The following is a 69,413-nucleotide window of genomic DNA, read 5'->3' as shown; positions in this document are numbered from 1 at the left end:
GTCTTTGCACAGTTGGTTTACGTGGCTGTTTAGTGAATCCAGAGATTGAGGGTTCGATCCTTTCTCATCGCAGTATATTATCCCCCCAGGCTATGACGAACTGCTCTTGTGGCAACACATGGGTCGCCGCGTACATCTGACCCTCCAGATGATTCGAGCAAACTGAGCTGTTTTTTGACATTATTTTGCTTCCTTTTTCTTTATGAGATTATGCCACAGATTATAGTTCTAGCATGGAATGTCTGGACTGCTGAGCTGTGTGTGCTGCAGAGTTTAGTTGCTTTTGGTTTCGCAATCCACTAGAAAGACAGAGACTCGGAAATTTCAACATGCTGGAATGCAATCTAGACTGACTGAAGAATATAGACAGGTAGATGCTGGAACGCTAAATGTTTCGATGCTGCAAGAATCCCTATTGGATGTGATGGACGCAACCAGCCACTTCTGCTTTTTCGTTGAACTCGTTCCTCGTAGATAAGCTGAAGTATGCATGTGCGCTTTCCTTTTTTCTTTACAAGTCTCTCATTTAGATTTTTGAAGTATTTCATGACAATTAAAAAGTTAACTCACTGCTGTTGTTTTATTAGCATATGCCACGTAAAAAATCATAGGTCACTTACTCATGCATGAAGATGTGCAATACAAACATAACAAGTCACTAGTGTTCTATAAATTGGTGGACTTATTTGTAGTGTTATATACTTACCAACAGTGCAGTTTGCCTATGTATTATATATGGTTGTAACCTTGGTGTTAAGTTGAATGGTTGAAGTGGTTATGTGCGTCGGCGTTCCCGATTTGGATTACTGATTCCTGATCGTGTATCGTTTTTGACATCCCGTATTTTCGATTTCGCTTTCCCGACCGACCTTCCCGTTACAGTTACCGTTCCCGTTCCCGCATAAAAAATACAGTAGCGGGAATAGTTAGGGTGTTTTTCCGACCGCTTTCATCCCTACTGCCGGTAGTCTGGTTGGTTTTGATCATGTTTGGGTTCGAAACCGCAAAATCTCCCTCAGCTGAGATGAAACGCTCTGGTGGCAACATGGGTCATCACACGTATCTGATCTCCAGATGACACGAGCTTAACTGAGCTGATTTCTTTTTTTGCCAATAAGTGTGCTTCTCGTGAATTAGTTCTTGTGCGAAAGGTCTGGATTGATGACCTTTCCTACGAATTTTTGGTTGTTGCTCTTTAGTCTACAGGGGCTCAGAAATTTCAGCTTGCGCTGATGATGCCATGTAGAGATAGGCTCGCTCTAAAGAATAGACAAGTTGGCAGTAACTAATTTTTCATGGCAGGAAATTCAAGGCGGACCGATGACCAAGATGTGTAAAAGTCGCATAGTAGTAACCGGTGTACTAACTCGAGTAACGGTTAGCTTAATGTTGGTCTATACGCTGTGATGCTTAATTGACCCGCATCATTCGCTCAACAGTACGTTTATATTGTTTCTCATTCGAGTAAGGGAACAAGCGGGGTGGTGGCGCAGTTGGTTTACCTGGCTGGTTGGCGAATGGCCTAGAGATTGAGGGTTCGAACCCTTCCAGCCGCAGAATTTCCCCCAAGCTATGATGAAATGCTCTTGTGGCAACATGGGTCGTCACGCGCATCTGACATTCGGATGTTTCGAGCTTAGCTGAGCTGATCTTATTTTTTCTCCCAATATTTTGCTTCTTCGTTTCCCTAGAGATTTTGCATTCTTTTTGCCAATGTTTTGCTTCTTCTTTCTTCTCGAGATTATGCCAGTGATTTGGTTCTAGTGCGAAAAGGCCTGGTTTGCTGACCTGTCTTGCAGATCTTTTGCTGCATTTGATTTCCATTGCGGCTTTGCCCTGACGCCATGTAGCTAGGCTCTCTGAAGAATAAAGACAGCAACAAGGTTTATTTTTTCAAGGCAACATATACTGACCGATGACCAAAAGTTGTCACGTGTCAGATCAGAATACGTCCTGTTTGTTTCCGCTTATAAGCGGTTAATCGATGGAAATAAGTAAAAATCCCGTCAAACACTTTGCTTATTTCTACTGATTCTCGCTTATGTGGTAAGCCGTTTCAGAGATTTGAACTATGAGAAGCGAAAATGAAAAGCGAGAAAATCTTCACTTAGATTATAATCCAAGCGTAACTAGAAGAAGCGTATCAAACAGGCTCTAAATAAAATCACACAGTAGCAGCATGGTAGTAATCGGTGTACTACCTTGATTATTGGTCTATACGCTACGATGCTTAATTGACCCGTATCATATCATTCTCTCTAATCTGGCATCTCTGCTGCTGCTGCTGCAATCTGTAGCTTGCAACACGCCAACATATAAGCTTCCTATCCAATCGAAAGTTTGGAACTTGATGATTTGATTAATCAGGTAGGTGAGTAAAGTTGCATGGTGTGCTTAGTGGAATTATTTTGGACAGAGGAACCCAATTTACCTATAGGTTCTAGAGACGTCTGCATAAAATTATGGGCACCAAGTTGGATTTTAGTTCGGCTTATCACCCACATACTGAAGGCCAAACAGAGAGGGTAAATCAAATTATGGAGGATATGTTGAGAGCCTGTGTCCTTATCAATGGCAAGGACTGGGAACAGAGTTTACCCTATGCAACAACAGCTATTAGGCCAGTTTAGGCATGTCAACATTCAAGGCTCTCTACGGAAGAAAATGCAGAACCCTTTTGATGTGGTCAAAAGTTGAAGAGCGCACTTTAGTTGAACCTGCCTTTATAAAAGAGGTGGAAGATCGAGTGGTCGAAATCAGAGAGAAGCTGAAGGCAGCGCAGTCCATGAAGAAAAGCTACTCGGATAAGAGGAGACGAGAGTTGAGTTTCAATGAAGGAGATTTCGTCTACCTCAAGGTCTCACCAATTCGAGGGACTCGAAGGTTTCAGGTTTAAGGAAAATTAGCCCCTCGATATGTTGGACCATACCAAGTACTGAAGAGAGTTGGAGTTGTGGCATACCGTATTCAGTTGCCTGAAGAAATGTCAGATATATATCCGATGTTCCATGTCTCTCAGCTAAGGAAATGTTTGAGAGTGCTTGAAGAGCAAGTACTGGTGGAAACAATAGACTTACAGAAAGACCTTCGGTATCAAGAGGTGTCTGTCAAAATCCTAAACACTATCACCAAGAGGACAAGAAATTCAGTGGTGCGGAGTGGAATCGCGGCGTGGCGGAGGAGCAGGAGGCCGGGTGCCACCGTGCCGGGGTGGAGCGGGCGGGGTGTCGAGTAGGTGGGGTGCCGGCTGGGTGTGGCCACGCGGGATGGCGGCGGGGTGCGACCTCGTGGGACGGCGCACGGCGGCAGCCTCGCGGGACACATGTGGGAGGCGGCCATCGCGGCCTCGCGGGATGGTAGCGGTATGGGAGTGCGGGGGGTGCCTGGGTGGGTGCGGTGCGGAGTGCGGATAAGGATGTTGCTTTTAGTGGGCTGAATGTTTTCGGTGCCCCGATGGAGCTCCACGAGTGATTTTAAAAACCCGCCCCAAACCCGCAGTATTTCGGGTATGCGAACCCAAAAAACCGTGCGTGAAAACTAGAAACCAAAACCGAAACCCATGGATATCCACCCCGAAACTGATCCGCTGCCATCCTTACATATGCTATTTCACACCACCGACCACCTATGTCGCTGCACGCCTCCAAGGCCTTGTGCTCGCCCAACCGGCCACGTGTGTTGCTGCGGTGGGGCCATGGGAGGAGGTGGGGATTGAGGAGGATGGGCGCTTAGGCGGTGGTCGCATCTTGCTCTCACGTGGGGTGGGGGATCGAGCATGCGGTGCAGATGTGGCAGAACCACCCAAATTAACCTGGCTAAAGTGAACTCAACTTCACCTCACATGCGAACTGACACTTTAATCAAGTTAAAATGGTAGTCTGTCGGGTTTCACCCGATAAACCATTTGTCTCGGATCGAAACAAAGCATACTCGCACGAAGATGAGTCCCGAGATTACAACAATCCAAACAACTTATTACATGTCCCAATTCAGTTATTACAACTCAAGAGTTCAAAATGCATATAAGTAAAGTTTTCAGAGTTCAAGCAGCGAAAAAATAAAGCGAGCAATACAATGGTGAAGCCAAGGCGCTGGCCTCACTGCGAGCTGCGAGAGCTGCATCACGTTGTTATCCATGGCCCCCCACCCAAATGACATGCCCGTACCACCACTACTGCATCTTTTCCATCAAGCAGCTCAACACGCTGGGGCGTGGCCACCGTGTTGGCCTTCTCCACCACACTCTCACTCTCAGAGATCTCCATCACGGTACTCCTTCTCCCCTACCTCCTCGCCCTCGCCAAGTCGCCTTCACGCAGCGTCCGGGAAAGCCCAACCTGGCTGCGCCCGTCCTCCCAAACCTCGATGATGGCTCTGCAAATATGGGGTTGTTGTATGGATAGTCCCAAATATGGAGCTAGACATTAAGACATGTCTAACATGGAGACTAGAATATATAGAACTAGTTAAAATAAGGAAAGTACTCGTTGAAATAAGAGTAGGATTTCTCTAGTAGCATCCAACAAGTTTTCTTGTATTAACTGACCTATAACCCCTGCCCCCGGATATATAAGACGAGGCCAAAGCAATCCAATACACCAATACAAACATATGGGACATAGAGTATTACGCTACGCAACTGTCCAAACCTGTCTAAATCGTGTCTCAGTGTTCACCTTTGAGTTCTTGATCTCGATAAAATCCCACCAACAAATCCACTACCTCGGGATACCCCTCGGTAGGTTGTCGGTCTAAATACCGACAGCTGGCACGCTAGGTAGGGGTACTGGAGCTGATACAGGGACAAATGGAAAATGTGAAAGGAAAAACGTATAACTCCTTCTGTGCGATACACATGGTCTTAGGATTTTTTCTAGAAATGTAAATTTGATTGATAGTTAACCATTATTTCGGGATATGATACAATTTTTCTCCAAGAGGTGGAAACATTGCCATGTCCACTGCCTATTTTTTACTCTTCAGCCTACAAAACTAGTCGGCTAATGGCTCGGGGGCTGTGTGACACGTGTCCATCAGCAAGGTGTTTTGATTTTTCTCAGATTTAAAGGGAAAGGAAACAACCCTCAGCCTGATTCTTTGATTCAACCTAAAACTCATGGGCTACTGCATATGGAGTGCGACTTTCATTGCACTTCCATATAAAATTCAAAGATGAAGATTACATAATCCAGTTGAATGGGGCTTGAGCACATCATAGCCTCATGGTAACTTTGAGGAACTTTGAAGATTCAGCTAGACAAAGTACTCAAGGAGCACCAAACTACTCAGCGAGCATCTGGAAAGTACTTGAGGGATGCAACACTCAACTAAGAAGTACTTGGGGGCTTGTCGGATGTACATCTATGCGCACCAGCAGGTATGGACAGCCCCAAATATGGGGCTGGACATTAAGACATGTCTTATATGAACACTATGGTGCAAGATGGCATAGTAGATCATGGAATCGATAGAATTAGTCGAGGATAAGTAAAGTACTTGTTGAAATAAGAGTAGGTTTCTTCTAGTTGCATATGACTAGTATTCTTGTAATAAGCGATCTGTAACCCTGCCTCTAGATATATAAAGAGAGGCAGGGACCCCCTCAAAAGCAATCCAATATGTGGCAGAACCGTCCAGTTTAAACTAACTCAAGTACGTCGATTCAGGCTCTGAGCGTCCAACACACACCACGTACTTCAATCAGTGTAAACCCAATAGTCCGTCGGGTGTCCTCAACTCACCCAAAGACTCCACTTTCAACTGATACATCCATATATTCCAGATCGCACATGCAGGAGCTTGTCACAGATATTACAACTTTAAACAAATAATTTACAGCAATGGGATATTACAAACCATAAGATAGTTGTCTTTCCTCATCTTCAGGAGCTTCTTCCTCCAAGCACAGGTCATCTACTGACCTTCTTCAACCGCAACAATGGTTACACAAACCTTGAGTACAAAGGTACTCTGCAAGACTAACCCTTCAATGGATAATACTTCAAGGGCATGCAAGGCTTTCTTTGGGTTCATGCTGACATAGGTTTAGCAAGCAAAGCTTACTAAGAGTAGGTCCTTAAAACATCTTTTATTTCATCTTAGTTGCTAGACTTCTTATATTTTAAAGCTTTGACTCCAAGCCAAAACAAGCATGCTAACATCATAAAGCATTTATAACATCATTAGCAATCAAATTTAAGATTATGGTCAGAGATCAAGCGGTATTCATATCCCAGAAGAGCGGCGATTCGAATCGATTTACATCCTGCAGGATGGGGAGCTAATCACACGACATGCACGTGGCACTTTTCCATCTTCAACTTCTGTCACCTGAACTGAGCTCACATAGCTCGGGGTTGTGTCCTCAGGTACATCATTGTCTGGTCAAAGGTCCCATGAGTTAATGCCCACGACCCCGCCCACCGGTCCACGTCAAGTACGGCGAGTCACAGTTCAAACTTCGGCACCTCAAGAGTACATTAGTTTATTGGATCCCACATAACGGCATGTGATTAGGGCATTCAAAGCATGACCAAATGGCCACCAATCAAACAGACCTTATATCCATTATCCGAACAGGACTAGAACTTCAACTTCTTCATCAACATCTTTTAACATCAAACCAATGTCTTGCCTGACTCTTCATTAAACAATTTTTTTGCACTCTAAAAAATTTTAGATGTTATCCTTATGCAAGTAACAGGGAATTACTTGACTTCTACGACACTAGCAGATTAGACTTAACCTTTAGCTTTTAAATAGATGGCAAAGATGTCCTTAAAACAAGGAAGTTAGGAATGCATAAAAGGACTCCAATCAACTCCTAGACTTAATTGACAATCATGAAATAAAGGAATTTGGCCTCAAATTAGCAAGTTTAAATATGATTAATGCACCAGGGCTTGCCTTGCTCCTCATCGAGGTCAGTGGTCTCGGCGATGAGCTCTGTGGTAGCTTCGGGACCTTGCTCCACCACAATCACATCCTCACCTTCCTGAGCTAGCTCAGACGAGATCTGCACGTACTCCACCTCCAGCGGCTCCGAATCTACATGTAAATGATGCAATGAATGTAAGCAACATAAACTAACTATCCTCTTAATTTTATAAAGGATAACCAATTCCAATAAGAGCTTGTTATATTTTTCCTAGAACAAGAGTTATTTACCTAACCAAGGAATAACTATAAAACAATAAAATAGGATTTATCCTAATTTTTTGAACACAAGAAAAGCACTTAAACACATTTTAAATTACTAAATTATTTTAATAAATTATAATGGTCACTTATTTTTATTAACTTTAAAATAGCTTTTAGTCCTTGTTTTGAATTTTTCCTAAATTTTATCTATTTAAGGAGGCAATTAAAGGAAATACATGATGTTTAAATATACATCCTAATTTTAAAAGAGGTTTAAATAAGAAAAAACAAAATATTTTCCTATGCCCTTTTATGATTTTATTGCGTGATACGTAAACATATGAACTCAATAAAGTTAGTTTCATAAATTTTGGAGTTTTCTACAAATAGTTATGAATTATGGAAGTTTAAGCCTATTGAAATGCATTTTCAAACGAAAACAGTACTACTTTGCACAAAACCCCCTTGCTTCCTCTCGATTCATGCTCGTAGTCCTTGGACTTAACAAAACAGGGCCTCCAGCCTTGACCGAGGCCTTGTGAGGTTGACCAGCGGCGAGCTTCCTCCACAACAAGAAGTACCCATATAGACTCGGCTTGGCACGGCGCATCCACTGGTGGAGCTATTGGCGACAGACAATGGCTAGCAGCTACGGCGATGGTGGTGACGCGCGGCACAGCGGTGGCGCAGCAACTCCAGCGGCACGGTGACCAAAACTTGGACAAGAACTGGCTCAAAAGCATCTACGCGAGCTCTCGCTTCACCTCCTCCAGCTCGCGTCCTCAGCGCATGGCTCAAACGAGCTCTCTTCATCGGCGGCCATGGCCACGGTGGGTTCTGGCTAGGGTTGCGCATTCCGGCCACCCTAGCAATCCTCTACCCCAATGGGCGCACGCATGAGCATCTAAGAGCTCCAAAGGGCTCATTACTGCAGTAATATTGGACGAAGAGGGCCGGGAAGGTGGTTCTCACCGTTGGGCATCGATGGTGGCCAGCGTAACAGGACAAGGTCGGCGGCAGTGCTGCAGCGGTTTTCCTTGGACAAGAGGTGGTCAGGGTTGTTGGAGAGGTTGTTATGGTGTGGTAGGTGAGAGGAATCGACCAGAGATGGCTCGTCGAAGACGAACTTGGCGGTGAGGTGAGGCGGGTGGAACTGGACGGGAGTGGGCAGGAAAAGAAGATGATGACGGCGGCACTGTAAACATTCAAAGTTTCACCATGATCCATTTAGCCTGCCTGCTTTGGCCTCTTCGTTCATTGTCGCGTGGCAGCGCGAAAATTACCGACGGTTGCTTAGGCGGTGGACAGCGGCGCACGGTGAAGCAAGCACTGCTGCTGCCACCGTCAGTTGGTAGTGGGCGTCACCTCCCACGCACCACAAAATAGAGTAAAGCAATGCAAGCCAATACAGTAGAGCATGCATAACAAAATTGACTACCTCACCCGCTACTTATGCACTAACCACATCACATCACCAATTGTAAGAGTGCCCCGGACGATGCTCCCCACCACGATCCCAGCCAACACCCCACAAGACGGTCCAGCAGGCCACTGCGTCTCGGGCGGCAGAGGGCTAGAATGATGGTGGCGGAGGGGGTGAAGGGGCAGCAGCCGGCGGTTGGAACCGCCTCCTTGCGCCCCTCCCCATCCCCCCCCCCACGTGCCGTAAAGCATCCACACCGAGTCGATGCCGAGGTTGGCTTCGGCAAAGGTGTCGTACTCATTGATGCTATAGAGACAGCTGCGGTCCGGGTTGTCTGCAGTATCCAACACTGCCGAGTAGTAGCTTGGAGGAGGAACGGCTGTCAAGAGTGTACACTGCTCCGCCAGCCTTGCCGCAAGAGTAGAGCTGTTGCAATTCGGCGCCATTTAGATAGATGTGTTGTGTTTGTGGGTAACAGTTAACTCAAATGAAACCAACTAACTGCAGACCGACTACTCTAGCTACTTTCATTGATCCATGGTAAAAAAAATAAACTACTATTGCTGTAAAGAACAATTGTATACCGATCCTACACACTCCATCTTCTTTATTGGCCAGGAATGGAAACAATTTCATACCTGGCCACTGACACCATGATGTCATAGGGCCCGGCACGGGTGCGGGTTGGGAGCTCGTAGTTGCTGTAGAGTCAGACATGAAATAAATATATGATCCAACAAGTCTTTTGCTGCATGCAGCTAGTTCAACGCAGTGCGTGCACGGGGTGAGTGTTGAAATATGCGATGCGTACTTGAAACATTCTAGAATATTATGGAGATCTTAAGACTAACTTGGCCATGTATAAGGATAAGATCATGGCAAGATAAAAAGGTTCTAGATAATTGGAGAGAATACATGAGCCATAATTGCCATGCTTCATGGTGAAGTGTAGAATACTCTAGAACTAGATATTTTAGCATGGTAGAAATATAAGAAACTAGATAAGAATGAGGAGGGTTCTAGAGTTAGAATATTTTGTATCGAAGAGTGTGGAAGTTGTCACATGGCAACACCATAATGATCATTAGCACCTATAAATAGAGGTTCTCCCCTCCCTCCTATCCGATTTCTCAACAGTGAGCGAGGTCAACTAGTAGCATATACATGCAGAATGTAGTATAATAAATAAAGACCAGACAATGAGCTGAGAGACTATAAACTAAGAAAGGATCCATCGATATTTGAGACTTGAAGTATTGGAGTAATATACAAAATCATGTAATTGGGGAATTGGTGTAATAATATTGTAAATATGTATTTTTCATCTCTTAAGTATTTTGGAAGTGTCCTCATATTTTAATTGGTGTAAATCGACCCCTTAATTTATTATATCGATGCACTAATCATCCCCATTCTAACATTTTTTCGTACAATATTTGGTTAGATACATCATTTTTGTCAGTATTTTACCGTTACCGTTTTGTCATTGTATAGGTTAGACATAGATTTTTATACATATACATATTGAAGTGTGCACTCAAATCGTTTGTTCTCTAGCTTCGCCCCTATCGGTTGCTGCTCCAAGTGCACAAAAGTACAGGCTCTTCTTGAGTGATAATAGTCCAGAAGCAAACATAAACTCTTCAAGCACCATTAACCAAAGTTTTAGATTGTTCATAGATCTACAACCAATTGATAGGAATTTTGCCCAAAGGATCCACGGTTTGGGAGATAGAGGGTTCTGAACTTTTGGCCAGGAACTGGACACTTTCAGGTTTCAGCCTCAGACTTCATTGCATTTTTGATAGAGTTCAAAACAGCATAAGGTTCAAAATTTGAGCTCCAAACAAAATGGACAGACTCTGTTTTCTATAATCAGCAACTAGTCCAAGGTGTCCACTGAAACGAACTGGATTTCCATGAGGAGAATCAGACTCCCTATATCCTCGTGATAGTTCTGGATCAGTAGCTATCACATACAGAACTCATTTCAGCACAATATCACATCCATACAACGATAACAGTACAAGTTATTTATTAATCCCAGAATATGAGAGTACGATCCGATACATGCCCCTTGGGCTAAACAACACAAATAAATCCAACGCAGCAGTAACTAGCTTCTGGAAGGGTCTCCATCTTCACAACCATCTCCACAGGTATTCTTGAGCGTAGCACTCAACCCTCAGTCGTACCATCCATCATAGTTGTTGTCGAAGTCGGACTCATAACCTGCAAACTCATGAGTTGTCCCCAAGGATTGGGACAGGTCCACATCACCATCCGTATGCAAGCTTTAAGTGGCCTAATACTAAGGGTCAACAATATAGTCAAGGAATGGGCTCGGGTTTCCTAAGCAGCAGTAAGCATAAAGGCATAAAACACCATATCCATCATCCCATCCTCTCAACACATCGGGCATACCTGCCTTGACAGGGTCCCTATCACCAACATCCTAACTCCATACTAGGATCGGGGCGAAGACTCACTCTCTTCGCCTCTAAACAACTACGGCCGGATCCTAAAAGGAAAGGGAGCAACTTCCCCTCTTCCCAAGTGCAATTGCGGCTCACTTCTCACAGCTAACTCTAAGGGGGAGGTAAACATATCCCAAAATAATGGAGAGTCGTCGTGACACAGGATTGTTCATGATCGAGGATGCAGCTATATGTATAGTTTTAATTCTGCAGAGTGTGTACACCTGGACCCATCTCGGAGTGAGCCCAAACGGTCCGTCGACCGAGAGAACATCACCCTATCAAGCGAAGGACCTGGGAGTTACAATACCATCCTGCATCCGGGCTCGGATGCGATCCCCTGTAGTGGACTACCCCGGAACTGTGAAGCACTCCCACCGGGGCCAATCAGGGGTAAAAGCAAATCAGGGGGCAAAAGGTCAACACCACTCCCCCCTACACTGATACTCTATCCTATGGAAGGTATGGTACCGCACTTGCTAGTCTCGACCTAGGCCTAAACCCATAATTCGACGAGTGGCGTGCACGTTTAACATATTCCTGTAAAGCATGGTGACCCAATCGGTTTCAGACCGGGTCGAGCTCCGAACTCCCAAAAGCGACTCCACAACGTGGTCCGCAACGGCACCCATAATAGGTATTACCCCTAACTCCTATGCTCCTCAATCGTGTACTCGCAACAAGTACAAAACAGGGAACGCCCGAGAACAGATCCCAAGCCCCCAATTCAAAGATTGGGTTGTGTAAAGCTCACCCCCATCAAGTATCCCAAAAACACCTTCTCCCACACACGCCCAAGAATCCTAATCACAATATCCCATACACATGCAAGCATCGCACATAGCATATGTAAGTAATATGGCATTAGGTCAAACAAGGATTCAAGGTATAAAGTAGGCTATGCATGGTTCATCATCATCATATGAAGAAATTAAAGTGGTAGCATACTAGTTAGCAATGCCTAAGGGTGTTCAAATCAAATGGGTGCGAACCTGAGTAGTCTTCCTCCTCGTAGTGGTCCTCGAACGGCTTCGGCTCTGGGTTCAGCTCCGAGTCTTCGGTGGCTCCTAATTACACAATTATCATAATTACCGGGGATCTATTTGCAATGAAAATCCAAAAGAGATCCATAGAGGACCCAAACAAGAACAAGGCCTAGTCTATCGTGTGCTTCATGATTTTAGAAAAATTATGAAACCAAGCACATTGATAAAAAAAATATGTGTTACAACGGAGCTGAAGATGTTTGAATCAAACATAAAAGATATTTTTGTATGGTAACTCAATAAAAGATAACATAACAAATTATACTCACGAATAGCTTTTATGTTTGTGCTAAAGAAATATCTTTTATGGTTGAAGCCACGCGAATATTCAATATGCGTAAATGAAAATCATGAAGTATGTTATCTATGTTTGTGCATTAACGTCATTTAGGCGCTCAAATATTCCAAACTTGATACTCCTGAGGGCGGCCGCGAGTCATGACGAAGAGGGTTGTAAACTAACTTTAATGCTTCCGAACGAGGACTCCAAATGGCATGCGACCGCGAGCGATGACAGGGACTCCGATCTAGCTAGTTCCTAACAGCATGGGGCCACGAGCGGAGACAGTGGAACCTTCATGATGGAAGGTGGACGGAGTTGCCTCACTGGTGTTCCATCCGGCAGTACTAGTGATGTGATTCTGAGGACTGCGGTTGCCGTTGATTGATGATAGCATTGGAGGCCATGCTGATTTTGAACCATCAGATTCGTTCCAGGGGACATATTACTATTTTGGTCTTAAAAAAAAGGCTTCGTTCAAGTATGTTTTGTTCAGATCTTGCTTGTTTGTCCTCTTTTTCACTAAAGGTAAGATCCAAAGTGATAGAGAACAACACAGAGTAGCTATGTGGTTACGATGGATGCGAATGAGAAGAAGACTTTTATCGGATTTGATTGTAACTTCTTTCTTGGCATGGTCTATTCTATATTATTTTGTGTTTTCATTAATATAAATCAAGTACAAGATGCCCTAGGGTGTCTTTTGTGCAAAAAAAAATGCTAAGCAGGACAATGGTCTTTGGACTTTAGTAAAAGAGCATGTAGTGTACTTGTTAGCCCTCTTGAAATTTAAAATGTTCTCATGTACAGTCCTCTTGAAACTTGGATGATATAGTTTTTCCTCTTGGTGTATAGTCTAATTCTGATTTATTATACTAGTCCATCAACCCGTGCTCCCGCACGGGCTAATATTTTTAGAAGCTATTGCATATAAAAATTATTTAAAAATTAAACTCTTAGCTAATAATCAAAATTGTTTACCTACTACTCTCTTATTTTTCCAATACTTCAACATAATAATTATATAGATATGTACCTATCTTTGTCGAGTTGTGATTGCTTTTTAATCAATAATTACTCTATGTACTTTTTCATCCATATTCATACTTTTTCCATTTTGTATCACACCTCCAATCCTTCATACATTATGTTTAGCATACAAATCAATATTTTTCATCAATTCCTCACATACATGTATAAATGGTCTAAATGGTGGCACTCATCATGTGTATATACTTTAACTTAGTATTTTTATATTAACAATGACATAGATAGGTAATTTAGAATCATATATTAATTTTCTTTTTGACATTTCTGTATGATGCACATGAAAATAATTAGATTAAGATTTAGGTGTCTACTTTAGGTTATTTTTAATATCGACATACGTGGGTAGCATAGATAAAATTTTAGAATGATTGCTTTATAACGATGTGTATTAGTAAATTGGATGAAGATTATGAGGTTACTTTATATTATTTTTTATAATAGCTGAGCTCGATAATTTAGATATAGGTTTAGAGCTCATTTTTTAATATTTTCACCATGATAGTGGCAGGTAACTTTTTAGAAAATATAATAGATCAATGGCTATGATTATTAGAGTTTACATGATTGGTGTTTGATGTTTTTAATTTTTATGAGAATTTCTCTCTTTTTTATAGCTTGTCTCGTGGGAACTAATGTGGAGTCTCCAATGGAAAAAAAATGTGGGGTTACCTCATGTTATTTTTAATAATAGCATGTGTGGGTAATATAGATGCAAATTTAAGGGGTTACTTAAAATTAACTAATAGTGGTAGGCAATTCAGTTGCAAATTAGGGGGTTATTTTAAATATTGTTTATAATGGCATAAGTGGGTAATGTTGATGAAGATTAGGGGTTACTTTAATTAGTTTTATATAATGGCAGAGGTGGGTAATTTATATATAGATTTAGGAGGTTACTTTAGTCTATTTTCATAATGGCATAGGTGGGTAATTTTTTAAAAACATAATAGATCCAATGGCTATAATGATTTGAATCTATCGATCGATGGTCAGATGTTTTGCTTTTTTGTGAAAATTTCTAGGATTTCTCTCTTTTTCTAGAGTGTCCACCTAAGAATCCTAGGTGGCTTCACCTGGAGGCTTTAAAAGGAGCCTCCAATTAGTAATAGTAAGATTGTCTTAAACATGAATCCAATTTCAGTTAACATCTTTGCATTTCGTGAGATAAGTAACATTCCTGCGAAACAAGTTTACCATTTCCCTTATCATAGTGTTCATTTCATTTTTAAAATTGGCATGGTTCTTGTGAAAGGGCCACGATAATGTAATCAATGACTTACTTATTCATATCATCATGATTTGTTTTACCATACCAACATGTAGCACGTGCGACACGTGACTTACCAGTAACTCTAAAAAGACAAGGTTCAGGCGATAGCCAGCTCTAACATCATATGGTACATAAGCTAGCAAAACACTGAACTGAATTTAGCTATTACAACAAATCCAATTGCTCTACAGACAGTGGTAAGTTTGAGGTTTTGAACCAACCCATTTGCGCCATGTCCTTCGCCATAAGCAAGACTTGCCATTAATGTGGGATCAAGAACAAGATTTCACTGGGTTTGTTAGGGAACTTCCGTTGAATCGCCATCTCGTTCATGTTCTTCTTTACGGTCCATGGTACGCCTGCAAACGAAAAGGTCTTTGTTTTTTTTATGGCAAATTTAATTGGCATCTAACTTGCTGGTAAGTCAGCTGCCAAAATAGGAAAGCCTTCCTGATGACAAGTCTCTTAGCTTTTTGTTCAGCCTTGTATCAGCAATATTTATGCAAAACCCAGTGGACATTGATTACTTTTCTTCAAATAAACTTTTTGCGCTGATGAATAAACATATCGCTCTGTTTTTTTTTAAAAGCCAAACTTGTTCTTCACACATTCATAAACAGGCGGTAGGATGCATGACTGCAAAACATCAAAACATCTCTGCACAAAGTCCCCAGTTCAGCCCAGAGTGACCGAACAAGGCCATTGTTTCCATCAGCCATTAGGAGCAAAAACTCACTCCACACCACCAAAAAGTGCACGACAAGCTCCGCACCTTATATTACTAGATATATGCCCCCAGCTTCCTAGCTACTTTGCAATCTTGGAGATGACAGACTCAAAAGCCCCCACCAGGGCCTTCACCCTGCTCTTCCTCGTCTTCACGAGCTTGCTCGCCGTCTCCTCGATCACGTTGTTGTACAGCCTCTGGCTCTTCTTCTTGTCCAGCGTCTTCTGGTGCCTCAGCGCCACCGCCGGCACGACGAACCCGGCGCCCGCGCCACCGGAACCGCCGACACCCCGCCTCCGGAGGCTCCTGATCCTGAGCTGGATGCTTCTGCCAGTGCTCCCTGACGAAGGATCCTCGCCCCTCCTGGACCTCAGCCTCGCCGGCTTCTTCTCCTCCTCCGGCGGCGCTATGGGTGCCTTGGTGCTCCTGGAGCGAAGCTTGAAGGTGCCTGCTGATGAGTTCTTGCTCGCCTGCCGGGCGAATGGGTACCGCACCGACCGGCTGCTGATGCTCATGCTCATGCTCTTCACCCTCCGGTGAGCCGGGATGGGCCTGCTTGCTTCGGCTGCAGCGGCGTACTCTTCTTCTTCGTCAAGGGAATACATTGGTTTCACTTCTTTCGCGTTGGTAGCTTCATGGACCATCTCTTTCTCAAGGTCACGCAATAGGCTCGCGCGGCTTTGTATCAGGGAAGGGGAGAGGATTTGGTACCCTTGGAGGAGTTCTTGATCAATGGACATCTTCTCGACGAGCAGTGCCGCCATGGGTTTCTTCCCTTTCGGAGGCTTTGCGCTCTTCTTGTCCAGTGTTTCACCTTGAGCTCCTACACCATCACCCACTTGTCCAGTGACGATCTTGGTCTTTTCGTGTGACTTGTTCCCCTTCACCACATCCTCCTTCTCGGCCTCGCCAGAACCGATGATCGGGGCCGAGACCTTACCAGGCTGCTGTGGAGAAGATCCATGAGGTGGAACCGTAGTATCATAGGTCACGATGTCCTTCCACTCCACGCTGTCGCCACCTCCCTTACTCCCCTTGCCGGCGGCAGCCGCCTTCTCAGCGGCCCTGCTGGAATCGCCGACGCGGCGCCGGAACACCGACCGCACCTTGCCCATCACCCTGCTCTGGCTCTCAGCCGGGGCGGCCGCCGCCGGCTGCTTCCGGGCCTTGGGATGGGGCTTCTTATTCTTCGTGGCCTCCTTGTCCTCGAACGCGTGCGTGCCGCCGTACTTGCAGACGTGGTGGCAGGACCCCGCCGACGGCTTGAGGTAGCCGGGGACGGGCTTCGCGCCGCCGCCGTGGTGATGAGGCGGCGTGCTGCGTCCGGCTGACTTGGCGGCTTGAGCGGCCATCTGTACCTCCATTGAAGACCAGGTCAAGTTGCTGACTGCTGTTCCGTCGAGCAGAGTGAGTTCCAAAACTTTAGGAGAGCGTAAGTCTGCAGGGAGCGAAAATGGTTTCAGGTTTGGGTCTATGGGATGGATCGAACTCCGATTCTCTAGAACTTTTGCCTAAATTGCTAGCGGAGCACAGGGAACATCAAGAACTCACCGACACCCCCGCCGCGCCGGATTCGGCTTCACTCGCCGCGCGCCATGGCCGCCAAGCAGAGAGCTCACCGGACACAAGGAAAGCAGAGCTAGGTCGTAGCCGTCTTCTTCGCGGCTGCTTCCTGCAAGTTTCAGGGTGGACTGGTCGCGCCTACATGTATATATATCCTGCCGTGCTCAGGCACCAGGAGCTCGAGATGAAGCATGAATGGCATCAATGCATGGGGCCGCCGGGGGTAGGAGGCGATCGGGTCAAGAAAGGGAAACGGCGGTCGGTAGCAGCTGCAGGCCGCAGCTCTCTGTTCTTTCTTTAATGGCGCGGCGTGGTGTGGATGGCGATCGATCAGGGCGGAAGAAGCTGCGGCCGGTCAGAGATTGGTGGCAGGAGGAGGTCAAACACGGCGGGAGACGATGAGCACGTGGGTGGGGTCTCGGTTTGATTTGAAGGGGTTAGGTGCGAGTTCGCGCCATTGGACTGGCTGGCTGCCCGGCGGGGCCCACCGGTAACCCACGTTTGAATTTGAACTGGTTTTCATGGGTACTGGGGCCAGGTACAGCGAGCTGGTGGCGACTGTTTTTAGACAACGCTTGACCGTCCTTTGGGACACTTGGTGGTTAGTGGTTACACTTAAACATCATCAAGAATTCTTGGAAACCGAACTCTCGATACTCTAAGATTGCGCGCGAGTGGAATGTTCCATGCGAATAACCAGCTAAATTTAACTGAACTTGCTATATTTTAGCTGGGTAAATATTCTTCTAGCTGGTTGAAACCTAGCAAAACTAGTAAAAGATCAAACTAACCTTCCACCTCCCTCAGGAAAATCACCTACTTCATTAATCAAATTATCAAGTTCCAAATTTTCGATTGGATAGGAAGCTTATGTGTTGGCGTGTTGCAAGCTACAGGTTGCAGCAGCAGCAGAGATGCCAGATTAGAGAGGACGGCGCACGGGGCAGAGATGCCAGATTAGAGAGAATGATGTGATACGGGTCAATTAAGCATCGTAGGCGTATAGACCAACGTTAAGCGAATCATTAATCAAGGTAGTACACCGATTACTACCATGCTGCTATCGTGTGATTTTATTTACACGTTACTAGAGTATTCTGATCCGGCACGTGACAACTTTTGGTCATCGGTCAGTAGCCTTGACTACGTTGCCTTGAAAAAAATAAACCTTGTTGCTGTCTATTATTCTTCAGAGAGCCTAGCTACATGGCGTCAGGGCAAAGCCGCAAGCTGAATTTTCGGACTCTAGGTGGAAATCAAATGCAGCAAAAGATCTGCAAGACAGGTCAGCAAACCAGGCCTTTTCGTACTAGAACCAAATCACTGGCATAATCTCGAGAAGAAAGAAGAAGCAAAACATTGGCAAAAAGAATGCAAAATCTCTAGGGAAACGAAGAAGCAAAATATTGGCAAAAAAAAAATAAGAGCAGCTCAGTTAAGCTCGAATCATCCGGATGTCAGATGTGCGTGACGACCCATGTTGCCACAAGAGCATTTCATCATAGCCTGGGGGAAATACTGCGGCTGGAAGGGTTCGAACCCTCAATCTCTAGGCCAATCGCCAACCAGCCAAGTAAACCAACTGCGCCACCACCCCGCTTGTTTCCTTACTCGAATGAGAAACAATATAAACGTACTGTAGAGCGAATGATGCGGGTCAATTAAGCATCACAGCGTATAGACCAACATTAAGCTAACCGTTACTCGAGTTGGTACACCGGTTACTACTATGCGACTTTTACACATCTTGGTCATCGGTCCGCCTTGAATTTCCTGCCATGAAAAATTAGTTGCTGCCTACTTGTCTATTCTTTAGAGCGAGCCTATCTCTACATGGCATCATCAGCGCAAGCTGAATTTTCTGAGCCCCTGTAGACTAACGAGCAACAACCAAAAATTCGCAGGAAAGATCATCAATCCAGACCTTTCGCACTAGAACTAAGTCACGAGAAGCACACTTATTGGCAAAAAAAGAAATCAGCTCAGTTAAGCTCGTGTCATCCGGAGATCAGATACGTGTGATGACCCATGTTGCCACCAGAGCGTTTCATCACAGCTGAGGGAGATTTTGCGGTTTCGAACCCAAACATGATCAAAACCAACCGGACTACCGGCAGTGACGTTGCCAGGATTCTCAATTTAGATATTCATTGTGATTTTTTTTCAATGCAATACACAACATCAAAAGTGTCAGCACAAAAATTGTGAAAACTCGCTAGATCCTCATAGAAACCCGACTAGTATTCTTGTTTTTATATCTGTATTAGTACTACATGATATATGTATCGAAATAATTATCCTATTGTGCTTAGAGGCGCACCAAGAGACTTGTCACGTCTTTTATCAAAAAAAAAACAGAGATTTGTCACGTATGTAGAGCGAAGACCATGATTCTGAACCCAATCGTCGACCTACCACACAAAAGGAGCGTATACACACGGTAACCGTTTTGTGCTTATGGTATATGGATGAAGTAACTAAGATTACGGTGTAAATATAAATTGACCTCCATGTCCCTTTTGGCACCTAAGATTTTAGAGTGATGGCAACGAGTGAAGTTTCGAGTCTGTGTCTTTTTTAGTGGATTACGAAACCAAAAGCAACTAAACTCTGCAGTCCAGACATTCCATGCTAGAACTAAATCAGTGGTATTCTCATGAAGAAAAAGGAAGCAAAATAATGGCAAAACAATTATCAAAAAAAACAGCTCAGTTTTGCTCGAATCACCTGGAGGTCAGATGTACGCGGCGACCCATGTGTTGCCGCAAGAGCAATTTCGTCATAGCCTGGGGGATAATACTGCGGTGAGGAAGGTTCGAACCCTCAATCTCTGGATTCGCTAAACAGCCAAGTAAACCAACTGTACCAGGACCCCGTTTGTTCCCTTGTCCTGACAAGTAATAACAAGTACTATGACCCAATCTAGCATTCATCCTCCATCAATAACGAATTAAAGTTGTGGCGTAACGTTAAATCTTATATTAGCACTCCCTCCGTTCCAAATTGTATATCGTTTTAATTTTTATAGATCTATACATTTAAATATAGTATATATCTATAAATCTAGAAAAATAAAAATAACCTATAATTTGGAACAAATTGAGTACCAGAAGGCATATGCACCAAACCCCGTTTCACATTATTATACAAGTCGCAGGTACAATGTGCCTATGGTTCGTCAAGGTAGAATATAATATAATCATTCGTACACATGTCGTGGCTAGCTTAGGGAGGAATATGATCTGTTAGGACTTTATTAGGTCAGGGGTTTATTTTGACCTCAAATGGAACGTGAAGCTAGCTCATCAAGTTGGTATACCAGTTACTCCGTAGTAGTAGCTTGTAAGCTAGGGATTTAGGTGATTCTACGCATTGTTATACTTGATACGGCAGCTTGGCCATCTATCGGTAGCCTTGACTTTCTTGCCTTGAAAAATCGTTGTTATCTTCTTGTCTCTATCCTTCGGAGTCAGTCTACTGCATGGCACCATAAGCGCAGGCTGAAATTTCAGAGCCCCGGTCTTTTCGAGTGGACTACGAAATCAAATGCAATAAAAATCAGCAACACATACATACAGGTCAGCAATGCAGACTTTTCCGTATTAGCACTAGTTTAAATCACTGTCATATAAATCTTAAAACGTGCATTCGCGCATTTTGTGTACTTCATTTTTTGGCGAGCATGCATGTTTTTGTGTACAATTCTCCGCTAGTGATTGGTGCTGGATGACTGCATTCTATATTTGCACAAGGAAATAGGAAGGACAGGTAGAAATTGATGATAACATAGCTAAGCACGGGTGGTACTGGTACATACGGCCGCCCATATCGGCGCGCGGCAAGGACGGGCCGCCGCCGGCCCCCAGCGGCGCGGCGCGAGGGGCGCGCCGACCGCGGCGCCCCCGTTGGAGTTGCCCTGAGCAGCGGCGGAGATGAGGTGGGCACGCTGCAGGTGGGGCAGAGGAAAGGCAGACGAGGAAGGACGTGCGTGACGAAGACATGAGAAGATGAGCAGATATTTTACCTCGCTGGACGACCTAACTCGCGATGCTTCTAGTTCTAGCCAACCGGACTACCGGAGGACAAGCTGGGCAGGCAATTAACCGGAGCCGTAAGGCAACGATCGGGCGGTAAAAAAAATGTTACCGACGTGTCCGCTGCGGTTACTCGCCGAGCTCGCCACTATTCATACATGCCAAAAAATTTCGAAATCTGTACTCTAAGAGAAGCGGCGGTGTCCAACGGCAAGCTATTACACATGTAGTAACTGATTTCTCGTAGATATGGCTGCCGTGCTCCTCATGGAGCCCACTAGCCACCACCGCGGTGCTGTGCAGGAGAAGCATGATCCTCTGCAATCGTCGGCAGACGGCAGCCCTCGATGGCTCACGTCAGCGGCGTCCGACGGCTGCTGCAAACCACATTAGCGGCGAATCCCAGTTGACTGGTTTTGTTTTCTCATGTCTGTATTCTGTAAACAGAGCTAGCTCATCACATTCATACGGAAGCACATGCATATAACATATGGCCCTCAAGAGTCAAGATTGAAGCAGAAAGCAAGAGTTTGACAGGAATGAAGGGAATCGGCCTCTGGATAGTGCCTCGGAAGACTCGAATTCAGAATAATTCACTTCTCTGGTTACTTCCCCGATTCCAAGGAAAAACTTGTCAAGCAGCCCGCATTCAAAGGATGCTGCCCCATCGACAACGCCCGCAGCGGCGTGCACGACGCAGCGTGCAGCTGACGTCCATCTGGAAGAGGCGGCGGACTCCTCACGCGAAGTGGAACAGCATCGGCAGAAGCGGACGGCAGGAATGGGCTTGCCGCCGTGGAGCATCGCTGCCTCGTCGGTCTGCTCGGTGCCTCCGTTGCCGCTGTCTTCGAGCGCCGCCGTCCTCCGAGGCGATAAGGCAGAAGGAAGAGGTGAATGCGGATCGGGATGGCACGAGCATGGACTGAGCACGGGTAGGGCCGGACCTAGACGAGACCCAGGAGGAAATTTGTTAAGAAAATGATTAATCAATTCTTAGGTTGCTTTAAGATTCGTATAAGAAATTAAAAGAGGAGTACCGGAGCAGTTCTCAACAAACAATTGGCGAAAAAAAAGATATCAGCTCAGTTCAGCTCTTGTCATCTGGTGTCAGATGCCACTTAATCCTTTGTGGCCAGAGGCGCACAAAGCTAATTATACTGGGAGTAAATTACATCCACTATACAACAACTTATCAGGTGAGTGCAGATTGATCCAACAACTTGTAAAACAATCTAGTACAATAACTTGATAGGTGGATGCCAATTTATCCAACAACTTGTAAAATGCTCAATTTAGTATAATAAATTGACAAATAGGTGCACCTACAATCAGTGGCGGAGCTTGAGCAAAGCAACCGGAGGGGCCAACCTAAGTAATCAGAGAAAGTAAGCTCTAAATACTAATGAACAGTATCCATTTTGGTATATATATGTAGAAAATTGTGTCTCACAGGGGCCGTGGCCCACTATGGCATCCACTAAGCTCCGGCTCTGTAGATCCAAACTTTACAACAATAACATTTTAAGCAATGTAGATGGACATGTGTATTATTATTTTTTTTATCAATAAAAATCATAGATCGTGACTAGTCTGTTGCTTCTGAACTATGTACATAACTTATTTGTTTATTAGGTAAAATCGAATCAAATTTAGAATTACGCCATTGCCATTACCGAAAGACTACAGTCCATAAGAGAGATCCTGAGAGTTTAGGTTTTCTTCTACGTTTCTGCTCATGTATTAAACAAAGCATGTTTGTTTCTGTTATTTGAGCTCATTTTTACTTTCTAAACAAATACATGAGGTTTTAAAATATTTGTGTGAAATTTGTAAAAGGTATTGTTAGTATGTATTAACATATTCAGTTCTTTACTGAACAAAAATGCAAATAATTAAACATGTAAAAATAGTGAGGGTGAACTTATCAATATTGAGTATGAAATTAAGTATTCCTAATTAAAATTAAACCATTGTAAAAAAAATAATAATACGAAAATATAACATTAATTTTTCTAAACGTTGAAGGTTCTAGTCCTAGCCGAATACGTTACCATTGCGATATAAATATCAATGGTCAAATAATGCTCAATAACTTGTTTTGAAGCGAATATACTCTAACCTAGCAATTAGCAAATATGTTGTTTGTCATATAATTTGGACTGTAAATGCACCAATTTTTCAAGTTATTGCACTAAATTGAACATTTTACAATTTTTTAGACTAATATGCACCCCACCTATCAAGTTATTATACTAGATTGAACATTTTACAAGTTGATCCCACTTGACAAGTTATTGTATTAGATTGAGCATTTTACAAGTTAGTGGACCAATCTGCACCCACCTCACAAGTTGTTGTATTGCGGGTGGAATTTACTTTTATATTGGGAACATGAAACAATTTTTTTTGAACAAAGGAACACGAAACAATCATCCGAAGGCCTAGTCGAATGAACTCCGTTGGCCTCAACACAAGACCAAACCATCCAGCTCAAAAGAATAGAAAAAAAAACGAACCAAACCATCCGGTAAAAGGACAGTAATTAGAACTAGGCGCTGATAGACAGAAGAAACCTTTACAAAACCGGGATCCGTGGACCATGATAATGCAGGAAGTAAGGTTTGCTAAAATTTCCCTGCGTGTCCTAGGCTCCTAGCATCATACGAAAAAGAAAAAAAAAGGTGGACCAGCTCAATCATGCTCGCGTCATCAGGCCAAAGCACAGACTGGCGTGGCGACCCATGTAGCCACCTGAGCATTTCATCACTGCTGGTACAACAAATGTGGGGTGAGAGAGGCTCGAACTCTCGACCTCAGGATAACTCAATAGCTATGAGACCTACGCGCTAGCCAACTGCGCCACCACCCCGTTGTGTTTAGACTTCGAGTATAATAGTTTTATACTTTCCTCCGATGATTGAATGCCCGCTGCAGCAGATACAAGTCTTCCGGCGAGAGGGACCCAGGCTGCAAACGGGATTTTTTTTTTCGAAAGGGAGGACTATATTAAAAGAGCGTACAGTACAACCCTGCATTTTTTCAGGAAACACCCTAGTACATCAGATAAAAACACACACAAGGATGCCTCCTTCATCGTCTTCAACGCCGGCGATTCCATTAAAGCACCAGAGGCCGGCCAAATCCGCCTTCCGTCATGCTGAGGGACTCCATGACATTGGAAATGATGCAGCAGCCCATACCTTGGAGCATCCATGGCACATCGATCTCAATAACCACCCATCAGCCGTCCCACCAACAAGAGCAGAAGCAGAAGAAATCCACCGCCAGCATGCAACGAGCTGCTAGCCGGAAGAGCAATCCATGGCCATCGACAAGGACATCGACGCCCCGGAAAAAGAAACCCTCGCAGGGAAGAACAAAAGATCCCCCTTCCACACCAAAAGAGGGATAAAATATGCTCCGGCGATCCAAAAGGAACGGGTTGGAAGAGCCTATGGTTGCTATCCAACAAAACAGCAACCCATGAGAAAGAAGTGACACAGGGAAAAGGGAGAAACAGAGACCTGCCGCAGCAAAAGAAAGGAGCACACACCATGAGGTCGGACCCACCGGAACAGATCTAGCGGACACCGACGCCTCCAAAGAAGAACATTATTTGCCGATGAAGTGGCTCCCACCATCCGCCACTCCCGATCAACCTATCTACACCAACGAATGCCGGTAAGCAAACCCTAGCTCCGCCACCAACCAATGACGGCGAGCAATACTAGACCTAGGAAGACACCTACCTAGCCTACATACATCCGCATGACGATTCTGCAATCCATCTCCCTCTCCGACACCAAACCGGAAGCGGAGGTCACCCCGAAGTCGCCCTTTTCCGCTCCTCTGTCCTGTAGCTGGGGATAAAAACGAGCCGAAGTTTACCCATTTAGGCTGCAAATGGAATTGTGTGTTTGCTGCACAACATAACCTCACCTAGAGCTGCACAACATTCAGATTTGGTTTCTGACGAATTCGAAAAAAGGAAAGAAAGCACAAAATCAACACCCACGTCGTTTACATGAGGTGCACCTGGATTGTTAGAACCGGCCACAAAGGCCCATATACTAAACTCTGTATAAAAACAATAACAGGACCTGGAGCTGTTCGATCATGAACACCGTGAGACTAAAATGACACACATATCTTCCAAGTTACTCAAGGCATTTGATCCTTGAGCTAAATTCTAGTCCATGTCACATTAAATCTTTAGAGGCTAATTAGAAGGACTAAACATGAGTTAATTATAAAACTAATTACACAGATGGAGGCTAATTTGCGAGACGAATCTATTAAGCCCAATTAATCCATGATTATCACATGTTTACTGTAGCATTACATTGTCAAATCATGAACTAATTAGGCTTAATAAATTCATCTCGCGAATTAGCCTTCATCTGTGCAATTGGTTTTGTAATTAGTCTATATTTAATACTCCTAATTAGTATCTAAACATTCGATGTGACAGGAACTTTAGGAGGGACTAAAGAAACAAACACCCCCTTACAAACATATATGCGCACTCACTTCTATGAACACTCATACACCCTCACCTTTTGAGTTCATATAACAAAATGCGAGATATGTCTTCTGGATGATGAAGTCACCTTGGAAGTCTTGTGTCAATGGGTCCATGGTAGCAATGAAAAATGCATCCTCACTTCACACCATAGACTTTGTGAGATATTTATGTTTTAACTTTGATTAGTACCTTAGTATGAGATCATTATTTTTTTCATACAAATCTACACATGTAATTTTTATGTATACAAACTAAATATTTTAAGAACTATTGACATTGATTATATTAAAAAAATACTACATTTTAGTCAAAACATTAAATGTTTATGAAAAAAAGTATTTAGCCACGTTGAATATGTCAGATGAGGGGGGGGGGGCATGCCCCCCTAGTAGATCTGCCTTGAGTCCTCAAGAGAAAAGAATGGGAGCGGACGTGGATAATATCTTTCTTTGTTTTAGGGTAGGAGAAATCCATTAAGGTGAGCAGGCGAGTGCATTATTTGATGAACTGGTTGTATATGTTATTTTGCATTTGGAGGGAGTAATCCCTAATGCACACGCCTTTGCATTGGTGGAACAAAGAAGTGGTAGCAGAAATATTCCTCTTAGAATTTTTGTGGCAAGAAAAATTAAATTGAATGTTGCAACTTAGAATTTTTGTGGCAAGAAAAATTAAATTGAATGTTGCAAACCTATGAACTCTCCACATCTGCAGCTTGCTGCTTCAATTTTGCAACAGTGAAGAGCAATGGATACTGAAGGTGAGTCTCTTTTGTTCTAAAAGAAGTGCCACGCGATGCTTAATACGAATTATGTCATTTCCTGATCTATATTAACATGTGCACTATTTTCTTGATGGACACGCTGAAGACAAGTATTGTGTCAGTGCATCTATAATTTCTTGAGTGAAACCATAGCTCGATAAAAGGCGCCGTCTATTTTAGACCATGATGTCGGCATGTTTATTTTGTACCCTCATAGAATCGTGTGTGCCTGCTAATCATGGATTCTTTAGAATCCATTGTATATTCAAATTAATGTTTACTGAACTAGTAAATCTGGACTTTTTCAAAGTAAAACATATCTCACCCTATGTGGACGGAGGAGGGGAGTACACGTAACTCAAGGTTCATACCTTTCGTCTCTCCTCCGGTTAACAACCTACGAGCTCGACCTATCTTTGTTCAAACAGGTATTCAAAACCGAACAAGCACGCAGGTTTACTCCCTCCGTCTCATGTATAATTCTAGTGTTTGAAAAATCTCATAAAAAAGTACAATCCTAGAAATTAGATCTAACTACCTGTCTAATTAAGTGTTATTTGCATGTCACGAATTATTGTATGTGGCTAGGTATGGGAGTCTTTTCACAACATCACTAATCTATTTGAAATACATAGAATTGCATTTTTATGGGACAGAGGGAGTATCAAATTAATGCGATCGAAGAACAAATAAGCTCTATTTCCTCGGAAAGAAAAAAACAACGGTAATGCGACAGAACATACCTTCGAAATTTAAAAAAAATCGGACGCTCCGACATATGTTGCAATAGTTAAGCATTCTTGTTGCAACTATTGTTTCTGCATATTTCACAGTGAATGTTGCATGAAATATAGTGTTCACGTTTATCCTAGAGTCGAATAACTTAGTTATTTTTACATATTATTTTTCATGCCAACAGTGGCCGCTGATATTACACTAGGTAATTTTTAATATTCCATCGAAACGTCCGATTTGAATATCCGAACACGTCTTCGGTTCGGCCTGTCTGCGAATTTCTCGTGTGGGGAACCCCTCCTCACGCACGTTATCGAATCCAGCGGACGGCGCCCAGATATTTTCAGCACAGTAGCTATCTCTTTCGCGCTAACACCCCACTTGAATCAGTGGTATCTGCACTTTTCCCGGAAAAATATGTAGCTAACATTCTTTTCCGAAGCATGACACTTGACACATTTGTTAATGTCTCATGTGCATGTACGCTCACCTAAATAAACACATGCACACTCATCTTACATCTACAAATGTCCATGAAAAACTGGGCCAGCATAATCAAGCTTGTCACATCTTCGTTGTGGATTGTGTACCGTGTCAACTTAAAATCAATAGGCAACCCAAATACCCAAACAGTTTTCCTAGATGTGATGAGTAATTCTCGTTAAGACTACAATTGTGCCGGCTTGTTTATGTTTTACATGGGGGGCGATAATGAACTTAACTTTGTGCGGAATTTAAGATTCGAACTATGCAATGCTTAAAGAAATTGAATATCAGAATCTTTTCTACTCCCTCCGTTTCAAATTGGAAGTTATTTTGACTTTTTTTAAGTTCATATAGGTGTTTGTATGCATCTAGAGATACACTATATTTAGGTGCATAGTAAAACTTTGTACCTACAAAAGCTAAAACGACATACAATTTGAAACGGGGAGAGTATTATCTTAGAAAGTGGTGCATGCAGTAGTATATGAAAATCCATAGCCATGACTCTTAGATTTTAACGGGGTTACCATCTCTATGCAAATTGTGACCATTTTGTCGAGCTATAGTCTTTGACAAACCAGATCATAATAATTCTCTTAGAGCTGAAATCAAATAAACACTTTCGTTCCTGGCTTTAGGTACGTACTCCGATTCTCTTAGAATTGAAATCAAAGAAACACTTCTCCTTTCTTTATTTTTTCTCTGCATATTGCAAAATACTAAAAGTATTTATACTGCATACAGAAACCAAATAAATGACATTATTGATAAAATGAAAAGGTGAAATTGTGTTCCATCAAAGTAGAAGATTTCCCTTGTCCCTTGGATCCCTCACAATCGGATATAGCTATTTCTTTTATTTTTTGAAAAAGAAGAATTAATGAATTATCATCAATTTGTACTCATTACTCATACACCCTACTAGACACTAATACCGTACAACCTCGAGGGCTGATGTGCATAAGTGCTCCAACGCCCCCACAAACCAGGGGATACTTCCCTGACGAAACCCGCTTCGTTTCGTTCTCTTCCCACTTCCCAGTTCCCACCGCCTCCCGTCATTCCCCTCGCCGCCGCTGCGCCGCCTCCAGCTCCAGGCCTCGCTCGCCTACCGGCTCCTCCCAACGTACCAAACCCTAGCCGTTCCCTCCCTCAGTGCCTCCCTCCCTTCCTGCGATCAAAGCTTCAGTTTTTCGTTCCACTGACACTGATCCTTTTGTTGTGCTGATCAACTCGGAGTCCCTGCTCCCCGATTCTGCTGGAATCTTCAGCAAATTCCGTTCCGGCCCTGATCCGAGGCGGCGGGGATATGTCGGACTCCGAAGACCACCAGTTCGACTCCAAGGCCGACGCCGGCGCGTCCAAGACCTACCCGCAGCAGGCCGGCACCGTCCGCAAGAACGGCTACCTCGTAATCAAGAACCGCCCCTGCAAGGTATATCCTCTGCTCCAGACCTGTGCGTCCTCCACTATCTCCATGATTTTGTTGTGTTGTGTTCGTTTTAGATCTCGATCTGATTGCCGCCGTAATGCTGGATCTAGGTTAGTCGCATTGCAGCCTGAATGCTGCTGCGTGCAAAATTTCGATTTTTATTCAGAGTAGAATATGTATGACTGGAATGGATTGAATCCTTGGCGGACGACTGGATATATATGATTTCTTTTTTCTCTGGGTACAGTTATTTTGTATGCTGTTTTGTGCTCGTGAATTTTAGCTAGTGAACAATTGATATTTTCCCTGGGTTCAATGTGCATAATATAGGCGATGTTTTCCCATTTGTTTTGTTTTCTGAAGCGTTGTATTGGAGTGGTGGCATACTTAATCAGATCAAAATTATATCTTTAATGATAGTTATAAAACTTTTAACGTGGTTAGTTTAGTTCCTTACCAAAATTGTTCAGAGATGTTCGTTAAAAAAAAATTGTTCAGAGAGGGCTTCGAAACTCACATATGGATTGCATAACTGATGTTACTGATCCACTAAACCTTGATGCGAATTTTGGTTGACCATACTGACAGTTGGAACTTGATTTTTCTTGGTTGTACATTTGTCAAGAATGGAAATATTACAAGCCTGTCTGCTAATTCATACTTCCACAGTTTCAGTGAGCTAAGTGAACGGGTACTTCTGACTTTGGTGTACTGTATTAAGTAACTGCTGCCCTGCAGTGGTCCATATAATTCATATTGTTGGACCACTAGTGCACACTGGTACGGCTGTAAACTTGTCTGGGATTCGGTACTTCCACTGTGTGAACTGCATAGATGGTCCGCTAGCATCCCTATTCTGCTGTATATTTTGTGCATATTCAATATTTTCTTCTTGATGCCTCCCAGTCTATTGATCGAATTCCTGAGGACCAAATCACTGATGCTAGAAATTTGCAATTATCCTGTTTAGCTGTCACACTAGAATTTCTTTTTTGTGCTCTAGTTTCCACGTGTGCACTTCAAAAGGTACTTTGTGTTAATACCTTCACGTGTTCTGTTCTAAGTTTGGGTTGTCTTTATTTGTTTAAGGTACAAATGCTTCTTTGTTTCTTTGCTATGCTGATAGACCTTTTTCCCTGTTGCTGGAATCATCTCTAATCATATGAATTTGTAACAATTGTGCAGGTTGTGGAGGTCTCAACCTCTAAAACTGGGAAGCATGGTCACGCAAGTGTCACTTTGTTGCTAGTGACATCTTCAATGGCAAGAAGCTTGAAGATATTGTCCCATCTCTTCACAACTGTGATGTCAGTACCTTTACATTTCTTGGGCTCTTTAGCATTAGAATTGCTTTCATTGTCAGTAAGATATCAATAATGTGATCTGTTTACAGGTTCCTCATGTGAATTGCACTGAATACCAGCTCATTGATATATCTGAGGATGGATTTGTAAGTCCAAATATTTCTTAACGCTCCTGCATGTTCATATTATGTGATTCCATATTGACATGAGAAATTAATTTTTTTTCAGGTGAGTCTTCTGACTGAAATGGTAACGCTAAAGATGACCTGAGGCTCCCAACTGACGACAACCTGCTTAGTCAGGTATATACTGAGTTACTAACTTACTTTTCTTTTTTCACAATTGTAAATTCATAAAAGTAAATCGGCAACAGGAAGTTAGGATATACATGACTAACTACTATTCTTTATTATGAAATTGGTGGTGTCAAGAATTTTCTTTTATATCAGCAATTGCCCTGGTAGCTTATGTCCTCTTTTATCTTTGGTGGAATTGAATGTTCATCCGTTTTATCAAATCATTGATGAATTCTAGCTAGATTGGCTTTTCGTCATTAGATGCCCTCATAGACTGCATATGCATCCGTAGGATTATTTATTATTTTTTGTGCCCAACTAAATTTCCAAGATCTGGCACCTTGTAACGCAATGGGCCTTGGCATGGCTATATGGATTTCCACACCAAGGCCCATGGTGGAATGACCAAAATAGACAGATGTTGAAAAATTAGTTGGAGGGGCTATTATTAAGTAATATATTCAAATGGGTTAAAAAAATCACATTATTACACTATTTTGCTGGTTGATGAAGTAAATACAATTTTATCTCTATTTTATCTGTTTTGCAGCAGTACCATCATGCTTTTAAGCATTTAATTTAAGCATTTAATTTGTGGCTACATTTATTTTCATGGTGGTTGATGGTTGCAGATCAAGGATGGCTTTGGCGAAGGGAAGGACCTGGTGGTGACAGTCATGTCTGTCATGGGAGAGGAGCAAATCTGCGCGCTGAAGGACATTGGCCCGAGGAACTAATCTCGCGCCATGTATCTCCTCAAGGAACGTTTTGGCCTTTTGGGTATTAAGGAGCATGGATTGCACAGCTGCAACCAGTACGCAATTTTATCGGGTACCTGATGGGGCTTATCAAAGCAGTAGGGGATTGTACTGCGTACCTTCATCAGATACTTATTCATCTAGAGTCCAATACCTCATCCAAAACTTCCGCCTGTTTCTGTTATCCTAAAACCCGGCAGGCTCATCGACCTTCTGCTTAGCCGGCAATGTGGAGTTTTATTATGTTTATGATTAAAAAAAGGGTCAATCTGATGAAGCTTGTACTGCCTCACACTGGAGCCTTATGATTCTTCTGTTCTTAGGTACTTGCATCTTGCAGGTCTGAGTTTTAACAGCTACAGGGGATGAAATAAAAAGAAAAAACTGTGATGTTAAGTTGGGCAGAAGTTACACCTTTCTATGCCATTTTTACCATTGGTAACTCGATATGCTGTAGTAAAGTGATGGAATTGTGTTGTGTCTGCCCCTATCAGACTATCAGAGCTTGTTTATCAGCAGCACGCTGTTTATCCTGATTCCTGGGGTCGCTTTAGTAGTTTTGTATTTCTCACTAGCTTGGGAAATACGCAAAACCATAAAGTTCTTGTAATTGCTGGGGTCGTTTATCTTGTAATTCTTTGGACAAAGATGTACATTGAAGCTCGCATGTTCTGTGAGCTTAATCCTCGTGCTTCGAGAACATCATAACTTACGTTAGGAAAATATTTTTAAAAATAATTTCCATGATTATTTTCTGATGACACGTCATTCTCATACAAAATATCAAAACACACGATGACAAATGACACGAATTCTCGTTGAAAATATTGTATAATAAATAAAATTGACCAAAATGCTTACGATGGAGCCCTGCAGGGAATGGAAGTAAAACTGTGATGTTTAAGAATACCAGTCGCATCAATGAGACTCCTCTGCAGTAGTTGAATCTGCAGCCGAGTCACTGACCCACGTATCAGTAGCCTAACTGTCGAGATAAGCACTCCACACATATCTTCGCGCGCCATTTTTGCCATCGTTTTGCCGTGTCCTCGGGTATATCCTGAAGCGAAGGACTGGAATTGTCTGGTGTCCTGTCAGTATTACCACCAAGTTGCGTTACTGTCGCTGTCAGTGTGTTCTTGTACGGCATCTCATCTGTTCGCCCGCTATCAACTTCATACGCTGACGTTGCTTTTGCAGATGCGTTTTTTTCACCGGCGTAATAAGAGTTTTTGCGAAATTACACTGTCAGTAATTGCTGGGTCTCTTTCAGTTGGCGAATTTAGTTGTTGCTTAGCACTGCCTGATAAGTGATAACGTGCAACTAAAATATACCCAGCATTTTCTGCTTTGGTTCATCGTTATATTCATATAAAAAAAGCAGCAGATTCGCAATTTTTCTACATGTAATATGCTTAAATAAAATAAAGTTAAGACAAACACTAGAAGGATATCACATCCTTGGAGAATTCAAAATTCACTGATCTTTCAAAACCATTTTCTTCTACACGTCATCCTCCTCCTATACAATAAAATATCTAAACAATAAAGCATTATTTGCCCAAAAATTCTTGCTCCGAAAGTGCCTGAAAACGCTGAGATTGCTACAGCCTCTCCACTCACAAACCTCCCCCCCTTTTTTGGTGACAGATTGGCTGCACCTGAAGAAAGTTGATGATGGCACGTGCCGGAATCGACCCACTGCAAAGTGCAAAGGACACCATGTTTGTCACATTTCTGCACACCCCCCCCCCCCTTTTTTTCTCTCCCAAATTCACCTTTCTGTGCGATCCAGTCCCTCTGATTTGACAGCACGCGCCCTTTTCCAAGGATCATCGACGTGCCCTCTTTACAAGTTTGCGTGTGCAGGTTCAACCACCTTGCCAAGCCCGTCTCTGGCATGTCCAAATCTCTTCTGTTGTGTGACGTATCCACTCAGCACCGTGAGGATAAAGGTCGTGCGCACGCGCTCTTCGTCTTCTATGTGCTAAAATTAAATTAACAATGGGGGTTTGAGAATGCTTCCAACTTGTGACATTTGGTGATGCATCCACTTGAAAAAAGAAGGAAGATGCAGTGGATTTAGACCCAATTACCTTGCGAGTATTTGGAGTGTTTTTTTTTAAAAAAAAGCTTTCTTGTGAATTTGTGTTGCACCTGAAATTTGTAAAATTTCTCTAACTTATAAACGTTGCTGAAATGCTGGGGACGCATGTGTTTGGACTATTTTTGATCTAAAGCGTCAGTTGGATTGATAGGGCGAGGCGAGTGGGATACGATCTTTCACAGCACAAAGAGGAGTTGTGTAGATGGGGTGGAGTGAGTAATGCTCCACTTCGAGCTTGTTTGTTTTGGCTGTGGTCTTGACTCTTGAGAAAAAAAATTGATTATAGATTGTAGCTTTTGAAAAGCTAGTTCTCTAATCAGCATTGGTTCGTATCTGGCATATAATATGGTTGAAATACAATATACTCATTGCATTTCAAAAATACGAAGAATTTTTATTTTCATCCTAAGTCCAGCATAAATTTTGACTAAGTTTATAAGAAAAAAAATTATAACATCTACACAGCACTAAATAAATATTCTATCAACATATTTTATGTCTAGCTTAATAAAACTAATATGCTATCAAGATATTTTATGTCTACCTTGATAAAACTAATCTGATGTTATAGATATTGGTAAATTTTTTCTATAAATTTCACCAACGACTATGAAATTTGATTTGAGACAAAACTAAAACCTCACATGATCCGGAACCGAGGTAAACGGAGGAAGTATCGCTAGTGACACCGTTGGAACGTCATCACTAGAAAATTAGCACAAGGATACGGACAGCTATCATGATCCCAATTATTGAATCGGCAAAGGTACCCCCAATTAATCCGTGATGTATCTATGCAGGCAGGTTGGCAGGCTGGAATTTCTTTCATGCGGGATCATTCAATGCGGTGGGGGCTCCGACGATGAGGCCGCGCTCGCTGATACGAGGTGCTAAATTTTAGGAGGATTATATCGGAGATTCGGATGCTAATTAGGAGAACTAAACATGAGCTAATTATAAAACTAACTGCAGAACCCCTATACTAATTTGCGAGACAAATCTATTAAGCCTAGATTCGTCTCGCGAATTAGACTTCATCTGTGTTTTGTAATTAGACTATATTTAATACTCCTAATTAGTATCAAATATTCGATGTGACAGGTAACACCCTCTTAGCTGTTGGATGCGCCGTCGTCAGCCGCACGCGGACGGCGAGGTGTGGCTTCTTGTTGGACTTTCGTTTTTCCTCTTTTTCGACAAACAATTCAGGAAAAGGAAACGTGCAAAGATATTTGTATCTCCTTCCTCTGGACAGAAACGAGACAAGTAGTCAGAGCCGACTTCAATTGCAGGTACTGCTAGAGTGCTAGTACATGTTTATGGTGCTAGAAAGTTTTAAAAAAAAGAGAGAGTAGAATATGACTGAGCGGCATCTATTTTTATCGTCTGAAACCGACTAAATACAAGGTTTGGCAAGTATCTGAGATCAAAATTTCTGAATTTAATTATAATTATATATATTAAGACCTTTCAGATATGCAAGAAAACAACTCCAAAAATCATGCGACAGCTTGAGTTGTGCCAGCTTACATTTTATTTTATTGTTGTACATGGTTTGTTGATACCGTACGTTCATTTAATAGTATTGGAAATGAAACGCCTTGCATTTTGGTCCGTACAATGAGGATTAAAGACATTTAAAATTAGCATGGTTGGCTTTGGAGGTGAAGTAGACGAAATGAAACCGCCTAGACCTCCCATTTGGATAGCTGCAAATAGCTTTGTTAAAAATTTGCAAGTGATGTTGATGTTTCACTCTCCCATCATTTTGTTTTATTGAGTACGCACTCTATTACATATGAATACACACTCTATTACTCCGTAGAATACAAAGCGCGCCAATTGGAGCTACCAAGAATTAACACACACTAAAGTAGTGATGTATAATATCCTTATTTTATTTTATTCAAATCAATCTTCTTTATTTTTTTAAAGAACCGCACAAGATAGTGCGAGTTTATATTGATATAGCAGAAAAATAAACGACTATAGCTCTGGAAGATCATAGGTAGGAAAATAAAAATAAAAATAAAATAAACAAGGTTCGCCTAGTTGGATCGGGACGTCATCGTGGGTAACCACTCATCAACGCGGGTAACAACCTTTACATGGTTTATTAAAAATAGAATACAAGATATTCAGACAAAATCTCACAGATTTTTTTGCTCCAGTTAAAGCTGAACTGGGATATAGCTGTACCTACCCTCCTGGCGAGAAATTTAGCAAGCCAAAGGAAAAGCTTATTGGTTTCCCTCGCTCTCTCCCTCTTCAAGCCTTTTTCTTTCTTTCATTTCTCCGGAAAGCCAGCACATCACAGGAGATAGAGCCGAAAGTCAGACACTGCTCACCCAACCCCAAAAAAACCTCCGCAAACCAAAGTCAACGCCGGAAACCAAGAAGAAGAGGAGAATCCCTTCTCCCTCTCTCTCTCTAGACCTCTTCTCCCCCCCCTCTCTCTCTCTCTTCCTTGCTTCCCGCGACCATGTCCGCTCGCCCCCCGCCGCCGCCGCGCCCGCACCTGGCGCTGCCGCCGCGCTCGGCGGCGGAGTCGCTCTTCACGGGCGCCGGCGACGCCAGCCCCGGCCCGCTCACGCTCGCCTCCGCGCTCTTCCCCTCCGACGCCGACGCCGGCGGCGGAGGCGGACCCGGCGGCGGCGCCTCCTCCGGGGCCGCGAGCTTCACGCAGCTCCTCACCGGCTCCCTCCCGCAGCCGCAGCAGCAGCAGCGTGAGGCCGCGGAGAGGGGGCGGGGTGGCGGGGTCGCGAGGGCCGGGCCGGCGCTGTCGGTGGCGCCGCCGGCGTCGGCGTCCGCGGGCGCGTCCGTCTTCACGGTGCCCCCAGGCCTCAGCCCCTCCGGCCTGCTCGACTCCCCCGGCCTGCTCTTCTCGCCGGCCATGGTACGTCGTGCGACCGTTGCTCCAAACTTCGTGCTGGAAATGATTAAAACTTCTTCCTTTTACGCCGTGAAAGATTGGATTTTTGGATCGTGTTTGTGATTCTTGGTTATTGGTGAGCGAAATCAGCTCCGGTGAATTCAATTTTGTTTGTGGCCTTTGGTAAAATTGGCTATACTGTAAGTGCTAAAGAATAAAAAGGCATGTATGCTGATCGCTTATTCTTAAGAATTGCCTACGGTTGTGCTTGTAAAATAAAAGAGTTTAACAGGTTCCCCAGTGCACACCTCATGGATCTCATGGATTGTTATTAAAACATGCTCCATTTCAACTTTAATCTGGATAGGTTATATCAATCCGTTAGGCATCCTCATTTTTCTTTTGGGTGATGCTGAGTAATCTGGAAGAATCACGTAATCTTCCTTTGTGTTTCAAAAGCTTGTAGAGCACTACAAATCTGGAATCTGGAACTTCTGAAAGGTGGCGCTTTTACAGTTTCATCAGTGCTTTTAGCGAGATTGACACATCTAGGGTACTGATTGGCCCCATAGGTTTGCACCAAAACGCATAAAGCCATCTTACTATATTTGTGTGTGGTCCTGCGGTGCAATGAATAATATCATCCTACTAAGACAGATAAGTGATGCTTATTGATCTTTTGGATATGGCAAGTGGTGATAGTACTTTGCCTTGACGGTATCAATAATTGTACTACCGCCAGCCTGATCAGTTGCAAATTGGCATGCTGTGTTGAGAATCTTGATCTATCGGTAGCATCCTTTGGAGACATGTTACTCAGTTTGGGGTGGTTATACTGGTCTCGAATTTGTTCTTGACAGCTGAATCTGTCAAAACAGTTCATAGTTTGTATCCATTATTCAATATTCACAATGTCTAGTAGGTGAAGCAGCAGAGCGATGTGTTAAACTTGTAGTTGCACAACTTTTGTTAATGTTGAACCTGAGCTGATTAAACCAGTTTCAGCAAGATGCATAATTGACCGTTTGGTGGTGAGAACAATCAAAATGTTGTAGAGTCGGTCCAGGACTGCTGCAGTATTTCCTCTCCTTAAGCAGTATCCATTTCTGGGGCATCTGCTTTAGTCCTGAAGAAAGAAAGTGAATTGATATTTTCTGATGACAACCTGTTCTGTATTTTTACAGGGGGGATTTGGAATGTCGCACCAGCAGGCCCTTGCTCAAGTTACAGCACAAGCAACCCATTCTCCACTTAGAATGTTTGACCACATTGAGCAACCATCTTTTTCAGCAGCTGCAGCATCGTCTGGAGCTCTACAACATATGAACTCTAGCGCCAATATGACTGGAATGCCAGAGATGGCAATTACAACAGCAAACAATGACAATGCATCTTTTCAATCAGCTGAGCCATCTCAGAGGTATCAAGTCAATGCTCCTGTTGATAAGCCTGCTGATGATGGCTACAACTGGCGGAAATATGGTCAAAAGGTGGTGAAGGGCAGTGATTGCCCAAGGAGCTATTACAAATGTACTCATCCCAATTGTCCAGTCAAGAAAAAGGTAGAGCATGCAGAAGATGGTCAAATATCTGAGATCATATACAAAGGAAAACACAATCACCAACGTCCACCAAATAAGCGGGCAAAAGATGGCAACTCTTCAGCAGCTGATCAAAATGAACAATCTAATGATACCACTTCTGGATTGTCAGGCGCCAAGAGAGATCAGGACGCTATATATGGGATGTCTGAACAGGTATCTGGTTTAAGTGATGGAGATGATATGGATGATGGTGAATCAAGGCCACATGAAGTGGACGACGCTGATAATGAGAGCAAAAGAAGGTATTTTAGCTCTCAATACAACCCCACTGTCCTATTAGATTGTTGTTCTCATAATATCCATTCTTTCATTGTTCAGAAATATACAAATTTCTTCACAAAGAACCTTGTCGGAGCCTAAGATTATTGTGCAAACAACTAGTGAGGTTGATCTTTTGGATGATGGTTATAGATGGCGCAAGTATGGGCAGAAGGTAGTCAAAGGAAACCCTCATCCAAGGTATCTTTTTACCTCATCACTGTGATTTATATTGCTTTCATATCTGTCGCTCTTCCTTTTTTCTTGGAATGCCTCTATTGTATGCAAGGTGTAGGCGACATTGGGATTTTCCTGTTTTTTGTGTTGATATTGTAGTTAACTTGTGGCAAAATGGATATTAATATGTCATCTATTGGATAACATAATATTATCATTCTTACTTTCACTACTTCATGGTACAATCTTTCACTTTGGCATTTGTAAGTCGTATCTTTTGGTTTTATTTTCATGTCTCTTATATTCTTCTAAGAATCATATCAAATACTTGAAAATCTGTTAGGAATTGCATGAGAAGGGCTCTTAGACTATTCATTCGATACATATACTAAAATTCTGTAATTCATGCTCCAGTACAACTAAGTACTCACTTGTACCATGATAACGTAATGATGCTATTGTCATGCCCCAGTTGTATTATTAGTGAAGCACACTATCTTAGTTCATGTCTCCTTGAAGCTTGTCTTGTTAATTAATGCATGATCTTCTCCCCAAGCGAGTTGGATAGGGTAGCTACATGGCTACATGATATCAAAACAGCACCTTTGAAAGGAGCCTACCTCATTTTCCTTGGCAACATTCCTTTTCATTTCTTCTTGGGTATTCACCTGAATGCAGATAATTTCAGCATATTTTTATGCAGTACATGAGTGTAGCCACTATACATGCACGCTTACTTAATCAACAGTGTGTGTGATGCTGGATTGATATTATGTCTTAAGTAGGAAAATCATCACAAAATGCAAGTAAGACCCTAGTTATGCAATGGGTAATTTTAACTGCAGCCTCGGTTTTGTTTTGAATGTTTCATCCGATACCCCATCTATCGGTTTCAGCAATGGACTCATCTGTTTGCGGAATTTAGTCTCAAATAGCTATTACCACAAAAAACTAAAAAGTAACACCTCAGATTGTCTTCCTTGTGCTTATCACTGCACAGTTGATTGCTGGTGGAATAAAAATCATAAAGATTATCCGATCATATGAAATTAGGAAGTATTAGTATATCCACATTGAAAAATAATACAGCAATATGCTGTAGCTTCTACTTAAATGTTGGCAGGTTGAATGCTTGATCACAGGCGTTCTTATCAAGCTTTACCAAATCTGAATTCTGGTATTTGCGCTGATCCTAATGAAAGCCTACTTCTTCATGCAATTCTGACGCCTTATCATTCTCTTTAAAATTCAGCATCTACACAGTACATAGTCGGCATTCAAAGTGAAACTTAAGACTTTTAGAGGCCATATGTTTCCTAAAAACCTTGGATCATGAACTTTCTCATTTGTCTGAACCATGTTTTCATGGTTAGGCTAATGAGAATTCACTGTTAACTGCAATATTGTTTGGTAGGAGTTTGAAAGAAAGGGTAGACTAGTTGGACATTGAAGAAAATGGAGTAGCTACAACACTAGCCCAGTAAAACATTTCGAGAAAAAGGCAGGGTAGCTAGATAGAGGATTACTCTGATTTGGTTTGAGTTATCAGTATTTTCTAGATTGTCTTTTAACTCACTGAAGCTATCTTTGGCTGGGGGTAAAGGATCAGAGGAAGATATAACAGAGAAAGCTTATGGTACTAAGATAGTAATAAGTTTTCTTGATGTAAGTGATAGATGATTTTCATCCCTGGAGGAGATCCTCGTGAGGTAAAAATGACCTTTTCTTAAGGTCAACATTATTCCTGAATCTGCAGATGTAATCCTAAGCACAAGCATATTTCTTGAAAATGTTATTTGTTTTTAGATAATGGATTACTTGTTTTTGCACAATTGAATATTTTGGTTGATTTGCTGATTAGTTGGTCGTGATCAAATTGGGTACTTAATTTAGGTATTAAAAAACATGGCATGTGCCTTTTGTACCTTATTTGTTTCACCATTTACTTGTTTACCTACATGATATCTCTCTCTACCTGTAGGAGTTACTACAAGTGCACATTCGCTGGATGCAATGTTAGGAAGCACATCGAAAGAGCATCGTCAGACCCTAAGGCTGTCATAACAACCTATGAAGGAAAACATAACCATGAACCACCGGTTGGTAGGGGCAGCAACCAGAATGCAGGAGTGTCACAACAGAGAGGGCAGAACAGCATATCTAGTAATCAAGCTTCACTTTCGATAGCAGACTACAGCATCACTAACCAGAGGCCAATTGGGCTATTACAATTCAAGAGCGAACAATAGTAACTGCCATTTTGACTCTGTTCGGAACCTTGCTGTGTTATTTGGATGTTCTTTTGGAAAATATCAGGTGCCTGCAATTCGTACAGTCATATGGCATCAAAGGTTCATAAAGTTTGATAATTCAATGGTATCAGTTTGCAGTTTTTTACCCATAGATACCCAGGATAGCTGATACAGCACCATCCTTTCTAGTTTGTACATGTTCTTAAGTGGAAGCATGCAAAATGTAATACCAGGTGCTTATACATGTTTATGATGGTTTATAGATGGATCAATGGTATACATGTATATCTTAAGATTTTATTCCAACAAGATCTTGTATGTATTGTAATAAGATTGAAAAGAGAGGTGAATGTACAGATGTTTTTCAGTTAAGCTTTCTTGTTATAATTTGCAAAATTTATCAGAGCCACCCCAATGCCCAATTTTAGGCCAGTGTTAAGTCTGTTTCATATCTAGTCCAGTTTGCTATTTTACGTGTATATATTTTTCCCTTGAAGTATTACATATCCTTAGTCTTCTATTAGCACAAAAGCATATGGTTATATGCAGCTCTCCTGCATCTTCGAGAAAAATAAAAGCATATGGTTGACAACCATGGCCTGCTAAAATTTTCCAGTTCAGGTGATGCTATTTCTTGTCAACTCCCAGGTGCTGTAAATTCAGCCTGGGAAAAATATCTTAATTTCCCTTTATTTCTTTCTAGTAAATAGTAAAGAAAAATATATGAATTAATTAAATTAATTCAACTGGAGGTTGATAGTTTATTTGTTGGGGAAGAGTCGATCCTTCTCATTTCAGGATTGATCATCTTGAGTTCTCTGTTGAGAATGGAAATGAAATAATAAATAAGTCTTAAGCAAACTATCAATCGTTCATATTTGATTTCTATAGAAGAGTGAAATGCTTTATCGAAGGAAATAAGAAAAAAGAAACCCAGTGTCTAGCAATAAGTGATTCATGTGTACATGCATTAATGCTGTCTCAGATCAACTATTGGCAACCCTGCCCCACCACTAGATGAGGTACACTAGCTTTTTCTCAACTTTGGCACTTCCACTGTTTCTAGCCTAAAGGCAGTAACCCAAGGAAAAAATATTTAATCTATGTACCTCAGCATATTTGCAATCTGATCTCACGTATACTATTATCACTGTACAAAAATTTCATACACATCACTGTCAAGATCTGCCAGAATGTCATAATCTAATGTTACTGCATCTGCTCAGAATCTCAGGTACTATTATGTTAGTTGAGCATAAAACTTTTGAAGAAAAAGAAATCATTAGGTCACAACCTCCATGAATAGTTCCAGAGTGAAATTTGACAAGGACATTTGATCCTATGGTAAGCGGTGCCTTAACTTATTTTTTTGTTCTTCTTAGTTAGAGGCTTCCTGAACAACACTTGAAGCCAAAGTTATCTTTGGCTGAATGCTTCTGTCCTGACATGATAACATCACCTAAGTACGACTAATCATGTGTGATAGCATCTTTGAGTTTTTTTTTTTTTTGGCTTGGACATCTCCTACACCTTTGTGTGGAAATTGTATTATAATCCTTGCATTGTATCTTGTAAGTATACAGCATGATGCTTTTATGCTTGTGTCATGTACCCATTTTTAGATTCTACTACTACGATATTTGTTTGAACCCTCAGTTGAAGCGGAATCTGGCAGAACTAATCAATATGACTTAGCTTCTGGAATTATTCAGCTAGATCCACAAACTTTCTGATAGCCTCTAAATCGAACTTTTCGAAATGTCAATCGAACAGTGAGTTGTCTTAAACGTCTGAACAATGTTGGGCAGGCCATTTGGTGGTCCTGGATGACAGTTGATCTATTGCTTACATATCAAATGTTATTCTGCTAAGAAAACATGCACTTAGTACCTACATTACTCTTTGTTGAAAAATTACGTTATGTTCCAGTGACTGTTGCTACTGGTTTCGCTAAACGACGAATGCAGAGGAACTTTTTCTTACCATGGATGTCCTAGGAACCTTTTTCTCTGTGTACAATTGTTTCTTTTTTCCAGCAATCTGAATGCTAACAATATGAGGTCCTGGATCCTGGAAGCACCGTACTTTCCTCTGATGTTTCCAAACAAGCCAGTGCATTCTCACGCCAAAAAACGTACTAAAAGCCAAAGCTAAACACGATTACTCTAAGGTCAATGCAAAACATTTGTACTCAGTACTCATCTCCCATTGGGCCATACCAAAAGCCTATCTTTTTCATCCTCTCAATTATTATATAACCTAGTCCCCAGGTACTACACCTTTTTGTTATCCAATGGTGCCCAAAGTCCATGTCTCTTACTGGAACAAAGTAGTTGTAACATTGTGGCACTAGGAATCTGCACATATTCTCCCAGATCTGGATTGGATTGGAGCCTATGAATAAAGTTACACACAAGAAAGCTGGTACAAAATCATTGAGATTTTCACCACTTGCTCAAGCAGCACTCACTGACTTCTCCCCAAGCTGATCTGGACATGTCCATAGAACCACATGCATGTGTATAGTGGCATGCCCTCTTCTCCTGTGGCTTTGCTTTGGAATCAAGGAAAGATGCACTTGGAAATGGTGGGGCTCAGGATCTCAACAACTGACCCAAATTGCCGGGCAACTTTGGGTGGCATGTCAGGGTATGGATCTTATCCATCAGATGATGCAGATGCAGTCACTTGGAATTGGAGTAGAGAAAAAATTTGCGCGTATTAAATGCCCGAAACACACGGCATGGTTTAAGGATACTATGATCCTTCCTGTAAGTTATGGTGAAAAGCCTGCTAATCTGCAAACTGTCTCATACTTATATCCCTGTAAACATTGACCATTTATCTGAACAGCATCAGAATACAACAAGACAACACTTCAACATATATGGCAAATGTCATAGTAACCCACAGGCAAAGTTATGGGTTATTTATATGAAATTTTATAGACCCTTCTGCTGTAATTATTTACAAATGTCCCTCTTACCAATCTGATGGACCTGATGCTTGTCCTAACACTAATTAACTGCACCTATATGTCCCCAGAACCAGCAGTTAACCTTTATAAAGATCAAGAAAAAGGACAGAAGAGGAAACCAAAAATCAAGATCATCGCCATCATCAGATGTCCGACCTCTATGTTCTAGCAATTAAAATTGCAAGGGGGGAAAAAGCAATCAGACCCTCAAGTCCTCCTTGCCATCCAGCTCCAGCTCCAAGAGGTGGCAGGAATGGCTGGCCTTGCAGGTCTGGTAGACCATGCTGGTGATGACCGTGTCGAGGACACAGATCATGGCGTGGATGTAGGCGACGAGGAGCCCCTCGCAGAGCATCCCCGCGGTCACCTTGCCGGTGAGCGTGTACGGCCGCATCACCCTGAGCTGGAACAGAGCCTCGACGGCGGCGGCGGCGAGGCTGGCCGGCAGGGACGCCGCGACGGCGGTGGCGGCGTCGCCGGCGCGGAGCACCATCAGGAGCGCCTTAAGCATGGCGTGCGCGCCGCCGCGGCCCTCGGCGGCCGCGACCACCGTGGCGAGGTTGCACACCGCGGACGCGTTCGCCAGCGCCACCGAGTAGACGATCACGCCGGCCGCTGAGAGCGCGAGCACCGCCCTGCCGCTGCCGGAGCCGGAGGGAGCGCCGCCCAGCAGGTGCAGCGCCTCGGCGGCGTTGAACGCGGCGAGCAGCGCGGCGAAGACGGCGGCGTTGGCGAGCAGGAGCGCGAGGCAGTTGACGACCTGCGTCCGCGCCATCGCCGGGTACGACGATCGCACCAGCTCGCCGACGGCGGCGGCCGGCGGGTGCTCGCGCCGTCGCCGCCGCTGCTGCTGCTGCGGCGGCGGCGCCGAGCAGCAGCAATGCACGGCGCAGGCCTTGGCGAGGAGCAGGAACGAGAGAGAGAAGGGAAGCGCGGTGAGGAACGCGCAGGCGCGCTGGGAGAGGCGGTGGCTGAGGAGGAAGAGGAGCTGGGACGCCGGCGGGAACCCCGCGGCGACGAGGACGCGGCGGAGGCGGTGCGAGAGGGCGTGCGACGGCGCCAGCAGCGCCGGGTGGGAGCGCGAGAGCAGCGCGGCGGCGGAGAAGGGCAGCGCGAGGAGCGACGCCGCCGAGGACGCCGGGTGGTAGTGCCGGAAGAAGGCGTGCAGCGCCGTGCGCACGACCTTGCCGGCGCTGCCCATGGCCTTTGATCCTCCTCGTCTCACTCGTGCAGCTGCTTGCTTTCGATCTCGATCTTGATCTTGGCTTTGATCCTTATAAATGTGTGTGGGAGTGGTTCTTGTGGTGTTGGTGATTGGTAGTGCGGAGGGAGAGATTGGTTGATCGTTTGGTGCTATGTGGTGTTGGGTGGATGGATTTGAGGTTTTTGTTTTGAGAACTTGAGATGGATTTGGGACTGTGGGAGTGTGGCTGGATGGGGTTTGGAGTAGTAGTGTGTATGTGGGTGTGTGTGGTTTAAGTGTTTGAATGTTGTACCTCACATGTTAGGACTTGAGTGGGATTTGGTTTTATGGGAGGGGTTGGAGTTTTTTTTTTTAAACACGGTGGGGGTTTTGCTTTAGGTAGGGCACTAGAGATTAGAGAGTGAAAACTATTTCTCAGTAGGATAAGATGTGGTATTTGGCCTGAGTAGTGATAAGATGCGAATGGATGTGCACCCCCTTTCCTCGAAGGCGAATCCACCCGCTTGAGGATGGGTACCCATTTGCTACCATGGTGATCAAATGGGTTTAAAAACTCCTGAGCGTATTCACATAGACGAGAATGCTCTTCCACTAACCTCATGGAGGCATGTTAAGATGATATGAGAACTCTATGTACCTCACGTATAAGGTTTAAAATTCCATTTAACTTTCGAGATGACAACCCCTCTCCTAAAGTGGAAATGGAATTGGTAATAGCGGGATCTCCCTTGGTGTGGTGGGCCTGTTGCATCCCCTAGTCTCGAGATTCTATCATGGTTATTTCTTAGGAGAGATTTGGTTTTACGAGTGAGGATCGGATTTTCTTTAGGTAGAGACATAGAGTAGTACTTCCTCCATCTATATTTATAAGGCGTGGTATGACTTGACATGATCTTCCAAATAATATTTTGACCATTCATTTACCTGATATTATATTGATTATGGTTATAAACTTATAATTATTGTAGAGTATATTTGAATATGAATTGAACCATATAAAATTTGCATTATAAAAATAAAAATTAATAGTCAAATTATTGGTCAAAGATTGCAAAGTTTGAATCCTTATAAATAAAAATGGAGGGAGTAGTAGGGAGTGAAAGCTATTTTTTAATAAGATGCAGTATTACCTTAGAAATGTTGATGCGCCTCCTCCCTATGTGCCCTGGCATGGAATCCGACCCTTAGGAGATGTGTGTATGGGGCTCCGCTTGACACTCTGGTCTGCCTGGTTCCCCTACTCCCCATCCTCACTTCCCCATTCAGTTTCTGACCTCATCTGTGCCCAAAAAAAGGTAGCGCACTCGCACTCGCACCCTCAGTTCCTGCTTGAATTTAGTTTGGAAGAGAACAGAATGGCCTTTTGCTGTTCATTTTTCCCATTTCCTTGTTCGGCACCCTTATATTGTTTTCATTAGTTTAGTGACTCCGAGCCCATCTTCATTCATATTTATTGCAATTCATACCTAGATATGGCTTTTGGCCCTTCTGGATCGAGGATATGCAGTAGTACACATAAAATAAGTAATGCAGTACAAACATCATACACGCTCCAACCTTGTACGAAAAATAAGTGTTGACAAACCTCTATGATAAGCTCAGCAGAAAGAAAGAAAAAAAAAAGATACTCCCTCCGTATAGGAAAAGAAAGTCGTTTTGGACAAGGTTTGGATCAAACATTGGGAATATAAATCATGAATAACTTTTAAGTTGTTGAGTTTGGAAATGTGAAAGACATATAAATAGATTTGTCTTGAAAAATACTTTCATAAAAATATACATATATCACTTTTTGATAAATATTTTTATAAAAATAAGGAGTCAAAGTAATATTTTGGAGACCGTGTCGCTGTCCAAAACGACTTCCTTTTCCTATGTGGAGGGAGTAAGTACATACATTAAAAAAAAGAAGAGATAAGTGTTGGAGTGGTTTCCAAGCACAGCAACGACAGCAAATCAATGTATCGGTTAGCCGCGTCCTGTTTTCTGCTCCCAAGTTTGAGTAGTTCCTTGATCAGTGTAATTAGGTGCGTTTTCCCAACCCACTCAACCTCACTGATCAGTAGTCAGTAGGTAAATGATTTGATTTGATTGATGTACAAACAAATGAGAAAGCAAATATGTATAAACTTGAAAGAAACAACTCCAGCACGTACGCCTTGGAATTCACTGCAACCTGAAGCCATATTCGATCGGTTAATTTTGAAACGTACCACCCGTGTGTACAGCCAAAGGGCGTCAGTAGTTTTTGAGCTTCTTTCGTCGTTGGTGACGGTACAATCATCACTGGATTTTGTAGCCTCATAGCCTGCACATCCTCTTGCCCTAGTACGTCCGTACAGATTTGACGGGCTGTTCTTGCAAACGATCCTGAACAGCTCACTAGCAAATCACGTACACATGCATGCAGGTGCACCTTTAGATACGGCCCGGAAAAATGTACGTCCGTGCGTCGTTCTAAACTTGACAAAGAGTTTCTTTTTTTCTGAATGTGGTGCATCCGTACGAGAACAGGTAGGAGGAGGGTGTTTCGTTAATTTGTAATCAAACCAAGCATGTGAAAATTCAAGTTAAACAAACTTTGAATTCAAGTGACAAAGGTGGCATTTGCACATGCCTTTAAAAAAGTGGAGTGGATTCACACAAACTGTCTCAGTCGGACATGCCTTTGCCAACAGAATGAATACAAAAAAAATACTGTCTGCCATTTGCACTTCGAGGAAACGCCAGTCCGTCTCGGCAGCCACTCGCTATCAAAAGGTTCCACCAACTTTATTCAGCCCCTACGCGACCGCAATTGACCGACATTAGCTCTGATCGCCGACACACTAATCAGTTATTAGTGCGATAAAAAAAGGGGCCATTCCGGTCCATCACATGATCACTTTTGTAGCAGCTCACATCTCACCATCAGACCACATTGCATGATCCAATGGGGGCACAATTATCCTTCCAATCTAAGCCATCATTACCGCAAAATAGATGGCTAGGTCATATCAGGCCACTGAGGTGGCGGCCAGCACTGGTACATTACGTTCTCCGAGTCACTATTCTAACAATGTTTTTCTTCCGGAATGGTCAAAATGAAACAACAATTACACAGACGTTTGCCAATGATACAAATAACAGGCAGAAAAAAAGAACAGCATACGAAAGAATTGCTGGGTAAGTTACTTGAACGCACGAACCTTGGGAAAGTAGAACGACAGGCCCCTGCACTTTTTGTAGCGACACCATGGATTCTGTTGCAAACCACAGACAGGAGCATGTGAAGCAGCTCACCTGTTCAAGGGCGTGCTGTAACCCTCCATGGGAAGCCCGGGTTGCCATCCATTTACAGGTTTAAAACAGAGTGAACAGGGAGGTCCCTGCGCAAAATTGTCAAAGACATCAACCAACTTCAGAATGCGACACCGCTGGTTGGCGTCAAACGGAAGGAAGGCATTCTTCCCCCTGGTCTTGAGCTGAATGAGGGGGCTTCTGAAGAGAAATCTTTAATATTCCATTCTCTTCTGCCAAATGATAGACTAGTGAGGCTAGTTCAGTGGTGCAATAATTGGTAAGGCAAAGACAAGGGATCATATAGATCCATATTGTAGACCCTGGTCATCATAGACCGGTGTTTGGCTTTAAGCTGTCACCTAAGGCAGACCAAGAGGCATTTAACAAAGGATTACCGTGATGATCCATCACTCAGGTCTACGATGGTAGGTGAATAGGATATAAACATGAATGATCAAGGACAATGAGTAAGGAAGAGCTAGCACACCATTAATGGCACATTAGATGACATGGGTCGTCAGGGAACACATTTGCCTTTCTTAAACCAGCATTGAGAGACCCATTAAACCAGGTTTAGCAAAATGGACCCATACAACAGCCACAACTAGTACAAAACAAAACAGAGCGATCTGCAAAAATGCTGTCACTTCGGGAAGTGGGGGTTCAGCAGCCCAGAGATTTCGAGAAACCCAACACGATCACGGCCTCCAAATATCTTCTTCAGTTTGTCGTCACAGACTATAATCTTCTTGTTATCTGGATCCTGGTTGCAGGGGAAAAAGAATAAATCAATTGTTTGGCCAGAAAAGTCAGTGCAACAGCATTGAGACATTAACTGCTACAAGAAAGATGCACCGAAGAATGATTGAACTATGAGGGCCATAGACCTGACAACACATGCACAAAACAAAACTAAGCTGTCAATTATCTTAGTGGTTGTGCTATGGCATAATGCAGTAAATTGTCTAAATTTGGATCCACAGAGGTTATTTATTCCAATTGCCCAAGAAACACGAATTTTCTTGGGGGAAATCATGTACAGAATAGAATGTCCACTGATTTCCTGGTTAGGCATGACAATGAAAGCATGCTGTGTTTGTGGCCCATATAGAAAGGTAATCTGTGATTGTAGGCATGCCACAACATTTGGCTTCACTAATCTTTATTGATTGTTTCTACTTATTATAGAAATAGCACAAGTCCAGTCTTATAATCTGAATGCATACTGGAGATTATCCACATAACCCTACAGTGTATGACCTAACCCTCTGCCTCCGCCATATTAGACAACTCAATCTAATTAATTCATCATGTGAAACAGACCCTTGGATAACTTCTAAACAAATACGGGGATACAGACCAGCTAACCTTGATTAAGGATCCAAGCCTAAGATAATACTTTGGATGACTTTGTGCTTAAAAAAAAAGAGGAGTACAAAGACATAGTGAAATGCTATGGAATCATTGGCAGTATGGGTTTAGGGAAATCACAATGTGGTCCATGGTGACAGGCATAGTAATTACACCCTCCTGTCCTACAAACTATAGTGTCCACTGCCCACCACAGATGGCATGCCTCCTCCTAGCTATCATTCCAAAGTCTACCAGAGAAAACAAGCATTGAAACCAGGTAAGAAGTTTTGCCATGGCATCACTGCAATTATAAAGTCCATGGATTTTTAGAGCCCCACCATTAAGAAACTAAACAAACAGAATAGTGGTTAGTTAATAGCAGCAAAAGAACATGTACCTCTTCACCAACAAACAATGTTCCTATGCTAGGTAACTCCCACATAGCTGCTGTAAGTTTTGGCACATTTTAACAATCAATCATGACAAAATTGATTCCCATATTCACCCCTCAAATTTCCAACAATAGCCTTCCTCGCTCCCACCAAAAAAACAGAGAACAGATTTTACAGTTCCAACCACAAATGACATCATTGAACTTTATCCTCGCTCGTATCACTCAAAAATGGAGAATACCAAACAGCCCAATCAAACAACATATTCGCCAGCCTCAAATTACTTCAACTACCGATTCAATCAGTTCATAAAAAATTGACACAATGTAGCCACAAAATCTAATATCCAAAAAAGCTTAATTTCATTAGCAAACCGTCACGGAGCAGGGATAATCAACGAGGGATGGGGATTGAACCTGGAGGTTGTTGCCCTTGATGTGCGCCCAGACGAGTTTGATGGCCTCAGTCCGTGGCAGCTCCGCGGCGCCGCCGACGAACTCCCGCAGCTCGGGCGAGATCGGCTTCGGCTTGGTGATCCCGCTCGCCGGCCTCTTCCTCCCCGCCCCCGCCCCCTTCCCCTTGGCTTTCCCGACCCCCTCGGCCGTCGCCTCCGCCCGCACCGCCACGGCCCCCCTCGCGACCGGCGGCGCGCCCCGCATCCGCACCGAAACCGCCAGCGGAGCCCGCCGCAGCGCGGCGGGGCACGCGAGGAGCTCGCCGGAGCGGATGGCCGCCGTCGACGACATCGCCGGAGCGCTAGGGTTTATCCGTGTCGTTTTTGGGGATAAGGTTTCCCGGTGGCGAGGTGGCCGTGGGCGAGCGAGGCTGCTGGCTAGTAGGCCGGCCGGGCACGTCTTGGCCGTCCGATGGAGGGAGCGGCGGATCGGACGGCTGAGATCGCCTCGAGCGCGCGCTTTTGAAATACTTATCCGCTCGCTTTTCAACGTGGGAGAGAACGTAACGGGTTGGAATGGGTCAGCTGGGAAACTATCAAACATTTGTCACTGAATTATGGGCCCAACATGTTGGGTCCAGCGGTTGGTCCCACTTGTCAGTGGGTGGGCTTTTTAGGAATTCAGATGGTGGTTTTGCTATGGGCCTACGTAGTGTGGCGCCAGGAAAAAGGTAGTCTCAGCCCGAAGTGATGGGAAAGCCCATGTGAAAGATCAATACGGCCCGGCCCGTTGTGTCGCTGACGTCAGCTCGTCTTCACCACCAGAGTGAAGCGCTGGGTCCGGGTTCGCCTTTCCCCTGGCTTTCCCATCTCTCATCCATCCGCGCGGGGGGCGAGGAGGGGGAGGGAGCGAGCCATGGTGGTCAGCACGTTCACTGGCCCCGGGATTGGGATCGGTGAGCGGACCAGACACCCCATCCTTTCAGGCGTCGAATATCAGATCTTGCGGTTGCTTTGATTCTCGCTCCTTGTTGATTCGTTCTCTTTCCGTCCGATTCGGTGCAGGTTTCGGCGTCGGCTGCGGGTTCGGCGTCGGGTGGGGATTCGGAGGTGAGAGCCTGCTCTTCCGTCGCGTGGCTGATTGCGTTTTTCCTTTTTGCTGGGTGACGATTAGACTGTTATTCTTTTTCTGAAGTCGTAGGAGTTGGGGTGAGAATTAAAAATCTTAACTTTAGAATTGTATTCGCGAGGTCCTTGTTTGGGGTTCTACGTTCTGGTTGTCGTTGTATCTTAGATTTACTTGGCGCCATTTCAGTTGTAGAAAACTATAAATGGCTAGTATCAAATTATGGACTGGATTGGAGTTTCTTTAGTTCATTCTGAACCCATGAGGAACCTAATTTAGCGATGGCTTCTTTCTGCTGTGATGACTGGCAGAATGGCGTTTGATTCATGGTGGTACACGCCACATGTTTACTGTCTGTTTGTCTCTAACTAGTTACAAAAGGGATTACAGACTTCCTGATGGCATAACTAACATTGTGCGCACGATTTGTTTCGGGACACTTGCACTTGTGTTTACCTTACTTACAGTGGTTGCAAAGTAATCTAGAACCAATTCACTAGACAAACATGCTCTTACTAAATTACATTGACCCACATCTTAACTTTGCTTTTGCGAGTATTCTGCTATAGTTGTTTATGAACATAGGATACCTATCACACCGTGGAAACTGTTCCTTGTAGTTAATGTAAGTGACGTTTTGGACATTGACTCCAGAACCACAACTTTGACTACTACTTTTTATTACAAAATACTTATATAACAAAAATATACTTTTATGGAACTACATTTCAGACAAATCTGATCATGTCATTTTCAAATATCATAATTGGATATATAAAAAAGTAACATGGAACCAACATTTAGAATGGGTTGACTTAAGCAACTCAAAATGTCGTTTATTTGTAACTGGAGGGACTGGTATTCAATGATAATGCCCATTCATTATCAAGAAATGACATGCTTTTGGTTTGCTTTTCTACCGCAGGAATGCCTCTTAACATGTTCGGCTTGGGCATCGGTACTACTTCTAGTCTTTTTAATTACTATATTATTCTACATCACTTATATTTACTTTAAAGTGGATTAAAATTTATCTTGCTAAATTAGGTGGGGGCTGCGGAGTTGGTCTTGGGCTAGGATGGGGCTTTGGCAATGCTTATGGTTGTCAGTATCGATCTTCAAGAGTCCAGTTCCAGGGCATTGAATTTCAGAAGAAGGCAGAAGGAGATGAAGCATCAAAAGTTGTTCCACCGGAGATTGCTGAAAAGTCTCGTCCTTGTGGCTAGTATACCCGCCACCATATAATTTGCACAGCTATGTTCTATGTGTCCTCTGAATTGCAGTTTAATTAGATACCTGTGTGTTCTTTGGTAGCAATGTTATGCTACACTCATTTTCATTTCTGTTGTAACCAGAATGATGTTAATGGATGGAAATTAAACTAGGAAGGAATGACCCTAGTACTAGGACTACATGCTATTCATTTCCTTTTCATGGTCAAATTGCTTTTGTGAGTTGCTCTAATTTTATGTTTATGTTATACAGCTATCATCTCTAGACATGCTCTGAAGTTTGAATATAGGCATAATCTTATTGAATATAAGTTTTCTTAAAGCATTAGCATTATGACCTTCTATGCTTGCTTCTCCTTTAGCGTTATGATATACAAGGCTTAAATTGTCTTTTTAGGACAATCAGTAGGACAGGCTTAAAAATGGTAAAAATACTGCTACTCCAGAATGTTCCAAATGTACAGTTAAAGGCAGGTTTTATTTAGGTAGAACCAACAGAAGGTTAGAAAGAAAAAAAGAAAGGTGAATATTGTTCGTGATCTGTTGGTGGATGCGGTGACTGCACGCTGGAACCGTAGCAACTGGTAAGTAGTATTTCATAGCATCCATGGACCTGGCTTGATGGTGATGGGCACTCCTGTGTCTTTTTCCTCCCTGGAACACAGAGCTGCCTTTTTGTGATTCTTCCAGTGCAAAGTGTCACACATTTAAACAAATGGATGGTCAAGGAAAGCAGCATCGTTCTTGGGTGTGGTAGAGCTAGCTGACTCTGCCTCTCCAGTCCTGAACCAGTATGACTGCCGGAACGAAGCTGCACCACTGGGGACATCCTCCATGACCCATTCAAAGCCCTTGGGGTAGTATATCCCTGTCCTTGGGTGTGGCACCCACAATGATGTTTCTGCTGACTTCACTTCTGCAGGCTCCAGTCGCCTCACAAGGTTAGTGCTTTGCTTGTTCTTAATTCCCCTGCATATAGCAATTTAAGCAGTTACTTCAAAGAGATGAAATGATGCTGCATGTTGCTATTCAAGTCTTTTCAGTATAATATGAGATGTATAATCGATGTTCAGCCATGCTTCAAGAGCAACAAGCTGGAAGGAACCAGAATGAACATCTGTTTGTTTATCGTTGCAGGTTCAGAGTGGATGACTAGTTACCGGAGGAGAGCTGTCGATTTCGCAAGTGCATGGCGGCCCATTGGCACAGGCTGCAGAGGTTACCTAGATGCGGTGGTGGTTATCCTTTGTAGCAACCAGCTGATGGCAATTCCTCCTTGTTTGGTACCTCCCTCATCCTCAACCCAGGTATTTATACACTAGCTGTAGCCTTAGCAGACGCAATGCCACCAGCCCACCACCAATCCACCATGGTCCTGGCAATGAAATATACACCGTACATTCATTGGATAATGGAAATCTGGACACGCTTAGCATACAGTAAAGTTAACTAGGAGTGGGATTTATTGCTGGTCTGCGGGATTAGAAACGATTTTGTTCGCTGTCGCTAGCTTACGATTGGCCAACTAAAATGATGGTTTTGAGCCTCTGATTGGACCCCTCTGGACAAAAAACCATTGGAATTGATGCTCCCAGAATCTGAAGTCAATTGTCATGGTAAGTGCAGTCTTGGACTGTACTGTTGCTACTTTGTAGAATCGTGCGACAGCACCATCGATGCTGTAGCTAGCATTATTAGCAAAGAGGATCCTTGGCTTTAAGAACAAAAGATGGGAACATGACAACCAGTAGAAAGCTATTACTGAAATTCCTTGGTGACATTGCTATAGTTAACTGCAAATAATTTTTGTTATAAAATTGTTCCGGATTTCATATGAACAAGATTGACATGTGGACCAAATTATAGGTGAACTCGGTGGAAATCCATCTGCAATTGATTTCTTATTAAGATTTTGAGCTACTGGAGGGCTGTCTTCAAATTTCCGCACATAGTACATATAACTCGATCCATCATCCACATACATTCTATCTGATTTGATCTGATCAGCACCATCAACAACCGGTTTCTTCTGCACAATAATGGAGAGCATGGGATCCGATTCTCCCCTTCCAGTGTATAGCTGTGGCTCAAAACTAAAGACAAAGCATTTTTTCGCTTCTTGTCACTTCATGCTGCTATTTTCCCAGACCCTCCAGATTTGACAGTGCAGCCATAGGAAGCAAGCACGGCACTACGATTTGTTAGAAAAAGCATGAATAGGAGTTGTACTAGGACGCGTCTGAGAGTGGAATAAAGCTCCCGATTTTGTTCTCATCGCCTTCGATTCCTCTGTTCGATCCGTTGCTTTCATTGGAAGGGCAGGAAATGTTCCGTGCTGGTTGATTATGTTGCTACACACATGAAGAGAAGCGTGTGGACGCATGTTTTTGGCGATTCCTTATCCAGAAGAAATTATGAAGGGGGCTGTCTGCTTGACAAGAAATCTTGATCAAGTCGTAGATTATGGACGCATGTTTTTGGCGATTCCTTATCCAGAAGAAATTATGATGGGGGCTGTCTGCTTGATCAAGATATTTTGCTTATTACTCCCTCTGACCGTTAGAACAGTTTCCAGTACACAATGAACTAAATTTGTGTGGGCACTGGGAACAAACTATGACTATAGTCGTATAGAAATCTTTTGATGCCAAATTCGCTAATACCACTTTTAAAGTGAAATATCTTAAATAGTGTAATTGATCGCATTTCTAATTAAATCGGCAACTACTTGTAGATGGATGGGAAATGAAATGTTCTGTGTATTTTACAGGTTTGCTTCCTCGTTATCCAACACGCAACTATTTATTCTGTTTGTTTTCAAGTCATATTGATACTTTGATGTGTCTTGCTGCCTCTGCCAATGGAGCCTAGATGTCTGTTTGCTAGTAAGCACAAGACTGTTAATGTCAATCTTAGTATGAAAATCGCCATGGTTTTGAACATGTCGAATTTGAACTTTGGTCAAAGTGTAATAGATAAGTTGGATTTACTTTTGTTTGTTTGTTTGTTTGTTTGGAATGCATGGACTGATTGATGGTTTTGAACATGGGCGGTTAATGCCACTGCTAGGGTGAAAAATGCCATGGTTCTAAATGTAATATCTTATCCTTTTGAGATGGTATTATTGCCTATTTATTCATCTATGTCAGTTACAGATGGACTCCAAATGAAACCAATCGCAGCAGAGCTTACCAGGATCTGATATCTGGCAGCACAAGTCTGCAACCTTGCAGGTAGTACTACGGTACGTTTGGCACGGTCTCAGTTACTACTAGTTTCCAATTGAAACTAAGGAACAATCCTGCCTTTCTCGGACTTAGAGGTTAGAGCAAGATAGTAGTAATTTTTAACCTCACAGCACAGGAATCTTTGGGCCATCGATCGTGACGTTAGAGAGTATAGAGATGCTAAAGCTACAATGGGCTTCCATGACAGAGCAACATTGTGAAAGCACAGGGATGAAGATGTAATCTGAACTTTAGGCCCAGCAATAGAATAAAATCCATTGGGCTGGGCCAATCGCTTGGCTGATACCTCAGTCAGACGCACTGATAAAAATTTGGGTCGTGTACCTGAAATTTTGGTACTGTTCACCGAAAGGCTAATTTTTTTATCCGAATTTCGGTGATTTCGACGAGGACAAAAACAAGGTGAAAATGAAATTGAGGACCCTGCCAGACACTCACTAGTACATGATTGGGCTCTCTCCCTGAAAAATGGACACTACAACATGCACGTCTCGGGGCTTCCTCTCTTTCAGACACGTCCTGTTCATACCTTTCAGAGAAGGATAAAGCAAGGACCCCCCCCCCCCCCCAAAAAAAAAAAAAAGAAGAAGAAGAAGGGGGTAACAAAGAATAGAGCATGCACGTCCTGTTCATATCCTTTAGACGGCAGGTCATTTTCATGAACAGGATACTACAACATGTCGCGGCGGTGGACGTATGCACCAACCCGCAACCACCTTTGTCATACTCCAAACTGTGTTTTCTGCTTGGAAACATTTACATGTATTTTGGAGCATTTTTATTAAAACACCGGTCTCAGTTTAGTAAAAGCAGAAGGCCACATGAGGGGCTTATGGAATCGTGTTCATGTGAAGCTAGCGCCATCTTTAGCAGGAAGGGGCTTCTGGCATAGTGGCATGGCATTACCTTGAAGAAAGATGAACCATTTGAACAGAACCACCCCGCCACCCCCGGCTGGCATCTACTATACACAGGCTGGAAAATCAGGAACACACTAAGGAAACAGATGCATATATCTCAGCATTAGGAACAACAAGCAAACAAGAATCCAACTCCTACAATGTATTCTTATTTTTGTGAGGGATTTAACATATATTACTATAGAGAAATTAATTACAAATTTGGAATGAGCTTGATTGATGTGTGCAAAATCAAGGTTCTGGTGTCTGAGATTTAACCTAGCGTCTCGTTTTTTTTTAAAGAGAGATTTAACCTAGCGTCACTTCTAAGTTGTACACTTTCACATTGTATATGCATGACAGCATGAGACGTCAGGCAGAGCTGGCAACCTCACTTCTGACTAAAAATAGGAATGGTCTCTATTTCTAGTTTTTGTCAGAAAAGGTAAAGGCGGCACGAGCTAACCCCTTGTTCACTTTACTCCCAACTCCCAACTTTGGCACTATGCAAAAAGAAGATTCCCCATCACATCAAACTTGCGGTACATGTATGGAGTACTAAATGTAGATGAAATTAAAAACTAATTGCACAGTTTTGTTGTACTTTGCGAGATGAATCTTTTGAGCCTAATTAGTCAATGTTTGGACAATAATTCACAAATACAAACGAAACGCTACAGTGTTGCTACAGTAATTTGGCACCTCCCAAATTCCTCAAGTAAACAAGGGCTAAATAGAAAGGGGTGCGGGTGTCTTTTTTTGCAGATCACCAGAATTAGTCTAAAGTCTAAACTAGCATTCCTGACCATGAGTTCCATGCAGAGATTACATGATCGCTGATAGAGAATTAACACTGGGTAGCTAGTGGCCTGATAATGGCAGAAATAATACACAAAAGCCAAAAGTGTACGTAGCTAGAAGACATAGGGTTAGGCTAGTGGAAAAGGAGACTAATTATATTGCAATTTGATTGCAAGTTAATAAGACACACTGCAAATTGTTTCCAAGACAAAGTAGGTCCCAACGAGATATGCATCATTATCTTGTTCTCTAATGGATCTTTGTTTATACATCGATTATTGGGGGGACAGTGATGTCTTGGGGAGGAAGTGCTATTAGGTAGGGAGTCTATCAGCGCCATGTCTGCAAAGATCCCGTGTAGATTCAGAAGCTATTTTTCTGGATACTGAATACCATGGAAAATCTATGACATAGATCCCAGGCATCAATAGATGGGGTAGCTGAGCCACTGGCAATTTCCATAATGGGTTTTAGCTAAGCAGCGGCATACAATTTAAGTTCCCGGAATGCATGAGAAACGTAACCTATTCAAATATAACGTACTGTTGTCAAATAACATGTCTATTTTAATTTGAAAGCATATGTATGCAGTTTGAAGCATGATGTATGTTACTACTTACTGTTGACTGAATAAAATAAAATGCGTAGTGCTTCAACTTTGTGTGCATTCGGAAAACTTACAACACAAATATACTGGTCTAACAAGTCAAAACTCTACTCTCTCTGAACTGATCGTATGCAGTTGAACACTGGTTGCTTGGAAAATGTAGTTCCACATGTACACGTGGTTGCTTAGTCATTATCCACATAACCTATAGTATTCGTAACTCCTTTGTCAAACTTTTGGCGTCAACGTATTTGAGTACCCTAAAGAGGTTTCAGCGCAACGCTAATTTGTTCAAGATAATAGCCTAGGTCTTATAGTAACCTGTCTTTTATTTGCAACTTGGGATGATAGATGTAGTTGGGATATCTCTATGACTCAATGTAGGTGCTGATCACCTGGACTAGTGGTGTCTGATCACCTGGACATCATGGACTAAATATGCAAAATACAGGTAAGACTTGCACAAGTGCACAACAAAGTATAGGACTCCGGGTAATGTGATATTATATTAAATTGCATGTGTACTTCAAGGCAGTTAATTGTTAATACCTATCTTCTGCTAAATAATCCATCCAATTCACATTTTATCCAAACCAAATTAATAGATGACCTTTGGGTACTTCAAGGCAGTAAATTGTACTAGTTGCACGTCTCATGCAATGATGCAATAAACTAGCTTCATTTTATATGTTGATCTCTTAAACACAGCACCTATCATCATGTTATACTTTGTTCGAGCACTTCTTTTTTTTTTACTGAACTTGATCGACCACTTGAGCACCTGCTTGACTCTCTTGAAACAGATAGTTGTCGTCGGGGGCGCTATAGTCATATATGACTTTATTCAAGGAAAACATTGGTATTAACTTATTTCTGTTTCTTGAATGCCTCCTCAACAGATCAAAATCCAGCAGCAGCTAGGGCATAAAAAAAATGTAATCCTTTAATTTAATTTCTCCGAGGTATTAAAATCCTGCTTGACTTCCACTAGTCAAAATGTAATCCTTTTTCCGAGCCATTAAATTCATTTTAGAAATCAATACCCTAGTCGAATCATCCTGAGCTTTTTTACGGTGCACAATACTACTACTTAGTGATATATAGTATAGAGAAAATCTAAGCATCTATTATTATAGGTAATTTAGTAATTATTACATTATAAAAAGTAAGATTCTAAATGAAATGATCTTGTATATAAATCGACGCAGCAAGCACTGTACTTTGCTGCCGCACGTTCTTCTCCAATCAGCAGTGCACTTGTCGCCTTGACCCTTCGAGTAGAGTCGCGATAGCCATGCATGGACGCCGACGGGCTCCATGCAACCACCACCATGTCTTCCTCTTCCTCCATTACTAGCACACAACGACAATCCAAGAAGAAGCCCAAGCCCAAGCACGTGAAGAGCCACAAGGCGGCCGCCGCTGCGGCGGGCGACCATTGCCAAGCACGGGAACGGGAAGCCACGGATGGCGCCATGATGTGCGCGGAGGATGAGGAGAGGAACAGCGGCGGCGCGTCCTCCGGCGAGCACGCAGCGTCAGCGAGCTGCCGCAGCCGGAAGAGAGGGGCCGCCGGCAGGCACCCGTCGTACTGCGGCGTGCGGCGGCGCAAGTGGGGCGTGTGGGTGTCGGAGATCCGGGAGCCGCGCAAGGCATCGCGCATCTGGCTCGGCACTTTCCCGACCGCCGAGATGGCCGCGCGCGCGCACGACGTCGCGGCGCTCGCAGTCAGGGGCCGCGCCGCGCGCCTCAACTTCCCGCAGCTCGCCCACCAGCTCCCCCGCCCGGCGTCCGCTTCACCGGCAGACATCCAGGCCGCCGCCGCCATGGCCGCCGCGGCCGGCGGCGTCGACGCTGCTGCTCTCGTCGGCGAGTGCGAGGACGACGTGGTGTCGCCCTCTGCTGCCGAGACGTCGTCGCCGCCGTCGTCATCGTCTAGCTCCTCCTGTGCAGCTGCGGGGCCGCCGGCGGGCAGCAGAGACGACGACGACAACGCGATGACGGCAGCGCTGTTCGACCTGCCCGACGACCTTCTGCTGGACCTGAGGGACGGTCTCTGGTCGTCGGAGTATTTCTGGGCCGCAGCTCCGGTGGCGGCCGGCCTGGAGTACCACGACGGCGAGGAGGATGTTCACGGCTTGTATAGTGAGCCGCTCCTGTGGGCGGCAGACCAGTGACGACGACTGATGCGCACTCCATGTCTACACGTGCTTTTTTACTTGCTCGAGTACTGTAATAGCCGTCACTTGCGCAGCTACGAAAACGCAATGCAATCGGTGTGCCTTCGCATGCATCCTTTTGTTTATCACGTCAATTATCCGTTTTAGTTTTATGGTAAGCATTGACTAAATTTATAAGAACCATGAACCGAGCAGGCCTGGGAGCAGCAGACAGTATACTACTAGCCATTGCCATGATCTCCGTGCTTCCAGTAACCGCACATTCAGCTTACGTCTGCTCAGACAGCAAAAAGGCAAAGCCAGCTTCGAATTGGACTGCAGAGCACAGGCCTTATACTATTGGCAGCTGGATGGGCTCCAAGGGTAAAATTGTACTTCATGAAACAAAGCATATAGTGTTGTTACACTTAGAAGCGGGCCGGCGTCTACGTAGACACAAGCTGGTAAAGCAAGTGTACAGGGAAAAGAAATGAAAAGGATGCTCAACGACAGCACATGCACCATCAGCTTCTCAGAAACGAAACCAAACAACGAATTTGATTTGATTCATATATGGGCTAATAAATTGAATGACGAGTATATAGTACTCCTTTGATCTTGCAACAATTTGATCCCGCTTTATATATTGATAATAAGGGAGTATTTGGCAGCACTCCACTCCACGAAAATTAGCTCCACTCCACCAACTTAAAAAAAACTCGTAGCCAAACACGTTTAGCTCCACCAACTTCAGCTCCAGAAAAAAGGTGAAGCTAGGTGTCAAATCCACGTTTTTGTGAAGTACCTCAAGGGGTGCTCCAAAAACTCCAATTTCAGACCCTCATGAAGTTCTCATTATCCTATCGCCCCCCTTGTCCCGTCGTCCCGCTCATCCTGTCGCCCCCCTTGTCCTGTCGTCCCGCTCATCCTGTCGCCCCCCACCTCTCGCGAAACCTAGTAGTGGTGCTGGTCGCCTGGACCGCTGCCGGTCGAGTCCCCCGCGAAATGGATGGCGATGGCGACCCTCTGCCACCGCCAGCTAAACCCTAGCCCCGTGGGCGGCGCCATGTCGGCCGCAACTGCCACCGCCTTGGCAGCCATTGTTAGAATAATTGGGCAAGCCCAATTATTTAATTAATCAAATAAATCCCAAGATCCATTAGTGGTGGTAGTTACAAAAAAGAATAAAACCAACTTGGATGTTAAGAGGATCCCTAACCAACTTATATGGTGAAGCTGTGCTGCACCTGTTGAGAAGTTGACAGAGGGATAGCAGGATGCCACACGCACGCGCGCTCGCTCGTTGAGCCATGCCGAGGCGACGTGATGTATGGGCTTGGTCAGATTTTGCAGTTTTTTGTCAACTGACATTTTCATTTGCTGCATTAACCTGGGCATTCAAAGTGCCGTGCCGAGGCGCGGTGACGTGATGTCTGGGCTTGGTCAGGTTTTGCAGTTTTTTTGTCACAATTGATGACTAGTAAGTTACTTGACATTTTCATTTGCTGCATTAACCCGGGCATCCAAAGGTCTTCTGCTGCCTATAAGAGAGAGGCTGCCTCTCATTCTTTCGTGTGCGAAAAACACTTAACACTAGAGCTTTTGTTCACTGCTGTGTTGCGATTTTGTCATCTCCGTTCTGGCGATCCGTGTGCATGAACTTTGCCGGAAGAGCAGACCTCCAAAGCTGCGCTCTTCACCAAACTCTGCACCCGAGGAGTAGAAGGGCGATCAAGTTTTTAGGAAGCGCGTCTGCTCACTTTTCGTCTACAACTACTTCCTGGTGACGCATCTGCACTACCTCAGCTCTACATTGCGTCAACTCTCGAACGGCTACATCAAACAGGCTCGACTATCAATGTCGGGTAACGGCGCATTCGGTTCTTTTGGAACTGGCCCCGCCTCTGGGTATTTCCTTTTGAACTTTCTCATTCGATTCTTATATTTCACAATACCTATTGTATGCTTTATGTTCATTGCAAATACAATGAATCATATTCCTATTTATACTATCTTAACTGTCATGTTTTATTCTATATTTCGAATTAAAATGAACCGTAAAATACCTCTGATTTCATATTTCGAATTAAAATGAACTGTAAAATGCCTCTGATTCCAACAGCCATGACCGCGGGCTCGGCCTCCATGGCCGCTGCGCAGTCCCCGGAGCCGCGCGACAACCTGTCGCTCGCGGACGTGTTGAGCATCTCCGTCTTCATGGCCGTCTTCTTCCCCCTCTTCGTTGTGCTCCTCGCCTTCGCCTGCCTCCACCTGTTACGACGACAACCGCCCCGCACCGTCCGAAGCGAGGCTGATGTCGCTCTTTGCGCCGGGCACCGGGTGGAAGGCCGACGGCGACGACAGGTCCGGCAGGGGAGATGCCACGGGGCGTCGTCTTTCCGCCGCCGCGAGAACTCATCGCGTGGAGCAGTAGCAGAAGAGAAGAGAAGCGTCTGATCGCCAGCAAAGACGGAGAGAGAAGCCTTAAGCCAGGTTCAGCGCCGACAGGTGATTCTGTTCCAAAATTCTGATGATTCCATCAGTCGATTCTGTTCCAAAGTTCTGATGATTCCATCAGTCTGTTTCAGTAGCGATGCTTCTTCCAAGATTGAATAGTTTTTCCATGTATCTGAACTTTCCTATCCATTCTGTTATCATGCCGTCAAAATTGTTGGAATCTAGTCCCAGGCCAGTAAGGCCTTGAAGGTTCCCTATGCTAGAAGGAACAGAACCTGAGAGTTCATTCTGACCCAAGAGGAGGTACTGAAGTTGGGATGTCAGATTTCCCACAGAACTTGGTAGCTGTCCATTGAGCTGATTTTGAAACAGTGCTAGCACATTCAGGGAGCTGCAGTTTGTCAAGGAATCCATGAACATCCAGCTCTGTTTGCCATTTGCTTCAATCGATCTGATTGAATTCAAGGTTCAGCCACGAGAGTTTTCCTAGAACTCCAAGAATTATCGGCACATGACCTACGAAATAATTTGACGAAAAATTGATGTCCACAAGGCGCGAAGCATTGGACAACGAAGGAGGGATCACTCCACCAATTTGGTTGTAGTCCAGGTAAAGCCTTTGCAAATTGTGAAGAGTGGTGCCAAGATCAGTTGGCAAGTATGGCATGCTCAGGTAATTGCTTTCCAGGGATATGATTTCCAGGGAAGAGAGATTGAAGATGCTCTGTGGAATTGGGCCTGAAAGCTTGTTTCTACCAAGGGCTAACAATGTCAACCGATGCAGCCACTTCAGTTTCTCGGGTATCCTCCCCTCGAGTTGATTCTCTGTGGTTATAAGCTCACTCAACGTAGAGATGTTTCCGAGTGAAGATGGGATTCCTCCAGTGAGGTTGTTCTGAGACAGGTCTAGACTGGCAAGCTCTGACAATGATGCAATTTCAACCGGAATTTCTCCTACCAGTTGATTGCTGGACAGGTCCACGGCCCTCAGGCTTGTGCAGTTGGTGAGTTCATTTGGAATTCTTCCTTGCAATGAGTTGTTCCCCAAGACCAGGAACTTGAGCTGGTTCAGATGACCCAAGCTAGGATGTAGTGCTCCGGAGAATCCATTTTGCGACAAGTTGAGCATTGCAAGGAATGTCAGGTTCCCGAGAGAGGGTGAGATGTGGCCAATCAAGCCTTGGCCAGCTAGGTATAAGGTGGTGGCGCGGCGAGGATGCTTTGCACTGTCACAGGAGATGCCTTCCCACTTGCAGAAATGGATGCTGTCATTCCAGGAGGCTAGGGTTGCATGGGGATCCGAGGAGATGCTGTTCTTGAAGTCTAGCAAGGACAGGCGATCTGTCTCGGTGGAGCAAGTGGCCTTGTGTGATTCAGAAGACAAAGCGGCTATTATGAACAGTACATGTGGGGCAAGCTTCAGTTCCATGGTACCTGCGATAGGCTTCTAAAAAACCACATGTTAGGCAAGATAGTTGACAGTGCTGCAACTTTCAACATTATGGACACAAGAATTGAGAGGTAGCCAAAAACTGAGGGAAAAAGTAGTGCGATACTAACTTGGAGCTGGTTCCTCTTTTCAAGAGAAGACACTCCTGCTAATAATTCAGGTGTTTTTCCTGCCATGTTTTCATTTTGATCATCAGGTTTAGTTTTTTTTTTCTATTTAACAGATTTTAGAACAATGTTAAATAACATCTTTAAAATTTTGTTATTCTAGTTTCATATCAAAAATAGAAAAATTACGAAAATTAGTGAGACTTAATTTATGATAAGTTCCCCCCAGTACCTTATTTGTGACAGCACTTATCTCTGCAATAGAATTTGTTTGTAAAAATGATTGTTCACTTCTGCACAAAACGATGCAACCCATCTTGTTTCCTCAACTTAATATGACTTGGACAAAACCATCGCCCCAAATTGATCACTAGTTATCCAGTAGTAAGTAATCAGAATAGCTTGAATTTTATTAGCTTCTTAATCATTTGATCCAATTCATCCAGATAAGAAACATACCATGGACTCATGTAATCCATAGAGGAGCACAACTTAAATCGCGGCACAAAGATGAAAATGAAGCGTGGAGTCAAATTCAGGGCCAAAAAAAATAAACTGCATCCCTTGCTCCACTTTTGCCTGAACTGAATCAGTCATGAAGAATTCGTCATAGATTAACATGTTTCTTGTAGTGTAAAATCTCTAGATTTTTACTAAATTAAACCATAGTTGCTTCTAAAACTTCAAAAATAAAGCACTATATGTATCCTAATAAAGATCCTTGAAAACATCATATATGCATGTGCTGGTTCCATCATGCATGCAGCCACAAAATCGCCAACCTATATACCATAAGTCCATACCGGCTTGGCCTCCACCACCTAAATGTGTACTACAATACCTTTTGCTCTCCTACGTAAGCAGAGTTCCCGGGTCATCTTCACCAGGAAACTCTTCAACTGGACTAAGTCCATCTTCACCGCTCTCAATTGGCTCCCATGGTTCATTTTCTTGACCCCGAGCGCTAGCTTCAGATCTAGGAAGCTCACCTTTCCATGCAGCTGCCTTGCCACCTGAAACTGCAAAGGCGGCGGCGATCCCAGGTTCCGTGATGTCGTGTATGCTCGCTCTCTTGCAGTTGTCGTGTTCCCTCTGTTTCTCCCTGTTCCGGTACTTCTGGTAATGGCTGGCGATCTGGCTCGCGGTCCTGCTCGTCAGGTACTCCCTCGACATCGCATTCCAATTGCCTCTATAGAAGGGCAGGCCCGCTAAGAAAAGTCTACAAGCATTTACCAGATCAAAGATCAAATATTCAGTGAACAACATATAGGCGTTTGTTAGCATCGTTGATGCCATACATGAAAATAACTACTACTACATATATCTTTCCACTCTCTATTTTGAATTTTGATGCCATACATGAAAATCAATCCTATAGCTTGGTAACGAAGTTATTGAGGCAAGAAGAAGAAGACGATGCACATACCTGTGCTCATCTTCCGTCCACTTCTCAGCCGCCTTCTTATTGCGTTTATCGCCGCCAGCACCAACTGCCCGCTCAGCAGAGTTCTTCCTCGCTGCAACTGGTGGAGCAGCGGGCACCACGGCCTCGGGCACTACTTCTTCCGCCGCTACGGCCATAGCAGCAATCTCCATGTCCCACACGGGCGGCGTCAACACTTCCAGAGACTCAAGGACGTGGCTTAGCTCGGCGAACATGAAGGTGCACCGCTGGTGAATCTGGGCCGGCGTCTTACCGATGATGCCGGAGGCGACGCGGAGGGAGACGGTGTTGCGGGTGAAGAGCAGCAGCTCCAGGAACTTGTCGTCCCTGCGGGTCCACTTTGGCTCCTGCTCCGGCTCCGGCGATGCAGCAAGGGCCGGCGGAGGCGCCGCCGCCGCTGCGGCGTACCCATCGTGGTGCATTGGGGCTCCCAGCAAACAGAACGTAGTCCGCAACTGCAAGTGCCAACGAGATGTCCGTACAAATTGGGCTAGAGTTCTAATTTCTAACCGACAAGAGGAGGTGGAGGTCGGCGGGAGGCACGGACGACGGTTGCGGAGTCTAAGGAAACCGGTTGGGCAAAGCTACCGTATGAGCAGTGGACTTTACCCATCTGTACCTTAAACAGATAGCAAACCTTTAAACGGTTTGTCTAACGTTTAACCGTCTGTCCCAAAAAAAAGTTTAACCTTCACTCGATGAAAGATAAGAACTTTCCGTTTTTTGATATGACAGCGCCTGGACGTCCATCGCAGCATATCGAAACATCACAAATCGAGGGAGAAGAAGACGTGTGTGGTTGGGCTGCGTTGCACGCGGCTGATATCTTTTTCTTGGCCCATGATATCTTTTTCTTGGCCCATAAAGATCCTGTTTAGATTAAGTTAAGTAATGTAGATTCCTACATTTGGTATCAGTTAAGCCAATTGCATTTAGACATGGACCCTAAGGCTGTGTACATTGAATCTTAGTGTGCAATTGAGTCGCATTGTACTGGTTTTCTATGTTTTTGATCTACACAGTAGCATTCTAGTGCGAACTGCTATGCTATTAGGCCTAATCTTCTTCGGTTACATGTTAATGTTCAAGTTTTAGTTCGTTAACTTGATCTGTTAAGTCAAGATTAGACCGAATTAGATCTCAGTTAGCCTAATTACATGCCTAAGCTACTAGATCAGACCCTAATTGAGTTCTAATTCATGTTAATTACGCAATTACAGTTAAGGTTAAGTCTACTGGTTCATCCCAATCCCCACTGGTTAGCCATATCGCACACGATTCACTCGAAAAGGTGAAATTAACTTGAGCATCAGCATTTAGAAGGAGGGGAATTGGGCGAATTGCAGTAGAATTAAGAAAAGAATCCCCAAAGTTCCAATAAAATTCCCAAATACCGTCAAATCCCTAACCCTAAGTTTTACCTCGACATTTGGCCGCGCGTGGCATGAGATCCGCCGCGCGTAGATGCTGTCGAGGCCCTCCCCGACCGGCTGCCGCTGCAAGACGCCTCGGCGTCCACACCTCAGAGTAGCCGGCGGCGCGCCTTGGAGCCGCCTCACCCGAACAAGCAGCCTCAGATCGCTGCGCCCGGACCGCCTCGACTTCGCGCAGCCATCAGCCTTGGCCGCCGTCGTCGTCGCCGGGCTGAGCCGCTGGACATTGGCGCCTAAGACGCAGCCGCCCCGCCATCAGGCTCCACGGCGGAGCCCCTCGACGGATCCGCGCGCGACCAGGTCGCACGCCGGCTCCGGCGAGAGGGCCCGCAGTGGGGCATGGCTGGGGCGGCGGCAGGGCGGCCACCGGCGGCGAGGCGCTTGGGGGGGGGGGGGGGGAGGGGGCGGCACGCGCGATTTTGGTCGACCGAAACGTGCGCCTCGCCGTTGGATCTCAAGAACGGTGGAGATCGCCGCGGGGAGGAAGCTGGGCTGAAATGGCAGCCCAACCATTGGCTGCTGGGCCTAAAGCCCAGGCCGGCGCGGGAACCTGGTTTAGGCCGTAAGTTGGACCCTTAATGCTGCGCGAGCTGCTTACGCCAGAAACGGGCCGTGAGCGCGCTGGGCCGTTTTTCGTTGCTGAGTTTTACGCGGGCCGCTAAATATGTTAGCCGCGTGCAGACTGGGCCGTAAGATCGGCTGAGTTGAAACGCTAGCTGTGCACAGGCAGGCCGTCATCTGCTAGGCAGGCGGGGTTTTAAGTTGGGCCGAGCAGTTATACTTTTGCTAAAGTGCGCAGAGGGCCAGTTGCGGGCTAAAAGTCAAGTTGGGCTGGAGTTAAGATTGAGCACAGTCCACTGTTTTATAAGTTACTATGTTTTATAAGTTACCAGTAGAATCCCGTACGTAGTACGGGTCTTTACCCTCTCTAAAATAATTATCTTCTTATTTTCGATTCATGTTTCATAGTGCTATATCACTTTTCTTCTTCTTCTTCCCAAAATTCTGCACAAGGAAAAGTTAAATAAGTAGATAAGCTATCACAAGAAGAAGAAGAAAAGTTCATAAATTTGATACCATGTACCCTTCTTGCAGCGTGATACGGCACAATCTTCTTGACTTGTTAGGTTGGCTAGTGTGGTGATGTAGAAAATGTACAAACAGGTGTCACCATTTTTGTCGAGAATGAACACTCACTTGTTCACCCGCTTGTTGTCCTTTGGAGTTTGGATATCCTAGTCATCAGGTGATGTCATTTTTGTTGAAAATGATTGAATGGACACTTTGCTTTTAAAAGTCAGTTGTTTGCCTGCATGTTGTACTCCCCAGTTTGCAACACCATTTATTTTCGTTCTTACTAAGCTAGTGCAAAATAGCACTTAGGCCAATTGTATCTTCGGGTGGGCACATAATTGCACAAAACGATGCGACCCATCTTGTTTCCTCAACTTAATATGACTTGGACAAAACCATCGCCCCAAATTGATCACTAGTTATCCAGTAGTAAGTAATCAGAATAGCTTGAATTTTATTAGCTTCTTAATCGTTTGATCCAATTCATCCAGATAAGAAACATACCATGTGCTCAGTTATCAAATGCCTGTCAAATTGTTGCGTCCGCAGATTGCTGCAGGCCCGGATATACATCAACTCTGATGTCCTTTTCTGTCTCCAGTCCCTCCCATAAATCTATCTTCTGTTGAAAACTGGTCTAAAAGTCGTTATCAGCGTTGCAGTTCTGAGAAATCGAGAAGATTGTCCTTGTAAAGGAGATCGATGATCTGAAGATCCATTTGTTCATGTGTTTGTAGTGCCAAGTCGAGACGCAGATTTCGTGGCAAGAGACTCTGAGTCTGAGGTCAATGAGGTGGTAATCCATTAGTGCTTGCTTGAATGTTACGGGCTCATTTTGAGGTCCTGATTGTTTGAGCTTCTTTTGACTTCTCATCCTGACCCAGCTTCTCTGAGGATGTGAGTGGCTGGAAGAGATCAGGGGCCGGGCGAGCAGGGGCCGACGAGGACAAGAAGGGCCCAAGCGAGCAGATCTTGCACAGGGCTGACGAGGACGAGCAGGGGCGGAGGGCGACGAGCGGGCGGCACGAGCTAGTACGGAGGGAGGGTGGCGGGCAGGCAGCGCGACCTGGGGCGGAGGGAGGGCGGTGGGCAGCGCGAGCAGGGGTGGAGGGAGGGCGGCGAGCGGCACAAGTGGGGGCGGAGAAGGAGGCGGAAGACGAAAAAGAAACGTACCGATTCGGTACTTTACCTAGAA

At 43.9% G+C, this 69,413-nt stretch overlaps 7 protein-coding genes, 1 long non-coding RNA gene, 1 other non-coding gene and 1 pseudogene across 11 annotated transcripts; 4 read left to right on the top strand and 6 right to left on the bottom strand.

Moving 5' to 3' along the window:
* Nucleotides 1-15,239: 15,239 nt before the first annotated feature.
* LOC101766756 lies at nucleotides 15,240-17,122 on the bottom strand. Its single transcript, XM_004962868.4, has 2 exons — nucleotides 16,965-17,122; nucleotides 15,240-16,851 (listed from the first exon to the last, which is right to left on the bottom strand). The coding sequence occupies exon 2, from the start codon at nucleotides 16,775-16,777 to the stop codon at nucleotides 15,494-15,496; it is 1,284 nt and encodes a 427-aa protein (XP_004962925.1). The 5' UTR covers nucleotides 16,778-16,851; nucleotides 16,965-17,122; the 3' UTR covers nucleotides 15,240-15,493.
* A 6,672-nt stretch (nucleotides 17,123-23,794) lies between these two features.
* On the bottom strand, nucleotides 23,795-23,879 carry TRNAM-CAU. The gene is given in 2 exon segments: nucleotides 23,795-23,830; nucleotides 23,842-23,879. It is a non-coding gene; the product is annotated as a tRNA-Met (tRNA).
* A 4,658-nt stretch (nucleotides 23,880-28,537) lies between these two features.
* On the top strand, nucleotides 28,538-31,716 carry LOC101765932 (annotated as a pseudogene).
* Nucleotides 31,717-35,685: 3,969 nt separating this feature from the next.
* Nucleotides 35,686-40,951, top strand: LOC101766343 (probable WRKY transcription factor 3). The gene is made up of 4 exons (XM_004962867.4): nucleotides 35,686-36,312; nucleotides 37,473-38,134; nucleotides 38,211-38,351; nucleotides 40,309-40,951. The coding sequence occupies exons 1-4, from the start codon at nucleotides 35,899-35,901 to the stop codon at nucleotides 40,574-40,576; spliced, it is 1,485 nt and encodes a 494-aa protein (XP_004962924.1). The 5' UTR covers nucleotides 35,686-35,898; the 3' UTR covers nucleotides 40,577-40,951.
* A 2,804-nt stretch (nucleotides 40,952-43,755) lies between these two features.
* Nucleotides 43,756-44,757, bottom strand: LOC101765523. Its single transcript, XM_022825308.1, has 2 exons — nucleotides 44,452-44,757; nucleotides 43,756-44,316 (listed from the first exon to the last, which is right to left on the bottom strand). Exons 1-2 carry the CDS (start codon nucleotides 44,755-44,757, stop codon nucleotides 43,756-43,758), a joined length of 867 nt encoding a protein of 288 aa, XP_022681043.1.
* Nucleotides 44,758-48,506: 3,749 nt separating this feature from the next.
* LOC101765124 (upstream activation factor subunit spp27) lies at nucleotides 48,507-50,604 on the bottom strand. The gene is made up of 2 exons (XM_004962864.2): nucleotides 50,204-50,604; nucleotides 48,507-48,805 (listed from the first exon to the last, which is right to left on the bottom strand). The coding sequence occupies exons 1-2, from the start codon at nucleotides 50,531-50,533 to the stop codon at nucleotides 48,686-48,688; spliced, it is 450 nt and encodes a 149-aa protein (XP_004962921.1). The 5' UTR covers nucleotides 50,534-50,604; the 3' UTR covers nucleotides 48,507-48,685.
* A 385-nt stretch (nucleotides 50,605-50,989) lies between these two features.
* Nucleotides 50,990-52,749, top strand: LOC101764707 (protein TRIGALACTOSYLDIACYLGLYCEROL 5, chloroplastic). Its single transcript, XM_004962863.3, has 4 exons — nucleotides 50,990-51,137; nucleotides 51,247-51,291; nucleotides 52,233-52,265; nucleotides 52,355-52,749. The coding sequence occupies exons 1-4, from the start codon at nucleotides 51,098-51,100 to the stop codon at nucleotides 52,531-52,533; spliced, it is 297 nt and encodes a 98-aa protein (XP_004962920.1). The 5' UTR covers nucleotides 50,990-51,097; the 3' UTR covers nucleotides 52,534-52,749.
* Nucleotides 52,750-52,996: 247 nt separating this feature from the next.
* LOC101764303 lies at nucleotides 52,997-53,803 on the bottom strand. Its single transcript, XR_002677051.1, has 2 exons — nucleotides 53,700-53,803; nucleotides 52,997-53,508 (listed from the first exon to the last, which is right to left on the bottom strand). It is a non-coding gene; the product is annotated as an uncharacterized LOC101764303 (long non-coding RNA).
* Nucleotides 53,804-59,331: 5,528 nt separating this feature from the next.
* Nucleotides 59,332-60,271, top strand: LOC101759052 (ethylene-responsive transcription factor ERF039). Its single transcript, XM_004964053.2, has one exon. The coding sequence runs from the start codon at nucleotides 59,393-59,395 to the stop codon at nucleotides 60,269-60,271; it is 879 nt and encodes a 292-aa protein (XP_004964110.1). The 5' UTR covers nucleotides 59,332-59,392.
* Nucleotides 60,272-62,155: 1,884 nt separating this feature from the next.
* LOC101763897 (LRR receptor-like serine/threonine-protein kinase EFR) lies at nucleotides 62,156-67,476 on the bottom strand. 3 transcript variants are annotated; one of them, XM_022824891.1, is made up of 5 exons: nucleotides 67,133-67,476; nucleotides 65,694-66,166; nucleotides 65,257-65,486; nucleotides 64,271-64,329; nucleotides 62,156-64,157 (listed from the first exon to the last, which is right to left on the bottom strand). In XM_022824891.1, the coding sequence occupies exons 2-5, from the start codon at nucleotides 66,131-66,133 to the stop codon at nucleotides 63,153-63,155; spliced, it is 1,734 nt and encodes a 577-aa protein (XP_022680626.1). In that variant the 5' UTR covers nucleotides 66,134-66,166; nucleotides 67,133-67,476; the 3' UTR covers nucleotides 62,156-63,152. The 3 variants fall into 3 exon arrangements, with proteins under 3 accessions (XP_022680626.1, XP_022680627.1, XP_012700129.1); XM_022824892.1 differs by having other exon boundaries at nucleotides 65,694-65,886; nucleotides 65,965-67,436; XM_012844675.2 differs by lacking the exon at nucleotides 64,271-64,329 and having other exon boundaries at nucleotides 63,644-64,157; nucleotides 65,694-67,431.
* Nucleotides 67,477-69,413: the final 1,937 nt, after the last annotated feature.

Source organism: Setaria italica, chromosome III, assembly GCF_000263155.2.
Source record: "Setaria italica strain Yugu1 chromosome III, Setaria_italica_v2.0, whole genome shotgun sequence".
Lineage (NCBI taxonomy): Eukaryota > Viridiplantae > Streptophyta > Magnoliopsida > Poales > Poaceae > Setaria > Setaria italica.
The sequence above is the reverse complement of the archived record's forward strand: the minus strand, read 5'-3'. Positions and strand labels throughout refer to the sequence as shown.

What these genes read in the sequence shown, in the direction of transcription:
- LOC101766343 (XM_004962867.4), top strand. Translation starts at nt 35,899, where the DNA reads ATGTCCGCTCGCCCCCCGCCGCCGCCGCGCCCGCACCTGGCGCTGCCG. An exon ending in TGCTCTTCTCGCCGGCCATG is followed by an intron (nt 36,313 to 37,472) that starts GTACGTCGTGCG and finishes GTATTTTTACAG; the next exon opens with GGGGGATTTGGAATGTCGCA. An exon ending in AAAGGAAACCCTCATCCAAG is followed by an intron (nt 38,352 to 40,308) that starts GTATCTTTTTAC and finishes CTCTACCTGTAG; the next exon opens with GAGTTACTACAAGTGCACAT.
- LOC101765124 (XM_004962864.2), bottom strand. Translation starts at nt 50,533, where the DNA reads ATGTCGTCGACGGCGGCCATCCGCTCCGGCGAGCTCCTCGCGTGCCCC. An exon ending in TCAAGGGCAACAACCTCCAG is followed by an intron (nt 48,806 to 50,203) that starts GTTCAATCCCCA and finishes CCCTGCAACCAG; the next exon opens with GATCCAGATAACAAGAAGAT.
- LOC101765523 (XM_022825308.1), bottom strand. Translation starts at nt 44,757, where the DNA reads ATGGGCAGCGCCGGCAAGGTCGTGCGCACGGCGCTGCACGCCTTCTTC. An exon ending in CGTTCCTGCTCCTCGCCAAG is followed by an intron (nt 44,317 to 44,451) that starts GCCTGCGCCGTG and finishes GCGCGGACGCAG; the next exon opens with GTCGTCAACTGCCTCGCGCT.
- LOC101764707 (XM_004962863.3), top strand. Translation starts at nt 51,098, where the DNA reads ATGGTGGTCAGCACGTTCACTGGCCCCGGGATTGGGATCG. An exon ending in TGGCCCCGGGATTGGGATCG is followed by an intron (nt 51,138 to 51,246) that starts GTGAGCGGACCA and finishes GATTCGGTGCAG; the next exon opens with GTTTCGGCGTCGGCTGCGGG. An exon ending in CGTCGGGTGGGGATTCGGAG is followed by an intron (nt 51,292 to 52,232) that starts GTGAGAGCCTGC and finishes TTTCTACCGCAG; the next exon opens with GAATGCCTCTTAACATGTTC.
- LOC101759052 (XM_004964053.2), top strand. Translation starts at nt 59,393, where the DNA reads ATGGACGCCGACGGGCTCCATGCAACCACCACCATGTCTTCCTCTTCC.
- LOC101763897 (XM_022824891.1), bottom strand. Translation starts at nt 66,133, where the DNA reads ATGCACCACGATGGGTACGCCGCAGCGGCGGCGGCGCCTCCGCCGGCC. An exon ending in TGGACGGAAGATGAGCACAG is followed by an intron (nt 65,487 to 65,693) that starts GTATGTGCATCG and finishes AAATGCTTGTAG; the next exon opens with ACTTTTCTTAGCGGGCCTGC. An exon ending in AAAAGAGGAACCAGCTCCAA is followed by an intron (nt 64,158 to 64,270) that starts GTTAGTATCGCA and finishes GTGGTTTTTTAG; the next exon opens with AAGCCTATCGCAGGTACCAT.
- LOC101766756 (XM_004962868.4), bottom strand. Translation starts at nt 16,777, where the DNA reads ATGGAGGTACAGATGGCCGCTCAAGCCGCCAAGTCAGCCGGACGCAGC.